General features: G+C 36.0%; 4 protein-coding genes across 4 annotated transcripts; 3 read left to right on the plus strand and 1 right to left on the minus strand.

Annotated features, from left to right (window-relative positions):
• Positions 1–2,915: 2,915 nt before the first annotated feature.
• On the minus strand, positions 2,916–3,863 carry LOC116589939 (olfactory receptor 4K3). The gene has a single exon (XM_032341675.1). It carries the CDS (start codon positions 3,861–3,863, stop codon positions 2,916–2,918), a length of 948 nt encoding a protein of 315 aa, XP_032197566.1.
• A 24,851-nt stretch (positions 3,864–28,714) lies between these two features.
• On the plus strand, positions 28,715–29,665 carry LOC116590100 (olfactory receptor 4K2). Its single transcript, XM_032341762.1, has one exon. It carries the CDS (start codon positions 28,715–28,717, stop codon positions 29,663–29,665), a length of 951 nt encoding a protein of 316 aa, XP_032197653.1.
• Positions 29,666–54,343: 24,678 nt separating this feature from the next.
• Positions 54,344–55,303, plus strand: LOC116590101 (olfactory receptor 4K15-like). The gene has a single exon (XM_032341763.1). It carries the CDS (start codon positions 54,347–54,349, stop codon positions 55,301–55,303), a length of 957 nt encoding a protein of 318 aa, XP_032197654.1. The 5' UTR covers positions 54,344–54,346.
• A 14,790-nt stretch (positions 55,304–70,093) lies between these two features.
• Positions 70,094–71,020, plus strand: LOC116590831 (olfactory receptor 4K15-like). The gene has a single exon (XM_032343162.1). The coding sequence runs from the start codon at positions 70,094–70,096 to the stop codon at positions 71,018–71,020; it is 927 nt and encodes a 308-aa protein (XP_032199053.1).
• The last annotated feature ends 1,069 nt before the right edge of the window (positions 71,021–72,089 follow it).

Below are 72,089 nucleotides of genomic sequence, written 5' to 3' on the forward strand. Positions count from 1 at the left end.
ATTTCTTTTTGTTGTCTGATTCTTCTAGCATGATGTTGAACAATAGTGGTGAGAGTGTGCGCCCTTGTTGTGTTCTTGATCTCAAAGGGAAGGCTGTCAGCATTTCCCCATTGAAAATGATACTTGCTGTGGGTTTTTTCATAGATTCTATGAATTTGAGGAATGTTCCCTCTATCCCTATCCTTTGAAGTATTTTAATCACAAAGGGATGCTGTATTTTATCAAATGCTTTTTCTGCATCAGTTGAGAGGACCAATGGTTCCCTCTTTTTGGTTCTTCTCTTATTGATTTGTTCTATCACATTGATTTATTTGTGAATGTTGAACACTGCATCCCAGGGATAAATCCTACCTGGTCATGATGGGATAATCTTATTAATGTATTGTTGGATGGATCCTATTAGCTAGGATTTTTTTTTAAGATTTCATTTATTTATTTGACAAAAAAAGACAGAGAGAGAGAGAGATCACAAGTAGTCAGAGAAGCAGGCAGAGAGAGGGGGAAGCAGGCTCCCTGCTGAGTAGAGAGCCTGATGCAGGACTTGATCCTAGGGCCCTGAGATCATGACCTGAGCTGAAGGCAGAAGCCTAACCCACTGAGCCACCCAGGCGCCCTATTAGCCAGGATCTTGTTGAGAATCACAAATGACACTACAAAGGACTGATATCCAAGATCTATAAAGAACTCCTCAAACTCAACACCCAAAAAACCAGATAGTCATATCTAAAAGTGGGCAGAAGATGTGAACAGACAGTTCTCCCAAGAAAACATAGAAATGGCTAACAGATGCATGTTCATAGCAGCAATGGCCACAATCACCAAACTGTAGAAAGAGCCAAGATGCACTTCAACAGACGAAGGGATAAAGAAGATATGGTCCATATATACAATGGAGTATTATGCCTCCATCAGAAAGGATGAATACCCAACTTTTGTATCAACATGGACAGGTCTGGAGGAGATTTTGCTGAGTGAAATAAGTCAAGCAGAGAAAGTAAATTATCATATGGTTTCACTTACTTGTGGAGCATAAGAAATAACATGGAGGACATTAGGAGAAGGAGAGGAAAAGTGAATTGGGGTAAATTGGACGGGAAGATAAAGCATGAGAAACTGTCCACTCTGAGAAGCAAAGTGAGGGTTTTGGAAGGCAGGGGGGTGGGATGATGGGTGAGCCTGGTGGTGGATCTTAAGGAGGGCACATATTACATGGAGCACTGGGTGTGGTGCATAAACAATGAATCTTGGAACACTGAAAAAATAAAATAAGATTTAAAGAAAAAAAGAAACATTTAAGAGTATCCCATTTTGACTTTACTAAATCCAATAACCTTTTGAATAATTTAAACAAGTGATAATTGCAATTTACAGTTGTATAGATTTAGTACACAGACTACTGAGTCAATATAGTTAAGATATTTATTCATTTATTTATGATTTTACATATTTACCCTGCTATACATCCAACCCCCCATCCGTTTGTCCATTTATCTACTCTTCCATTCCCTTAATGATTGTTTTATCTTTTAAATCTTTACAATATGTTTATACCATTGGCTATCTCTATATATTCAACTGTCTTTATCTAAACCCAACCTAGTATAATATCACAATATTATGCAAACTTTGACAATGGCAGGCTGTTGGATAATTATTTGTGGTTACAGTTAGTCCACTTATATGCATTAAACATTTTTCCTATGTGCAACTCTCAGGATGACAATGACCAAATTCTCTTGAAGATAACCTAGACCTTGTTCAGTTGAGAGAGACATAGATGGAGGGAGACAGAGAGAGAGAAGACAGGCACATTCTAGGACAGACTCTGTCATCATATAGATGTATGAACTTGGGAAAGTTACTTTATTCCCTGATTCTCAATTTCATCATCTTAAAATAAATAGATACTGATAGATGATTTCTATATTCTAAAAACTCCAGTTATTAACTATATCAAATATGTTGAAAGACTACTATTTCATAGGTTCCTTAAGTCAAATACTGTGTTTAACCAGGGTGAAAATGGCAAAGATCCTATAGGACATTACTAATTATAAGATACATTTTGATTATAAAAACAATACAACTAACATAGTTCCAAAATAACTTGTTACTGCTTAGAAAATAAAGATACATCTCTTTTTGCAGATGAATGACCTGGATCCTGCCCCTAATTAGCATGACCCTGAAAAAGCTGTGTCCTTGGGTCTTAGTTTCATCTTCTAGAATGGGAGTGTGGCTGGAATTTGCTGTATACCACATATTAATATTTAATATATATAAGACTACAGGAATTTTCTGGAGTTAACTATACCGTTTTAAAATTGGATAATCCTCTAGGGAACTTAGGGACAGAATATATATAAGATACATTATTACTCTCATCAAATATGGGTTATAAAAACATTAAATACCAAATATTTTTACTTACAAAAAACCTTCCACTTTTCCTGACTTTCAAACCAAAATAATCCATTCATTAGCACCTTTGTCAGCAATAAAAAGATCTCATTGTAACTTCAGTGTATAGGCTACTATACTAGGTGTTGGTGCTTTCAAATTTGCCTCTTTTCTTAGAGGTTATTACAAGAGATTGGGAGGAAAATCTACCCTTAAAGCATGCCTATGTCTCAGGGGAAGGAATACTCAAATAAATATTTACATCTGACAGAAGCTGAATGTTAAAAAGTGGCTCTCTGTGTGGTAAATGCTGAGTATAGGTTTGATGGTGCCCTGTAGTTAATGTTATATTGTATGAGGAACAATTAACATGACCAAAACTCAGTAAGTGCTGAGACTGATTACATAAACAGTTCTGCCATAAACTTATCAGTTTCTGCAGTAGCATCACTTTGTTGATCAACTAAATGAGGAGGATAAATGCAGAGCAAGTATTTAATTTCTGTATGAGGAAATCAAGGGGTAAGATCAGTCTTCCTAGACTTAAAGATATGTCTGCTAAGTTTTCTCATGGAATCCTTGACATCTTTATTTCTAAGGGTATAGATCACTGGATTCAAGAGGGGAGTGAAAATGGTATAAAATACTGAGAGCACTTTGTCTATTGGGAAGTTTGTGAAAGGCCATACATAGATGAAGATGCATGGGCCAAAGAAAAGGGTCACAACAGTGAAGTGGGCACTGCAAGTAGAAAGTGCTTTAGAGGACCCACCAGAGGAACGTTGCCGAACAGTGACCAGGATTATAGTGTAGGAAATCACCAAGAGGACAAAACACACCAGGGCAATCATGCCACTGGTTGAGATCATGAACACTCCCAGAATGTATGTGTCTACACAGGCAAGTTTGATCACCAAGGGGAGGTCACAAAAGAAGCTATCCACTTCATTGGGTCCACAGAAAGGCAGATTGACAGTAAATGCTAACTGACTCATAGCATGGAAGATGCCAACAATCCATGAAAGTGTTACAAGCCCAACGCACATTCTTCGGCTCATAATGGTTAAGTAACGTAAAGGTTTACATATAGCCACGTACCTATCAAAAGACATAGATATCAGCAGTACAATCTCAGCACCCCCTAACAGATGCAGGAAAAATATCTGAGTGATGCATCCTTCAAAAGAGATGGCTTTGTGCTCACTGAGGAAATCTGCAATCATTTTGGGGGTGGCGAATGAAGCCAGAGACATGTCAATGAAGGAGAGATTGCCCAGCAAAAAGTACATGGGTGAGTGAAGGCGTGGCTCTGACAGGATGGTGAGCACAATAAGGAGGTTACCCAGTACAGTGGCTGCATATACTATGGAGAAAAACAGGAAATAGAAGATCTGGAGTTCCCAAGAACTGGAGAGACCCTGTAGTATGAATTCAGTTATGACTGACTGATTATTCCAGGCCATTCAGTCTCATTTCTGGAAGGACTCTGACATTTCCAGTGGGAGGAGAACTAGGAAAAAATACAGTGATCAAATCCAAAATGAGATTTTTTTTTTTTGCATGAAATAATTTAGTGGCAGCCCACTACCAAATAGTTCCCTGTTTTATCACTTCCCTGCTCACAGTAGTCAAATATTTCCCCATGGACTTTCCAGATATCTTACTTGATTCAACTGAAGATTAATTCTTAAGACTTAGAAATTTGCTTTTAAGACGAAAATCTTCATGAAAGAAATAAAAATTCAGCTATTTGAAGACTTACTCCTCCCTTTATAAAATACATAAAGAAAATTCACAGCTAACTTCCAACAAGTTTTGAAGAAAGAGGGAATGGTAGCCTTTTTCAAAACATCATGATGACTGAAGGACTGGAGTGAACAACATTTGAGAATTATGATAGATGATTAGTGGGAAAACAAAAGTGGAAAGGAATGTGGGCACTGTCTCCTTATAGTGATTAGGATGAAGGAACAGAAATAAGGGGAGGGGAAATGGCTATGGAGAAACATAGTATGTTCTGATTTTCCAGTGGAGATTGTCCAGAATAAAAATGAAACAGACTTTCATTTTCAGTTCTTCATTCCAATTATGCAGACATGAATGACCCCTGTTCCAAACCATCAAGACCAAAAATTTTCCAAGGTTGGTGAACATTATGTAGCTAGAGTCTGAGGGTTTCATACATTTCCAAGTATATTTTATATTGAAAGACCATCAAGTAACATGCTGCCTGAAATCAGATATTTTTTAATTGCTAGGTTTTATAGACTTTCATCAAAGCAGTTTGAAGCAGAAAACTCTTCCTGTTTCAGGAGTTCACTTGAAACAAATAGGAGACAGGTTTATAATAGACAGAAGAGGATATGGTGAATCTAGGAGAAGTTAGATAATACTATATGCCTCAAAAGTTAAAACTAGATTTCTTAGGTAAACGATTTTCTACTGAGATCTGAGACTCTACAACTGCACTGAAAGCCAACTGAGAGGATGTATACTTAAGATTCATGACAAATTCCTTTCATGTTGCCAGAAAACAGCTTTTTTTTTCCTTTCTCAAAACCCTGCCATAAGTATATTTTAAATGAACTGTTCTAAGACTAAACCAATTTTTACATGCAATTACCTGTACTTGTTGGCTTTTTTCCCCTCTGAAGTTTGGGTGTCCCTTCTTTAATCCCACATTGTTCTTCCAAATTTATCCATTCCAGAAACTTTCAGATTTGTTTCTGCACCCACATACCTGGTATTAAAATGGATGTTACAGCTCTCACTTAAATTGGCGTAGCAGAAATAGCAGCAACCTAAGATTCAGAAAATGTGAATTCAAATCTTGTCCTAGATAATTTACAAAATCAACTGGCGCCTTGATTATTTATAAATAATATAAGTGGGTTGATCTGGATGATTTAAAGATCCTTTCCATGCACATATTAATACTGAAAAATTTAGCTAGTACCTACAAACAATGACAATTGCTCCAGAGTGACCTCAGATCAATACTTCACCTTATTTCTAGGTAAAGGAGGCTCACAATCCTTGGGACCTTTGTATTTATAATGTCTCTATTAGTAAGAATTGATTCAGCAAATTACATGTCATGAAGAAGACCAGCAGCTGTTTGGGGAATAAACAGATATTCCAGTTGCAGTGAGAGTCATTAAAACACTCAAGTTAGGGGCGCCTGGGTGGCTCAGTGGGTTAAGCCGCTGCCTTCGGCTCAGGTCATGATCTCAGGGTCCTGGGATCGAGTCCCGCATCGGGCTCTCTGCTCAGCAGGGAGCCTGCTTCCTCCTCTCTCTCTCTGCCTGCCTCTCTTCCTACCTGTGATCTCTCTCTGTCAAATAAATAAATAAAATCTTTAAAAAAAAAAAAAACACTCAAGTTAGTTTTGTCAGAATTAAAGATGGATCACAAAATATTATGATTGTTCTTAAGTGCTTTATGTACACTGTATAGATATTGTGGGGCAGGGAAGCCATAAAGGATAACTACTTTTTTCTTGGACCACAGCAAAGTCAAATAAGATCTATTAATTTGACTTGTGGAATTACAAATGTTATCTCTCTGTTCCTCCACTAATTTTTAAGAATAAGGGCTGTGTTTCTCTGTTTGGAGAAAAATTTATACTGTAAATAATAGAATCAATAGTGGTTGAGAGTTTAGGTTTTATAATATTCACTGGAATAATTACAGAGTAGGGGAAGAAAAGAGAATGAAAAATGAAGAAATAGCTGACACATTCTAAATATATAAAGGACAGTGAATGGTTATCAAGTCCTTAGTATCTCTACATAATCAGCATAATAACCCATACAATTCAGATGACTATTAACTATTTCTCTATTAACAATCAATTTTAAAATATTTACATAGTGCCTAGCTTGTACTCATAAGGTAAAAGAAAATAATCTGGTGAAACTACATTATATGCAGCTGTTATAATATCAAGAGCACTGATGTCAGATTTGGAGGCTTGGGTTCACATCACAGGGTGAGATTTTACTATATTACCTTGAATACATTACCACATTATTTTGAATTTTAATTTATTCATTTGTAATGAAAAATATAAAACATAATCAGCTTCAGAAAAAATACTGTTTTTTGCGGTGAATTTTAAGTGAAATAATACTAATTTCAAAAGACAGGCTAATCAAAACCACCTCACACCTGTTAGAATGGCTATTGTTAAAAAAAAAGATAGATAATAAGTGTTGCCTAGGATGTAGAGAAAATGGAACTCTGGCACACCACTGCTGGTAATGTAATTGATTCAGTCACTTGGAAAACAATAGGCGGGTTCCTTAAGAAATCAAAAACAGAACTACCGTAAATACTGTAGCAATGTCACTTCTGAGGATATACACAAAAGAAATGAAATCAGGATCTTTAAGAGATATAACACTCCTATGTTCAATGTATCATTATTCACAATAGCCAAGATATAAAACAACTGAAGTATCAGTCAACAGATGAATGGATGAAGAAGATGTGGTATATATATATACAGAGGAATATTATTCAGCGAAGAGAAAGAAGGAAGTTCTGCCATTTGCAGTAACATGGGTGGACCCTGACAGCATTAGGCTAAGTGAAATAAGTTAGAGAAAGAAAAGTGTTACATGGTATCACTTACATGTAAAAATCTAAAAAAGTGAAACCTATAAAAACAGAGTAAAATGGTGGTTACCACGGATTGGAGAGTGGGGGAAATGGGGAGATGTTGGTCAAAAGGTACAACTTTCATTTATAAGACAAGTATGTTTTGTGGATCTAATGTAGAGTGTGGTAATTATAGTTAATACTGTATTACATACTTGGAGGTTGCTGAGAGCACATTCTCAATTTTCTCACCACAAGAAGAAATGGTAAGAGCACCTGGGTGACTCATGATCTCAGGGTCCTGGGATGGAGCCCAGCATTGGGCTCTCTGCTCAGCAGGGAGTCTGCTTCCCTCTCTCTCTGCTTGCCTCTCTGTCTACTTGTGATCTCTCTCTGTGTCAAATAAATAAATAAAATCTTAAAAAAAAGAAATGGTAATTATATGAAGTGATGGAAGGTTAGGTAACTCTGTGTTGGTAATCATTTTACAATATATAAATGCATCAAATCAACGAGATGTATTACCTCAAACTTACATAATGCTATATATTAATTACATCTGAGTAAAACAAAAAAAATTAAAAATAAAAAGGACATGAACCCTGTAGATTTTTAAAATGTATTATAGAGGGCACGGATTGCATGGAGCACTGGGTGTGGTACAAAAATAATGAATACTGTTATGCTGAAAATAAACTTAAAAAAATTAAAAAATATATCTTCTATTAAACCCTAGTGACTAAAAAATAAACTACAAACCAAAATTAGAGATTTTCTTAAAATTCATGATAATAAATATATAACATCTCTGAATCTATAAAGAATATTTAAAATTTTGATCAGAGGAAACTGTATAGCTTTAAATACATATCAAAAATGAATTAAATTCCCAACTCAAAATTTAGGAAAAGAATATAGCATAAGCCAAAATAAGGCAAAGCTGAAGAAATTAATGAAATAGCTAAGAGGAATAGAATTTAGTTATAAATCAAAATCTCAGTTCTGTAAAAAAGCTTCTTTGAATATATCTCGGTTGTTAGTTTTTACTTAGATTAGGAACTCTATCAGTCAGAAATCAGTTTAGGAAGCAGAGCCACTACACATTATACACATTATAGGATAAGGGATTTAAACATAGAAATCAGACTTGAACAATTGTGGAAGGACCTGCAGAAGTGAAAATATGAAAAGAGTAGTTGCAGAATGAGAGGCAACACCAACAATTCAATCTAAGAAACCAAGCCCATCTAGCTAATGAAGTAGGGTCATACAAAAGAAGCCGGTAAACAATTATGTGACGTTGTTCCTTCTGTACATAAGCAACAAAGCACATGGTCATGTCTTGTGGCTACTATAGATCCTCAAATCCAGCAGTCAGGAAAAGGAATTTGGTGTCAGAGAGCAAAATAAGCAGGAACATGTTGGCATGTCTGCTGCATCTGCATGTTATCTAATGTATAATGATCAGAGCATAGTGGCTACTGCTTTATGCTGACTCTCACATCCCAAACAAATTTCCTTTTAATACTAACCCAGAAACCTGCAGGGAAGGAAACTGAGGGAAATGCAGTTCTTACATAACCATGCTGACAACAGAAAAATGCAGTATACTTAACCCAGTCTACAGGAGAAACTCAAAAAGAATTAAATTTATTAGGGAGTTTGCCTGGTGCTAGAACTTCTAGGATGAGTTATTTGATTCTCAGCTGGAGTAGCTTAAAACGGATGGGGACTCTCTCTTTCTACATGGTATGTTATATCCAATAGCCTTAACTTATTTACACACATGATGGATATAAAAGCTGCATGGCTCAGCTCTGGAACTCAAGCAACAATCCCATAGCCACTTTTCATTGTGCAGGGCAATTTATAGGGTCAACAAAGATTCAAGGGGTTAGGCAACAAACAAACAAACAAACATTTATTTGAAGGAGATGTAAAATAGTCTGGTTACTGTTTTCCGTATGTCACTACCCACTCTCTGGACGCAATTATTTACATTCCTCCCAGATAGAAAACCTGCCCACTCAATTGCAAGACCCCCAAAGTCCCATGCAATAATGTCATGATATTTTCATTGTACTCTCTCCAGATGTACATGTAGCTCCTTGGGTGCAGATATTCTTAATATGGGTATTTCTGAACTTCTCTATTCTTAACAAACTCAACAATATAATGATGAGACTATAATCAGTTAATGGGTGTGGCAATGCAAAAAGAAGAGATAGAAGACAAAGCAGGCCTTGGCCCACAGCTATTCTGAAATATTTCTGGGTACATTTCATCAGTTTCCCTGACTCAAGGGTCAGGAAATATTTCTTGACTTGGGCCTGGTTCTGCCTCCCCGGGGTAGTTCTCTGATCTACCTAATTAAGTGGCTCTTGGCTCCAAACTATGAATCATTTTCCTTTTTCCATAGGAAATGGCCTATATTTTCTGCTGAGTAGTTCCCATCAGCCTACTTCAGGTCTACAAAAATGTGGAGCCCCAGAGGTCTCTTTTAATTCACATTTGTTTTATTTTATTTATTTATTTATTTTAAAGATTTTATTTATTTATGTGACAGACAGAGATCACAAGGAGGCAGAGACGCAGGCAGAGAAAGAGAGAGGGGAAACAGTCTCCCTGCTGAGCAGAGAGCCCCATGTGGGGCTCGACCCCAGGACCCCAGGATCACGACCCAAGCCAAAGGCAGAGGCTTTAACCTACTGAGCCACACACACAAAATAATAATAATAATAATAATAATAATTATTATTATTCACATTAGTAACACATCTATCAAAATGTTGCGGGCTCTCTATGTAACAGATGGTATTTACAAGAAGGATAAAGAGAGGGAAAGGGTAGATCAAGTGTGCATAGCATCAGGGAAAGAGGGAAAGGAAGAGAGGAGTAAAATATAGTTACTAATATAGGACTCTCTGGATTGTAGTGTAATGTTTAGGGGTTTATATTTGGGTTTTAAAGTTCCAGCACAAGGGGCAATGTTGAATATTTGGGGCTAAGGCAGGGGTAGCAAAAGCAGTTAATGAGTATTACTAGTAGTATTACTAGTTCCCAAAATATATTTTATTAAGTTAAAAATTGTATTAAAAATTATACCTGGCATACCTGGCATAATTTAACCCCAATTATGAAAGGAGTGTACCTTTTATTACCACTAATTAAAAATACAGTGGTCAAAAAGAGGCTAACCAAGAATTTAATATCAACCAATGGAGAACTATCAAAGAAAAGTGGCGTATCTTGCATCCCATTACAATTATTTCACATTTCCCATTTCCTTTTTTTTTTTTTTTTAAGGTCTACTCAGTTTACTTATCCTCTAGCCAATTTAAGCACTTTGTGTATTTCTAGGAATCTGTTCATTTCACCTATGTAATTTATTAGCATACAATTATTCAGAGTATTTATTGTAATTTTCTTTTTAAATTTCTGTAAGGTTACTTGCTGAGTTATATTTGTCGTTTGACTCTTATCTCCTTTCCTTTTTGTCAATCTAGGTAATCATCAGTTATGTTAATTCTTTTAAAGAACATTTTGGTTTTATTCATTTTGCCTATTATGTTACTACTCTGTATTTCATCAGTTTCTGCGCTAATCTTCATTTAGTTGCTTTTCCTTGCATTAAGTTTTGTCTTTTTTTTTTTTTTTTCAGTGTCTTAAGGTGGAAGATGAGGTTATTCATTTGAGATGTTACCTGGTGATTCACAGACCTGTACCCCTGGGGATAAATATATATGTTTATAAAAAATAAAAAATTAATTAAAGAAAAAAAATTTCTGTAAATTTGCGTGGGAGAGACAAGATGGCAGGGAAATAGGAGGAGGCGCCGTTTCAACCTGTACCCTAAAGTGAGCTGATTACCTACCAAAGAACTCTGATTACCCATGAAATCAGCCTGAGATCAGAATTATACACGTCTGGATCTCTACGGGGGCAGAAGACGCCAGTGGGCAGGTAAAGTGGAGTGGGAACATCGGACTGATATCGGAAGATAAACAAAAGGGGGAGAGAATCACCAGAGGTGATTCATTGGAAAGTAATACCCCAGTACGAGAGTTCCCTGTGTCTGGGGACCAGTATTAACTTGGAGTCTGGTTGAAAGCACTCAAAAAGAGCAAAGGGTCATGGGGGGAAATTGTGGGAATCAGGGTGGTTAGGGACAGGGGCTTAAGTCCCTGGACCGAGGACAGCCACCCCTGGCACTGAGCCAGAGAGAGTGCAGCGGAGAAACCAGGTCTTGGTCCCTGAGCCACCAGTGTGCCTGAGAACGCATGGGGTCTGGCTCCCATGAGGGGCTGGGAGCCTCGCCAGCCAGCAAATGTACAGCCTTTTTGCACACTCCACACAAGCACAGTACAGTGCTCTCAGTGCGTGAGATGCACGCGCCCCACACCCTTGTCTTAGAGAGGTGTGCACAGTGCCAGCCCAGCGCTCTCAGACCCAGAAAGACCAGGCACTCCCATCCCAGGCCAGAGGGAAAATCTCAGTGTGCAGTTGCTGCTTGGAACCTCTCTGGTGGTCTGGAGCTGCCCAGACAGCCACCACTGTCATGGTTTTGGGTACAAGCAGGATTCCTGTGTCCCCAGGGACTGTGATCAGAGCCTGCGCTGCCAGCAGCCAAGGGGGACTTATGTGCTCTGGAGCACCCAGAGAGGAACAGACTGAGGCTTCTGAGAAGGAGGTTGGGGTGCAGTTTACTTTCCTCTAAACCTACAAAAACCATCAAAAGCTGTAAAGATGAGAGGGAAAAAAAAAAGAAAAAACAAACATAAAAACCTCCAGAGCACAAAAGCCTGAAAAAACGATTTCCTCAGAGCCCACCCCACTTGAGAAGGGTGGGAGGACTTAACTCAGGGAACATTGCCTGAAAACCCACATGGCAGGTCCCTCCCCAGAAAACCAACCAGGAAAAAAAAAAAAAAAAAAAAAAAAAAAGACAACAAGAGAACTACCACCACTCCTTCATAGATACAACTTTTATTTTTAATTCGTTCCCACTATTCTTATTCATTTTTTCTATGATTTTTTAAATTTTTTCAGTTTATTTATTTTCAGAAAAACAGTATTCATTATTTTTTCACCATGATTTTTAACCTATTTACCATCACACTGAGATCTCCAGTACATCAAATTCCATAATAACCATTTAACCTGAACTTTTTGATATACAAAACAGTGTTTTTCTTTTGATTTTCTATTTTTTAAAATGAATTGTATTTATTTATTTATTTTTAAATTTAAATTTTTTATTTTTTATAAACATATATTTTTATTTTTATGCCCAGGGGTATAGGTCTGTGAATCGCAGGGTTTACACACTTCACAGCACTCACCAAAGCACATACCCTCCCCAATTTCAATAACCCCACCCCCCTTTTCCCCACCCCCTCCACCCAGCAACCCTCAGTTTGTTTTGTGAGATTAAAAGTCACTTATGGTTTGTCTCCCTCCAAATCCCATCTTGTTTCATTTATTCTTCTCCTACCCCCTTAAGCCCCCATGTTGCATCATCACTTCCTCATATCAGGGAGATCATATGATAGTTGTCTTTCTCCGCTTGACTTATTTCGCTAAGCATGATAGGCTCTAGTTCCATCCACGTTGTTGCAGATGGCAAGATTTCATTTCTTTTGATGGCTGCATAGTATTCCATTGTGTATATATACCACATCTTCTTTTTCCATTCATCTGTTGATGGACATCTAGGTTCTTTCCATAGTTTGGCTATTGTGGACATTGTAGCTATAAACATTCGGGTCCACGTGCCCCTTCAGATCACTACGTTTGTATCTTTAGAGTAAATACCCAGTAGTTCAATTGCTGGGTCATAGGGTAGTTCTATTTTCAACATTTTGAGGAGCCTCCATGCAGTTTTCCAGAGTGGTTGCACCAGCTTGCATTCCCACCAACAGTGGAGGAGGGTTCCCCTTTCTCCGCATCCTCGCCAGCATCCTTGTTAATTTTAGCCATTCTGACTGGCGTGAGGTGATATCTCATTGTGGTTTTGATTTGTATTTCCCTGATGCCGAGTGATATGGAGCACTTTTTCATATGTCTGTGGCCATCTGGATGTCTTCTTTGCAGAAATGTCTGTTCATGTCCTCTGCCCATTTCTTGATTGGATTATTTGTTCTTTGGGTGTTGAGTTTGCTAAGTTCTTTATAGATTTTGGATACTAGCCCTTTATCTGATATGTCATTTGCAAATATCTTCTCCCATTCTGTCAGTTGTCTTTTGGTTTTGTTAACTGTTTCCTTTGCTGTGCAAAAGCTTTTGATCTTGATGAAATCCCAATAGTTCATTTTTGCCCTTGCTTCCCTTGCCTTTGGCGATGTTCCTAGGAAGATGTTGCTGCGGCTGAGGTCGAAGAGGTTGCTGCCTGTGTTTTCCTCAAGGATTTTGATGGATTCCTTTCTCACATTGAGGTCCTTTATCCATTTTGAGTCTATTTTCGTGTGTGGTGTAAGAAAATGGCATGATATATTCAGAGCACTAAACGAGAAAAACATGCAGCCAAGAATACTATATCCATCTAGCCTATCATTGAAAATAGAAGGAGAGATTAAAAGCTTCCAGGACAAACAAAAACTGAAAGAATTTGCAAACACCAAACCAGCTCTACGAGAAATACTGAAAGGGGTCCTCTAAGCAAAGAGAGAGCCTACAAGTGGTAGATCAAAAAGGAACAGAGACAATATGCAGTAACAGTCACCTTGCAGGCAATGGCACTAAATTGCCTGTACAATGGCACTAAATTCATATCCCTCAATAGTTACCCTGAATGTTAATGGGCTAAATGCCCCAATCAAAAGACACAGGGTATCATAATGGATAAAAAAACAAAACCATCTATATGTTGCATACAAGAAACTCATTTTAAGCCTGAAGACACCTCCAGATTTAAAGTGAGAGGGTGGAAAAGAATTTACTATGTTAACGAACATCAGAAGAAAGCAGGAGTGGCAATCTTTATATCAGGTCAATTAGATTTTAAGCCAAAGACTATAATAAGAGATGAGGAAGGACACTATATCATACTCAAAGGGTCTGTCCAACAAGAAGATCTAACAATTTTAAATATCTATGCCCTCAACATAGGAGCAGCCAACTATATAAACAATTAATAACAAAATCAAAGAAACACATCAACAATAATACAATAATAGTAGGGGACTTTAACACTCCCCTCACTGAAATGGACAGATCATCCAAGCAAAAGATCAACAAGGAAATAAAGGCCTTAAATGACACATTGGACCAGATGGACATCACAGATATATTCAGAACATTTCATCCCAAAGCAACAGAATACACATTCTTCTCTAGTGCATATGGAACATTCTCCAGAATAGATCACATCCTCGGTCCTAAATCAGGACTCAACCAGTATCAAAAGATTGGGATCATACCCTGCATATTTTCAGACCACAATGCTCTGAAGCTAGAACTCAACCACAAGAGGAAGTTTGGAAAGAACCCAAATACATGGAGACTAAACAGCATCCTTCTAAAGAATGAATGGGTCAACCAGGAAATTAAAGAAGAGTTGAAAAAAATCATGGAAACAAATGATAATGAAAATGCAATGGTTCAAAATCTGTGGGACACAACAAAGGCAATCCTGAGAAAGGTCTTAGGTACACAACCTAACCCTACACCTAAACTAACTAGAGAAAGAACAAGAAAGAAACCCTAAACCCAGCAGGAGAAGAGAAATCATAAAGATCAGAGCAGAAATAAATGAAATAGAAACCAAAAAATAAATAGAACAAATCAACCAAACTAGGAGCTGGTTCTTTGAAAGAATTAATAAGATTGATAAACCCCTGGCCAGAGTTATCAAAAAGAAAAGAGAAAGGACCCAAATAAATAAAATCGTGAATGAAAGAGGAGAGATCACAACTAACACCAAAGAAATACAAACTATTATAAGAACATACTATGAGCAACTCTACGCCAACAAATTTGACAATCTGGAAGAAATGAATGCATTCCTAGAAACATATAAACTACCACAACTGAATCAGGAAGAAATAGAAAGCCTGAACAGATCCATAACCAGTAAGGAGATTGAAACAGTCATTAAAAATCTCCAAACAAACAAAAGCCCAGGGCCAGACGGCTTGCCGGGGAAATTCTACCAAACATTTAAAGAAGAACTAATTCCTATTCTCCTGAAACTGTTCCAAAAAATAGAAATGGAAGGAAAACTTCCAAACTCATTTTATGAGGCCAGCATCACCTTGATCCCCAAACCAGACAAGGATCCCATCAAAAAAGAGAGCTATAGACCAATATCCTTGATGAACACAGATGCGAATATTCTCACCAAAATACTAGCCAATAGGATTCAACAGTACATTAAAAGGATTATTCACCATGATCAAGTGGGATTTATTCCAGGGCTGCAAGGTTGGTTCAACATCCGCAAATCAATGTGATACAACACATCAATAAAAGAAAGAACAAGAACCATATGATACTCTCAATAGATGATGAAAAAGCACTGAAAAAGTACAGCACCCCTTCCTGATCAAAACTCTTCAAAGTGTAGGGATAGAGGACACATACCTCAATATTATCAAAGCCATCTATGAAAAACCCACCGCAAATATCATTCTCAATGGAGAAAAACTGAAAGCTTTTCCGCTAAGGTCAGGAACACAGCAGGGATGTCATTATCACCACTGTTATTGCTTTTCTATTTTTTAAATTTTTAAAAAATTTTAGTTTAGTTTATTCTTTTTGTAATTTCAATTTTTATTTATTTATTTTTTCCACAAAATTTCCAGTAATTGCAATTCTTTCTTCCTCATTCCTTCTTCATTCTGTCCTCACATTACTATTGATATTCATGTTACCACACACTAGCTTTAATTTTCTAGAATATATAATTTTGTAATTGTATGAAATGAACCGTTATTTCTAGGGCTTCTATTGCTGAGCCAAATACTTGACAATATCCCCATATTTATCATGTTTTTTTTTTTAGTTGAATATAGTTTTTTTATTCTCTTCTGTAAGTCCTATATACTTTTCCCTTCCTAATATAATATACATGGGGGGAGGGGTTCCCATATATTTTATTTTTTTAAATTTTTGTTCAGAGTAACAGTATTCATTGTTTTTGCACCACACCCAGTGCTCCATGCAATACGTGCCCTCCCCCAACACACACCACGTGGTTCCCCCAAGTTCCCAACCCCCGCTCCTTCAAAACCATCAGATTGTTTTTCAGGGTGCATAGTCTCTCATGGTTCACCTCCCCTTTCAATTTCCCCCAACTCCCTTCTCCTCTCCATCTCCCCATGTCCTCCATGCTATTTGTTATGCTCCACAAATAAGTGAAACCATATGATAATTGACTCTCTTTGCTTGATATTTTCACCCAGCATAATCTCTTCCAGTCCTGTCCATGTTGCTACAAATGCTGGGTATTCATCCTTTCTGATGGAGGCATAATATTCCATAGTGTATATGGACCACATCTTCCTTATCCATTCATCCGTTGAAGGGCATCTTGGTTCTTTCCACAGTTTGATGACTGTGGCCATTGCTGCTATAAACACTGGGGTACAGATGGCCCTTCTTTTCACTATATCTGTATCTTTGGGATAAATACCCTGGAGTGCAATGGTAGGGTCATAGGGAAGCTCTTTTTTTAATTTCTTGAGGAATCTCCACACTGTTCTCCAAAGTGGATGCACCAACTTGCATTCCCACCAACAGTGTAAGAGGGTACCTTTTTCTCCACATCCTCTCCAACACACGTTGTTTCCTGTCTTGCTAATTTTGGCCATTCTAACTGGTGTAAGGTGACATCTCAATGCAGTTTTAATTTGAATCTCCCTGATGGCTAGTGATGATGAATATTTTTTCATGTGTCTGATAGTCATGAAAGAAATTGAAGAAGACACAAAAAGATGGAAGACCATTCCATGCTCTTGGTTCAGAAGAATATTGTTAAAATGTCTACACTGCCTAGAGCAATCTATACTTTTAATGCCATTCCGATCAAAATTCCACCAGTATTTTTCAAAGAGTTGGAGCAAATAATCCTAAAATTTGTATGGAATCAGAAGAGACCCTGAATCACTAAGGAAATCTTGAAAAACAAAAATAAAACTGGCAGCATCACATTACCTGATTTCAAGCTTTACTACAAAGCTGTGATCACCAAGACAGCATGGCACTGGCATAAAAACAGACACATAGAACAGTGAAACAGTGTAGAGAGCCCATATATGGGCCCTCAACTCTTTGGTCAAATAATCTTCGACAAAACAGGAAAACATATGCAGTGGAACAAAGAGAGTCTCTTCAATAAATGGTGCTGGGAAAACTGGACAGCTATATGTAGAAGAACGAAACTCAACCATTCTCTTACACTGAACACAAAGATAAACTCAAAATGGATAAAAGACCTCAATGTGAGACAGGAATCCATCAGAATCCTAGAGAGGAACATAGGCAGTAACCTCTTCGATATCATCCACAGCAACTTCTTTCAAGATATGTCTCCAAAAGCAAAGGAAACAAAAGCAAAAATAAACTTTTGGGACTTCATCAAGATCAAAACCTTCTGCACAGCGAAGGAAAGAGTCAAAATAACAAAGAGGAAACCTATGGAATGGGAGAAGATATTTACCAATGACAGTACAGACAAAAGGTTGATGATATCCAGGATCTATAAAGATCTCCTCAAACTCAACACACACAAAACAGATAATAATATTAAAAAATGGGCAGAAGACATGAACAGACACTTTTCCAATGAAGACATACAAATGGCTATCAGACACATAAAAAAATGTTCATCATCACTAGCTGTCAGGGAGATTCAAATTAAAACCACATTGAGATGTCACCTTACACCAGTTAGAATGGCCAAAATTAGCAAGACAAGAAACAACATGTGTTGGAGGGGATGTGGAGAAAGGGGAACCCTCTTCCACTGTTGGTGGGAATGCAAGTTGGTGCAGCCACTTTGGTGAACAGTGTGGAGACTCCTCAAGAAATTAAAAATAGAGCTTCCCTATGACCCTGCAATTGCACTACTGGGTATTTACCCCAAAGATACAGACGTAGTGAAAAGAAGGGCCATCTGTACCCCAATGTTTATAGCAGCAATGGCCATGGTCACCCAACTGTGGAAAGAACCAAGATGCCCTTAAATGGACAAATGGATAAGGAAGATATGGTCCATATACACTATGGAGTATTATGCCTCCATCTGAAAGGATGAATACCCAACTTTTGTAGCAACATGGACAGGACTGAAGAGATTATGCTGAGTGAAATAAGTCAAGCTGAGAGAGTCAATTATCATATGCTTTCACTTATTTGTGGAGCATAACAAATAACATGGAGGACATGGGGAGATGGAGAGTGAAAGGGAGTTGAGGAAAATTGGAAGGGGAGGTAAACCATGAGAGACTATGGATTCTGAAAAACAACCTGAGGGTTTTGAACAGGTGGGGGGGGGTATGAGGTTGGGGGAGTCAGGTATTGGGTATTAAGGAGGGCACATATCTCATGGAGCACTGGGTGTGGTGCAAATACAATGAATACTGTTGTGCTGAAAAGAAATTAAAAAAAAGAAAAAAATTCTGTGCATTTCTCTGCAAACACTGCTGTTTTAGCTCGTCCCATAGGTTTTGGTACGTTGTGTCTTCATTTTAATTCACCTCAAAAATATCACAATTTTCCTTTGATTACTTCTTTGAGTTGGTTATTTAGAAATGTATTATTGAATTTCCACATATTTGTGAGTTTACCAAATTGCTTTTTAAATTGATTTCTAACTATTCCATTAAGGTCAGAGAACACATTTGTTTCTATTTCAATCTGTTTATGGATATTTGTTTCATGGACTAGTATATGGTCCATTCTGGAGAATGAGCCATATGTACTTGAAAATATATATACTGCTGTTCGTTGAACTAGTTTATTGATATCTATCAGATTTAGTTGATTTATAGTATTGTTTTTGTCTTCTAATTCCTTGATATTCTGCCTAGTTGTTCTACTCATTATTGAAAGTGAGGTTTTTGAAGTCTCCAACTATGATCCAACTATTATTGTTTAATTTTCTATACTCTCCTCATTGTTATCAATTTTTCCTTCATGTTGGTGCTGTTATTAGGCTCACAGAGTTTCTGATTGTTTTATCTTCCTGATGGACTGACCTTTTATAATTTTAAAATGTCTCTTATTATCTCTAGTAGATTTTTGTTTTAGAGTCTATTTTTGTCTGGGACACCTGGATGCCTCAGTCTGTTAAGCATCTGCCTTTGGCTCAGGTCATGATCCTAATGCCCTGGGATCAAGTCTTGTAATGAGTTCCCTGCTCAGCAGGGAGACTGCTGCTCCCTCTTCCTGCCTCTCCCCCTGCTTGTGATCTCTTTCTGAGAAATATATAAAATCTTTTAAAATAATAAAATCTATTTTGTCTGATGTATGTATACTCACTCCAGCTTCTTTGTGGTTATTATATGCATGACATATTATTTTCCATAATTTACTTGCAATCCTATCTTTGACTCTACAATATGTCTCTTCTAAACAGAATATAGTTCTATCTTATTTTGGTTTTTATCCAATCTGACAATTTCTGTCTTTTGATTGGGTTGTTTAATGCACTCATATTTAAAGTTGCTATTGATATTATTGGATTTGCATCTGCCATTTTGCTTTTTATTTTCTCAGGTCTCATTTTTTTAAATTCTTCTATTTCTCCTTTACTATTTGATTTTGCATTGAATATTTTTAATGTAGTTAAACTGCTTTAAAGATTTTTTTTTTTCTTTGAGAGGGAGAGAGTGACAGAGGGAGGGAGAGAGAAGTGAGGGAGGGGCAAAAAGAGAAGGAGAGAGACTCTTAGGTTCCATGCCCAGGGAAGAGCCTGACACAGAGCTGGATCTCACAACAATGAGATCATGACCTGAGACAAACTCAAGAGTTGGACATTAACTGACTGAGCCACCCAGGCACCCCTATTTTTCAACTATTTCCTTAGTGGTTGTTCCAGGTCTTACTGTATATCTTAACTTATCAGCATTGGCTTCAGATTTATATTAACTGAATTACAGTGAGAACTACAAATGGTAATTTTATATAGCTCTATACCCCTTTCTTCTTCTTTTGTGATATTATTGTTACACATATTATACCTATAAATGTTTTATTATGTTTAAACATTACCCTATATAGTCTTTTTAATTTTAATTTTATTTTTTAACCTTACACCTATGGAAGAATCTATTTTTTTAAAGTTTTAATCTAAATTCCAATTAGTTAACATACAGTCTATTATTAGTTTTAGCTGTACAATATAATGACTCAACACTTTCATAAACACCTGGTGCTCACCACAAGTACTGTGCCCTCTGTCTAGGGGACAGAGAATTCTTGGCTGCATATTTCTCCCATTCAGCAGGTTAAGCATTTCCTTCTACTCCTTTCTGGCTCACTTTGTGTCTGTGGACAGATCTGCTATGACCTTGACCTGTGTTCCCTTGTAAGTTAAGGACCTTTTTTTCCTATGCTGCTTTCAGGATTCTTTCCTAGACTATTTATTTGTGTATTTTGTGAATTTGACTATGATATGCCTTAGTGATGGACAGCTTTTGTTGAATTTGATGGGAATTCTCTGTGCTTCTTCAATTTTGATGTCTGTGTCCTTCCCCAGATTATGGAAGTCTTCAGCTATAATTTGTTTGAATAAACCTCTTCTGGGACTCTTATGGTATCCATGCTATTATGATTTACTGAGTCTCTGAACTCTCTAAGTCTACCTTTGTGGTCCCTCTTCTTTTCTGCTTCATTATTTTCCATAATTTTATTTTCTATATCACTGATTTGCTTCTTTGCATCTTGGTTATGACATTTTTGATTTGGCCTGACTTGATTTTAGTTCTCTTACCTCTGTATCAAGGGATTCTCTAGTGTGTTCTATGCTTTTTTCTAGCCCAAATAGTATCCTTAGAATAATTTTAAATTCTAGTTCAGACAGCTTACTTATATCTGTGTTGATTAAATCCCTGGATGTGAATTCTACCTTGTGTTTGTTATTTTAGGGTGAATCTTCCAAATTGTCATTTTGTTCAGAAAAGAAGTCAAAAAAGAACAGAACAAAACAAAACAAAAAATAAACAAAAAACAAGAAAGAGCAAAAAACAAAGAAAAAGAAAACAAAACAAGAAAATCAGAAAAATAAAAATGTAGATCCTGGGTGTGCTTCAGTTTGGTTACTGAAAGAATCTAGATCCCAAAATAAAAAAAAAAAAAAAAAAAAAATAGACAGAAAAAAAAAATATGGAAAGAACACATACAAAAATTTAAAAAATTAATAAATTTAAAAGGGTATCGGAAAATTTAAGAAAACAAATGAAAAATAATAAAAATAAAAGAAATAGGGGCGCCTGTGTGGCTCTGTCAGTTAAACTTCTGACTCTTGATTTTGGCTCAGGTCATGATCTCAGAGTTCTGGATCTGGCCCTGCATCAGGCTCTGTACTCAGTGCAGTCTGCTTGCCCCTCTCCCCTCACTCTCAATCTTTCTCTCTCAAATAAAATCTTAAGACAAAAAATAATAATAATAATAAAAGTAAAAAGGAAATAAAATTCCCCTAGAGGTGAAACTTTGCAGCACTCTATTACCAATAAACTTGGTATGAGTTGTTTATGCTGGTCCTCTGGGGGTGGGACCTGGGGCTAATTGTTTCAATGGAAAGACTCCTCGGGGCAGTTGGGGGGTTGGGTGGGGGAGTTGGGGATTGGTGGGGGAATTGATGTAAGAGGCTCCCATCTCCACTAGGTGGTGCTGTTTTCCTCCTTGAAGGCTTTTAGCCACTGATGGGCTGGATGAAAATGGCTTAGCCTTGCTCTCTAGCCTGGGAGGTCAAAGTTCACACCTCCTACTCTTCAGTGAGCCCTCACAGAAAAGCAGCCAATCACCCTATTTTTTTTTTTTTTTTCTGGTTTCCCTATGATCCTATGTTCACTCTGGCCATGTCTGAGCCTTTTTATCTTAGGCGCATGACCGTTTCAAAATTCCAGTTTTTAGGGATGTCTGTGGCATGGATCTGTACTGTTTCTCTGGAGGATGGTCTTGCCAGGCTTCCCAGCAGGTCCAAGGAAAGCAGCTGCACAACTGTGCTGTGGTTTGTAGTTTATACCAAAAAGCTGGCACCAGCCAGCTTCCCAGCTTCTATGCCTGGGAAAAGCACAGTACCTTGGTGTCACCTGTTCTTCCTGCGACCCAGTGGATCCTCAGACCATTCTGTCACTCCTGGGGTTTTGCCCCACTTCACCACCTGAGCACCTTTAATGCAGGGACATCCCCCCACATTAATCAACTAAAAAGTTCAGATTTTTCACTCCAATACTTTATGGTAGCCTCCACAAGCAGGCTCTCTCCTCACCACTGCATCCATAGTTATATCTTTCCCAAGTGAGCTTCCACACCTCCTACCTTCCAAAAGGCAGTTGCTTTTCTACTTATAGACTTGAAGTTTTTGTTCTTCAGAACTCCAATTGACTTCTTGGGTGTTCAGAATAATTTAGTAACTATCTAAACTGGGTTTGAGGGACAAACTCAGAGCCCTCCCACTCCTCCACCAGCTTAACTCCTCCTCCTGTGTAATACAGACATTGTAACAAAATTTGTTTTTCTAATCCATGAGCATGGAATGTCTTTTCATTTCTTTATGTCATCTTGAATTTCTTTCATCTGCGTTTTACAGTTTTCAGAGTACAGGTCTTTTACCTCTTTGGTTAGGTTTATTCCTAGATGTTTTGTTTTTGTTTGGTGCAATTGTAAATGGGATTGTTTTCTTAATTTCTCTTTCTGCTGCCTTTTAAAAAAAAATTTAATTAATTAATTAATTAAAAAACTATTTTACGTATTTATTTGACAGAGACAGAGAGGTCACGTGTAGGCAGAGACGCAGACAGAGAGGCAGGCAGAGAGAGAGGGGTGGGGAAGCAGGCTCCATGCTGAGCAAAGAGCCCAATGCAGGGCTCCATCCTAGGACCCTAAGACTATGACCTAGGCCAAAGGCAGAGGCTTAACCCACTGAGCCACCCAGGTGCCCTCTGCTGCTTCTTTATTAGTGTATAAAATGCAACAGACTTCTGCATATTGGTTTTGTATCTTGCAACTTTACTGAATTCATTTATTAGGTCCAAGTAGTTTTTTGGTGGAGTCTTTCAGATTTTCTATAAATAGTGTCAGGTCATCTGCAAACAGTGAAACTTTTATATTGTTCATATCAATTTGGATGCCTTTTATTACTTTCTGTTGTCTGACTCCTATGACCAGGACTTCAATTACTATGTTGGATAAAAGTGGGTGGGAGTGGACATCCTTGTCTTATTCCTGACTTTAGTTAAGTTAGATGTTATCTGTGGGTTTTCCATATATGGCCTTTATTCTATTGAGGTATATTCCTCTAAACCCACTTTTTTGAGGGCTTTTATTATGAGTGAATGTTGTACTTCGTCAAACTCTTTCTCTACATCTACTGAAATGATCATATGGTTTTTATCCCTTCTCTTATTGATGTGATTGATGTATAATATTGGTTGATTTACAAAGAGTGAACCACCCTTGCATTCCTGGAAATAAATCTCACTTCATGGTAGTAAATGATTTTTTTTTTTTTCATGTACTGTTCATTTGGTTTGCTGATGTTTTGTGGAGAGTTTTGCATCTATGTTCATCAAAGGTATTGGCTTGTAGTTCTCTTTTTTTGGTGGTATCTATCTGGTTTTGGTATCAGGGTGATACCAACCTCATAGAATGAATTTGGAAATGTTCCTTCCTCTTTGATTTTTTGAAATAGCTTGAGAAGAAACATGTATTAACTCTTCTTTAAATGTTTGGTAGAATTTGCCTATGAAGCTGTCTGGTCTTGGACTCTAGTTTGTTGGAAATTTTTGGATTACTGATTCAATTTCCTTGCTGGTAATCAGTCTGTTCAAATTTCTTATTTCTTCCTATTTCGGTTTTGGGAGGTTATATGTTTCTAGGAATTAATCTGTTTCTTCTATGTTGTCTAATTTGTTGGCATATGGTTTTTTGCAGTAGTTTATATTTCTGTTGTGTTGTTTGTTAGTTTTCTTCTGTCATTTGTGATTGTGTTTATTTGGGCCCTTTCTTTTTTCTTGATGAGCATGGCTAGAGGTTTATCAATTTTTTAAAAGACGTTATTTATTTATTTGAGAGAGAGAGCATGGATGGAGAGAGGGGCAGAGGGAGAGGGAGAAGTAGACTACCCGCTGAACAGGGAGCCCAATGCAGGGCTTGATCCTTGGACCTGACAGGACCTGACACTTAACCAACTGAGCTACCCAGGCACACTGAGGTTTATCAATTTTATTAATTTTTTCAAAGAACCAGATCCTGATTTCATTAATTTTTTCCTTTTATTTTTTAGTTTCTGTATCATTTCTTTCTTTCATTCCTTTTCTCTTTTCCTTTTTCTCTTTCTTTCTTTCCTTTTCTCTCTCTCTTTCTTTCTTTGATTTTATTTATTTAAGAGAGAGAGAGAGAGAGAGAACATAGAGGGAAAAGTAGAACTTCTGCTGAGCAGAGAGCCCAATGTGGGGCTCAATTCCAGTACCCTGGAATCATGACCTGAGCCAAAGGCAGATGCTTAACCAACTGAACCCCCCAGGTGCCCTTATATCATTTATTTTTGCTCTAATATTTACTATTTCCTTCTGCTGGTTTTAGGTTTTATTTGTTGTTCTTTTTCCAGCTCTTTCTGGTGTCAGGTTAGGTTGTTTGAGATTTTTCTTGCTTCTTGAGATAAGCCTATATTGTTATAAACATCCCTCTTAGACCTGCTTTGCTGTATCCTAAAGGTTTTGGACCACTGTATTTTCATTTTCATTTGTTTCTATGTTCATTTTGAGTTCTATGATTTCTTAGTTGACCCATTAATAGTTTAGTAGCATATTATTTAACCTCTATGTATTTGTGGTCTTTCCAGATTTTTTGGTTGATTTCTATTTTCATAGCACTGTGGTCCAAAAAGATGCATGGCCAAAAAAAAAAAAAAAAAATGCTATGGTATGATTTCAATCTTTCTGAATCTGTTGAGACTTTGTTTTGTGGCCTACTATGTGATCAATTCTGGTGAATGTTCTGTGCATCCTTGAAAAGAATGTTTATTCTGCTCTTTTAGGATGGAATATTCTGAATATATCTGTTAAATCCATCTGGTCCAATGGGTCACTCGAAGCTATGGTTTCTTTGTTGATTTTGTTTGGATAATCTGTCCATTGATGTAAGTGGAGTGTTAAAGTTACCTTCTTTTAATGTATTACCTTTGCTATTAACTGTTTTATGTATTTAGGTGCTGTCATTTTAGGTGCATAAATATTTACAGTTATTATGTATTCTTATTGCATTGTCCTCTTAATGATGATACAGTGTCCTTTTTTGTCTCTTGTTACAGAGTTTAAAGTCTATTTTATCTGATGTAAGTATTGCTACTCCAGCTTTCTTCTTATCACCATCTGAATGATAAATGTTCCTCCATTCCCTCACTTTCAAACTGCATGTGTCTTTTGGTCTGAAATGAGTCTCTATAGGCAGTATATGGACAGGTCTTTGTAGTTTGATTGTTTTTTATGTTTCATCTTTTGACTGGAGGACGTAGTCCATTTGCCATTTTAATTATTATGTTCCTTGGTGTGAACCTCCTGGATTGATTTTTTTGGTGGATCTCTGTGCCTCCTAGATCTGGATGTCTGCTTCCTTCCCCAGATTAAAGAAGTTTTCAAATAAATTTTCCATCCCTTTTTCCCTCTTTTATCCTTCTGGAATCCCTATAATGTGAATGTATTTTCCTTGATAATGTTGAATTCCCTTGGCCTACTCTAATTTTTTATTATTATTTTTCTTTTTGCTGTTCTCCTTGGTTGCTTTCCATTACTCTACCAGCTCACTGATTCATTCTTCTGCTTCCTCTCAACTACTATTTATTCCCTCTACTGTATTTTTTTTTTTTTAAGATTCATTCATCTGAAAGAGAGAGAGCACATCCATGAATAGGGGAAAGGGGCAAAGGGAGAGAGAATCTCAAACAGACTCCCTGCTGAGTGTAGAGCCCAGTGTTGGGCTCAATCCCAAGACCCTGAGATCTTGATTTGAGCCAAAATCAAGAGCCAGCCACTTTAGCTGACTAAGTACTTCACTCTAGTGTATTTTTAATATCAGTTATTGAGTTCTTCACCTTGGATTGTTCTTTTTTATATTTCCGTTCTCTCTGTTGAAGAATTTTTTGTGAGTCTCCACTCTTTTCTCAAGTCCAGTGAGAATATTTATGACCATTACTTTGAAATCTTTATCAGGCATATTGCTTTTCTCCATTTAATGAAGCTCTTTTGCTGTGATTTTATTCTGTTCTTTCACCTGCACACACCTATACATATATTAAAAGACATTTTTCACTGAGAAAGTTTTTTTTAAATTACATTTTTAAAGTTTTTTTTTTTATAAAGATATAATGTATTTTTATCCCCAAGGGTACAGGTCTGTGAATTGACAGGTTTACACACTTCACTTCACAGCACTCTCCATACTGAGAATGTTGTTAAGATTTATCCTTGCTATAGCATATAATCACACTTCATAATTCATTTTATGTCTAAATAGTAATCCATTGCAATCATGGCTATACCACATTTGTTCATTCATTTATCAGTTGATAGATGTTTCCACTTTTGCTGTTGTGAATAGTATGGCCATGAACACTTCTGTACAAGTTTTTGACACAAAAACAGTAAAAAATAGAAAGAAGTGAAAAATATTCAAATACATATAAATGAGAAAATGCATCATCTTTCTGCCCTCCATTTTCTTAATAGCCTAGTTTGCTTTGTTATTGTTTGATTTTATAAAATCAAGATCATATAATACACATTACTCTGCAATTTGCTTTTCACTTGAGATAACATTGTAAACATATTGTTTTACATTAGTATATTCAAAGGAAGCTATTCTTTCTAGGACAACTGCATTTTTTTTTCTTTCAAACTACTAACTGAATATCTTGCTCTTGCAAATTAGTTGCACTGTTTTATTCCACATGTGCATTTTTTTCTCTTACCGATCAGGATTTTAGTTTACATTCTAGGTCAAGGCATGATATTTCTTCTGCAATGACACTTTCTTGGTTAATTAAGCACATTATACATTTTCACTTATCTAAAATTCCATTCACTCATGATCTCTGAGAATTGTATGAACATAGATTTATTTATCTGTATATTTTCATTAATATTTTTTAATTATGGTATTCAATATCTCCAAACAAATAATAAATTACTTGAAGCAGAGGTTAATGTTTTTGGATTTTATTCTCTGCTGCCTCTAGAACAGCTTATCAGAAGTGCTTATCAAAACTTATTGTTTGATATTTCTGGCTACCTCTTAAATGATGGGTTATTTCAACTTCCAATCTCTGAATCTCTCTGGTCCAGGTGAAAATCATCATTGTAAACTCCCATAAGACTCTTGACATATATTCCTGTTGTAAACCAAATAACACCATCTTTCCGATTTAATGAATCCCATTGCAAGATGTTTTTTTGGTCAATCCCCAAGTTGTTACAACATTTTTTCTAGAGCTGCTAAACGACTAATGATTCAACTAGGTCATTTATTTATATTTAAAATTACCTATATGCTCTCTATCAGATCCTACTTAATACAGAATAACCTAAAGCCCTGATTCTACTGCACAGCTGGTAAGCTTAAGTGTTTCACAAATAATTTCTACTGAAAGATTTTAAATCTCTGCCTTTCTTACTTCCAATCTCCTAACCCTTTTCCTTGGAGCTGAGATAAATAAAACAGTTTACATATGTTGGCAGATATAAAAGGAGAACTGAAACAGGGGAGAAACTAAAGAACCTAATCTTTGAGCTCTTTCCCATAGAAATGTTGTGATACAGTCTTTAGGAGACAAAGGTAAAATTTTAAATCATAGAATTACAAATATTTGTAAGAAAAACAGACTATATAACTGGCTATATAACTATATAGTACTAAACTTGGTAATAAAGCAGTCTTCTTACATTGGATTTTTACTTATTTTCTCTGTTTCTGATCAGTTCAATGAGATTCTTTATCTGTGGATATGTTAAAAATATCTGGAAATTTACAAGCACTCTGCAACTATTCATTGAAATCTTTCTATGTCACTTACATGTGATACAATTTTTATATGTTCTTTCAGTAAGGATATTCTTAGGGATGAATTCTAAAAGACTCAATTGTGTGTGTGTGTGTGTGTGTGTGTGTGTGTGTGTGTTTAACACATTGTCATCCCAGAGCAAGTGCTTACTTAGCTATTACCTTTAATATTATATAGATGAATAGATGGACAAATATGTAGATAAGTAGATACCTTCTGGATGATATAATCTCAGTTTGATTGCTATTTAATACCAAAAAAGAAAGTGTTATTTTCAATCCCTATGACTTCAGTGGTATTTCACTATGATCTCTAATATTCTATAATTATCTTTCAAACCAACATACCAATGAAAATGGAAAGAATAGTAAAGATGAGTTTTCATAGAGGAACCAAAGTCTATGAAAGTGGAGCCCTGTACCTTTTGCTTAAATAGAATCATATTTTCTCTTTTTTTACTTTGATATAGGTTTTCAGCTATCAATCAGGATAATGGATGTGGCCAATAAATCTATTTCTGAATTTGTCTTGCTGGGACTCTTTAAGTCCCGGGAACTTCAGCTGTTTTTCTTCATGGTGTTTTCACTGTTTTATGTAGCAACAATGGTTGGTAACAGCCTCATAGTCATCACGGTTATAGCTGACTCTCACCTACATTCTCCTATGTATTTCCTGCTTACCAACCTTTCCATCATTGATATGTCACTTGCTTCCTTTGCCACTCCTAAGATGATTACAGACTACCTCACTGGACACAAAACCATTTCCTTTGATGGCTGCATCACCCAGATATTTTTTCTACACCTTTTTACTGGTACTGAAATAATTTTACTTATGGCCATGTCCCTTGATAGGTATATTGCAATATGCAAGCCTCTCCGCTATGCTTCAGTCATAAATCCCTGGGTGTGTACTGCACTTGTGGTGGCTTCCTGGGTTGTGGGAGTCATGCATTCAATGAGCCAGGTCATATTTGCTCTCACATTACCGTTCTGTGGTCCCAACGAAGTAGACAGCTTTTTCTGTGACCTTCCTGTAGTGTTCCAGCTGGCTTGTGTGGATACTTATGTTCTGGGCCTCTTCATGATCTCAACTAGTGGCATAATTGCCTTATCCTGCTTTATTCTTTTATTCAATTCTTATGTTATTATCCTGGTTACTATCAAGCATCCTTCTTCAAAAGGATCTTCTAAGGCCCTTTCTACCTGCACAGCTCATTTTATTGTTGTCTTCATGTTCTTTGGGCCATGCATCTTCATTTATATGTGGCCACTAAACAGTTTCCTTGTAGATAAGATCCTGTCTGTGTTTTATACCATCTTTACTCCCATTCTGAACCCAATAATCTATACCTTAAGGAATCAAGAAGTGAAGACAGCTATGAGGAAACTGAAAAATAGGCTTCTAAATCCCAAGAAGATGACTCCTTTGCATTATTTTTAGTCTTAAATTCTACTAGTTTTAACTTCCTGGGCATTGTATGTCACAGTTTTGTGTACACAGCATTGTGACTAGGCTTTTATTTCTGGAGTTCTCATCAAATTATAATTGGATTAAATTGCAATCAAATTGTAAATATTAAAACTACTTGCATATGTTTGAAATACATGTTAGATTTCAGAAAAGCAAATTGACAGAAACAATTTCTTCCAGAAGTGCCAAGAGTCCTTGTTCCAGGTAGGAGATTCAATATTCATAATCTATTCACTGAAAAGATGAACAAAAAGTATGAAGAGGAAGTACAGATTAAAGGGGAACTAGAAGATAATAACATTTATATACAACTTGTCACTGAGAGACATGTTGGTGGCTCAGTCATTTAAGCAGTTAAGCATCCAGCTCTTGATTTCTGTTCAGGTCATGATCTCAGGGTAATGAGATAGAGCACCATATTGGGCTCCATGCTTAGCACTGTAACTGTTACCCTGAACAAATCCTTAGTCTCATATTTATTAGAAAGTGAGTAACAATCAACAAAGAAGCTGGAGTAGATTAACATTGACCATGAGTCTTGTAGATACATAAGAAGAAAGGCAAAACATGTCTGGTCACATAATACATGACCCATAGTGAGCAAGGCCAAACAAAAGAATTGTCTGACTAACTGCTAATGCTCCTGGGAAGGGGAGATAACAGAAAATTGAAGCAGGTGGAGTTCTACCCTGAGCCAGCCGGGCATCCCCAGCTGCTCAGCTTTAAGTATGTATATCATCCTCTCCCCCAGAAGCCTGTTGCTAGTACACGTTTTTCTAAAGGCTATATCTAAGCATGTTTGGTAACTAGTATAATTTCTTATAAATTATATTTTAAGCAGTATGTTGTTCTGAGGGACAGTTACATAGCATGGAGTGTACTTAGGATTCTCTCTCTCCCTCTCCTCACCACCCCCTCACCCTGGTGGGGTCTCTCTCTCTCAAAACAAAACAAAACAAACAACAAATCACTGAGTTACTTAGAGAATTTTCCCTAAAGTATGGCAAACTAGTAAAATTTGTATAAGCCTTAGAAACGCTATACTGCTATAGGAGTATCTTCTGACAGGCAATGATTTCCTACGTGTACCCCTGAATCATTCTTACTTAACATTTTAAACATTTGTAATCTTTTCTACTGAAGAAAATCCTAGATATATTTAATTATGAATCTTGATGATGTCCAAAGCAAATGTTATAAGTAGAAGAGTCTCCACCACTCACTTCTAGCTAGTAAGCAAAAAAAAATTCAGCCATGACAACTTCTTATAATGCATTACGATTACAGAGGCTGAGGAATTCTGCAAATTAGAAAATATAATGAAATAAGTTTCAAAGCACTACACTTTGTTTCGTGCAGGTACTATGTGAGCTTAATGGCTGGGAAGTTAAGACTGGAATTAAGATAATTTATGGAGAGCCTGTGGTTTCACTTTAAAGTATTACATTGATTTACAGTTTGGTTAAATTACTTTTTCCTTTTAGTATTTGGTTGCAAAAATAGTAAATCTGTGCTTAGTAATACAGTATCAATGTAATAAGTATATTCCTTTATACAAATAGGCTTTTTAGTTTTAAAAAGATTAAAAATTAGCTTCAAGGTACACGAGCTATCACTACCACCTGCTGGTAGTTACTGGAATTGCAAGCATTGAAATTTATGAGAAATAATTTTCCTATGTCTTGCTTTGCAAATCATCTTTAAATGACGGCAAACGTAAAAGAACTATTTGTTATTGAAATTAACTAAATTATACTTATATATAGTGTTCAGTATATTGTCCAACTTTTATGAACAAGAAAATATCTGTTATAACCACAGTATTTGATAAATATCAAATTGTTTTTCTTTGGCATTATTGAGAAAATAGAAAAAAACAAGAATTATATATGCACTAATTACCAATGATGAGATAGAAATTAAGAAAAGGAAATTCTTAACTGTTCATTTTCAGCCAAATGATAGGAGAAATGTGTTTTTTCTTCATCAGTATGTTTTTTATTAATATATTAAATAAGGAAACACATTTACAGTTAATAAAGTGTGATATTATTGTGTTAAAAACATAGGGATAGTAATCCCTATGAAATTGTTGGGTAAAAATGCCTACAGTACCAACACTAGACTGGCATGTGTTTATATTCACAAGATAATAGCATAATTCTACTTGAAATAGGGATACAAATGGACCAATTCAGGATGTGTGTGTGTGTGTGTGTGTGTGTGTGTGTGTGTGGTGTGTGTGTGTGAGAGAGAGAGAGAGTGAGCTTTCAGCTACATGTGCAAATAATTTTAGGATCAAGAAATTCATTTATGTAGGAATTTTCTAGCCAGTGTTTTATAAATTCCATAAATAATTCTTTCAAATAATACATTCATTTGAACAGTGAATTTTTTTTAATGGAATGCTTTTTGCAAGATAAAACTGTCCAGCCTTTTCAAAGGAATGTCATTAATCTTCAGTACGTGTGTGGAGAATGATAAAACTCAAGGACATTTGCCTAAACCCTCAAAGGTGCAACTGATCAGCAGGCAACTCTGCAAGGGAAGTCAATAATGAGACTGAATAGTTGGAATTACAGTAAGACTCTGCAGCTGAGAATGAAAAGGATCACAGCCTCTGAAGGACTTCCGTATGCAAAGGGCACTACCTACTACCTTTCCTGGTAGCTCAGCATGAACAGTAAATGTACAATCAATCTCTATGTAATACATAAAACTTAAATCTTATTTAGGAGCTCTAGGTAGATTATTTATCACCATGTGTCCTCATCCTTCTGCTGACACTCTTTTATATGAGGGTAAGTAAGCACAGTGATAGGGAGCATGCTCCCCACACAGTAGTAAAGATGATATCATTTGCAACTAAAGAAATAAAGTTTTCAAAGCATTCTAGATGAACAGAAACTAGCTAATATAAACATACCAGGTCGAAAATGGCTTTAACTGGTCTAAATTTCCAGTAACACAATTGAGAGTATTGCAAAATGGATAATTTATAAGACTTTGATGACAAACAACTCCCTCCTCCTTTAGGTGTTTGGGAAGCTTCATAATGACAAGCCTATGAGCTTTCAAAATTAAAACAACAGCAAGAAAAAAGTTTTGTAAAATTAAGCACAATAATCAAATGCAGGTGAAAAATATTAAAAATCAGGTCTAGATAAAATGATAAAATGTAAATAGTAATATGTGAAGGAACTGGATATTTGTAATGGTAGTAAAAGCTCTACATGATGTATACTTCCAAAAATATTTGAGGAAAATTTGATAATACAATAGAGTGTAATGGGGGTGGGTTTATATCAAAGCCTGTTCTTTGCATGTGTTTCCTCCAAGGTCCTGGAATAGACTTTAACAACAATTTACTCACAATTTTGATTCTTTTATTTTCTTAAAGAAGTCCCTTCAGACTAGACAGAGTGTAGGTTCTACGGAACCTGGATCCACCCTGAGTACAGAGGGTAAAAGTCTTAGACTCAGGTATGTTCTATCTGCTCTAAATGCCAATTCTACTATTTGTTAGTGGTGTAAACTTGAACAAGATACTTAATATCTCTTAGCCTCAGCTTCAACATCTGTAAAAGGAGATAATAATAGTACTAACACTGCAGAGTTATTGGAAGAATAAAGGAAGCCATTCCTTTGAACGACTTACATAATATATGTTCATATACCTGTTCAACGAATGTTATTGTACTATTGTTCTGATCTACTTTGGATATCTTTGTTTAAGGGCTTTTATACTTTCCTGAGCTAAGAACTGACATGTTTAATTTGAAAGGTAAATTTTCATTTTATAAATTTTCAGTATTTGTACCTATGCATAAAATTAATGTATATCAGGATTAATTTGGAAAATTAAAAGTAACTTCTATTTTCCATTTTTCACCTTATCATTTAAAAAATCTATAAGAGAGTTTTTAAATAACTTCCATTAGAAAACTATATTGAGTGCAATGGCAGGGTCATAGGGAAGCTCTATTTTTAAGTTCTTGAGGAATCTCCACACTGTTCTCCAAAGAGGCTGCACCAACTTGCATTCCCACCAACAGTGGAAGAGGGTTCCCCTTTCTCCACATCATCTCCAACACATGTTGTTTCCTGTCTTGCTAATTTGGCCATTCTAACTGGTGTAAGGTGATATCTCAATGTAGTTGTAATTTGAATCTCCCTGAGGGCTAGTGATGATGAACATCTTTTCATGTGTCTGATAGCCATTGGTATGTCTTCATTGGAGAAGTGTCTGTTCATATCTTCTGCCCATTTTTTGATATGATTGTCTGTTTTGTGTGTGTTGAGTTTGAGGAGTTCTTTATAGATCCTGGATATCAACCTTTTGTCTGTACTGTCATTGGCAAATATCTTCTACCATTCCGTGGGTTGCCTCTTTGTTTTCTTGACTGTTTCCTTTGCTGTGCAGAAGCTTTTGATTTTGATGAAGTCCCAAAAGTTCATCTTCGCTTTTATTTCTTTGCCTTTGGAGACATATCTTGAAAGAAGTTGCTGTGGCCTATATCAAAGAGATTACCGCCTATGTTCTCCTCTAGGATTCTAATGGATTCCTGTCTCACATTGAGGTCTTTTATCCATTTTGAGTTTATCTTTGTGTACGGTGTAAGAGAATGGTCGAGTTTCATTCTTCTACATATAGCTGTCCAGTTTTCTCAGCACCATTTATTGAAGAGACTGTCTTTTTTCCACTGTATATTTTTTCCTGTTTTGTCGAAGATTAATTGACCATAGAGTTGAGGGTCCATATCTGGGTCCTCTACTCTGTTCCACTGGTCTATGTGTCTGTTTTTATGTCAGCACCATGCTGTCTTGGTGATCACAGCTTTGTAGTAAAGCTTGAAATAAGGTTACATGATGCCCCCCGTTTTATTTTTGTTTTTCAACATTTCCTTAGGGATTCGGGGTCTCTTCTGATTCCATACAAATTTTAGGATTATTTGCTCCAGCTCTTTGAAGAATACTGGTGGAATTTTTATTAGAATAGCATTAAAAGTATATATTGCTCTAGGCAATAGACATTTTAACAATGTTGATTTCTCCGATCCAAGAGCATGGAGTGGTCTTCCATCTTTTTGTGTCTTTTTCAATTTCTTTCATGAGTGTTCTGTAGTTCCTTGAGTACAGACCCTTTACCTCTTTGGTTAGGTTTATTCTCAGGTATCTTATGGTTCTTGGTGCTATAGTAAATGGAATCGATTCTCTAATTTCCCTTTCTGTATTTTCATTGTTAGTGTATAAGAAGCCACTGATTTATGTATATTGACCTTGTATCCTGCCACGTTGCTGAATTGCTGTATGAGTTCTAGTAGTTTGGGGGTGGAGTCTTTTGGGTTTTCCATATAAAGAATCATATCATCTGCAAAGAGAGAGAGTTTGACTTCTTCATTACCAATTTGGATACCTTTTATTTCCCTTTGTTGTCTGATTGCTGTTGCTAGGACTTCTAAAACTATGTTGAACAAGAGTGGTGAGAGTGGTCATCCTTGTCTTGTTCCTGATCTCAATGGGAAGGCTGCAAGCTTTTTCCCATTGAGGATGATATTTGCTGTGGGTCTTTCATAGATAGATTTGATGAAGTTCAGGAATGTTCCCTCTCTCCCTATACTTTGAAGCATTTTAATTAGGAACGGATGCTGGATTTTGTCAAATGCTTTTTCTGCATCAATTGAGAGGACCATGTGGTTTTTCTCTCTTCTCTTTTTAATTTGTTCTATCACATTGATTGATTTGTGAATGTTGAACCATCCTTGTAGCCCAGGGATGAATCCCACCTGGTCATGGTAGATAATCTTTTTAATGTGCTGTTGGATCCTGTTGGCTAGGATATTGTTGAGAATCTTAGCATCCATATTCATCAGTGATACTGGTCTGAAATTCTCCTTTCTGGTAGGGTCTTTGTCTGGTTTGGGGATCAGGGTAATGCTGGCTTCATAGAAAGAGTCAGGAAGTTTTCCTTCTGCTTCAATTTTTTGAAACAGCTTCAGGAGAATAGGCGTTATTTCTTCAAAGATACAGATGTAGTGAAAAGAAGGGCCATCTGTACCCCAATGTTTATAGCAGCAATGGCCACAGTCGCCAAACTGTGGAAAGAACCAAGATGCCCTTCAACGGATGAATGGATAAAGAAGATGTGGTCCATATACACTATGGAGTATTATGCCTCCATCAAAAAGGATGAATACCCAACTTTTGTAGCAACATGGACGGGACTGGAAGAGATTATGCTGAGTGAAATAAGTCAAGCAGAGAGAGTCAAATATCATATGGTTTCACTTATTTGTGGAGCATAACAAATAGCATGGAGGACATGGGGAGTTAGAGAGAAAGGGGTTGGGGTAAGTTGGAAGGGGAGGTGAATCATTAAAGACTATGGACTCTGAAAAACAGTCTGAGGGGTTTGAAGTGGCGGGGGAGTGGGAGGTCGGGGTACCAGGTGGTGGGTATTATAGAGGGCACGGATTGCATGGAGCACTGGGTGTGGTGAAAAAATAATGATACTGTTATGTTGAAAATAAATAAATGAAAAAAAAAAGACTAGAATTTGCATTCTAAAAAAAAAATAAATAAATGAGTCTCTTGTAAACAAACAAACAAAAAAGAAAACTACATTAACTTTTATATTTATTCAAGTCTCCAGAGATTGTTTTCCTCACTGCTCATAATTTTTATGAATCATGAAAAATTCTGAGTTATTGTTTAATTAGTGTGCGATGGCTTCTTTACAATGATTAATTATTAAATTGGTTTACTGATTTTAGAATGGATTTTCACCACAATTTTGGTCAGTTTAAGAATGATGATGTTTCATCCTTCCTATTATTAAGGCAAAGTCATAGATGCATAGATCAGTAAATAATTTCTTAGAGAAGTAAACCTTTGCATGGTATAGTCTTGTGTGAAATAATTTTCTACTGATAAGAGCTTTGGATAATGTGATCACTGGACTGTACTGCCAAACGAAAGAAGTTCTTGGTAGATGGTAGCATTTGAATATCTTCACACTCTTTGTAAAAGTGTGAAAGTGTTTTCAGACTTAAATAATGCCCAATGAAACCTCGTATTCAAATGAAGTTTTGAAAAATAAAAAACAGTTAAAATCAACAAGAGAGGGTCACGTGAGTGGCTTAGTTGGTTAGGCATCTTCCTTCAGCTCAGGTTATGATTTTGGGATCCTGGGATTGGAGCCACGCATCTGCTCCCTGCTTGGAGAGAGTCTGCTTCTCCATCTCCTCCCTCTATCTCCTCTCACTATCTCTGTCTCTCTCAAATAAATAAATAGCATCTTTTTTTAAAAAAGTCAACAAGAGAAATGAATAAACTTCATTCTCTCATTAGTTGTGTATAACACTCAGTGCTCATCAAAACATGTGCCCTGCTTAATTCCCAAAACCCAACCTGCCTCCCCTCCAGCAACCTTCAGTTTGTTTCCTGTAGTCAAGAGTCTCTCATGGTTTAACTTCATTGTTTTCCATTACTCTGTCCTCCAGATTGCTAATCTGTTCTCCCACTTTTTCTATTCTATTTATTCCCTCATTGTATACTCACTAGACTTAAGAAAGAGTGGAGGACCTCCATGAGACCCTCAACAAAGAGATAAAAAGGATAAATAACAAATCAGAGATAAATTCAATAGCTGAAAGTAAAACTGTGCTGAGGGAATAAACAGTTATAAAGCTATCAACAGATTTTTCAGCAGAAAGTTTGTAGGCCAGAAGGAAGGGTCATGATAAAGTCAAAGAGCTAAAAGAAAAACCCTTAAAACCAAAAATACTCTACCCAGTAAGGCTATCATTCAGAATAGAAGGAGAGAGATCGGGGGTAGATAAAAAAGCTATAGGAGTTCATCATCACTAAGTCAGTCTTAAAGAAATGATAAAGAAGACTCTGTGTGAAAAGCAAACAACATGGGCAAATAATCTTCGACAAAAGAGAAAAAAATATACAGTGGAAAACTGGGAAAACTGGACAGCTATATGCAGAAGAATGAAACTCGACCATTCTCTTACACTGTACACAAAGATAAACTCAAAATGGATAAAAGACCTCAACGTGAGACAGGAATCCATCAGAATCCTAGAGGAGAACATAGGCAGTAATCTCTTCGTTATCAGCCACAGCAACTTCTTTCAAGAGATGTCTCCAAAGGCAAAGGAAACAAAAGTGAAGATGAACTTTTGGGACTTCATCAAAATCAAAAGCTTCTTCACAGCAAAGGAAACAGTCAAGAAAACAAAGAGGCAACCCACGGAATGGGAGAAGATATTTGCCAATGACAGTACAGACAAAAGGTTGATATCCAGGATCTATAAAGAACTCCTCAAACTCAACACACACAAAACAGACAATCATATCAAAAAATGGGCAGAAGATATGAACAGACACTTCTCCAATGAAGACATACAAATGGCTATCAGACACATGAAAAAATGTTCATCATCACTAGCCATCAGGGAGATTCAAATTAAAACTACATTGAGATACCACCTTACACCACTTAGAATGGCCAAAATTAGCAAGACAGGAAACATGTGTTGGAGATGATGTGGAGAAAGGGGAATGCTCTTACACTGTTGGTGGGAATGCAAGTTGGTGCATCCACTTTGGAAAACAGTGTGGAGATTCCTCAAGAACTTAAAAATAGAGCTTCCCTATGACCCTGCCATTGGACTACTGGGTATTTACCCCAAAAGATACAGATGTAGTGAAAAGAAGGGCCATCTCTACCCCAATGTTTATAGCATCAATGGCCACAGTCGCCAAACTGTGGAAAGAGCCAAGATGCCCTTCAAAGGACGAATGGATAAGGAAGATGTGGTCCATATACACTATGGAGTATTATGCCTCTATCAGAAAGGATGAATACCCAACTTTTGTAGCAACATGGACGGGACTGGAAGAGATTATGCTGAGTGAAATCAGTCAAGCAGAGAGAGTCATTTATCATATGGTTTCACTTATTTGTAGAGCATAACAAATAGCACGGAGGACAAGGGGAGAAGGAGAGTTGAAGGGAGTTGAGGGAAATTGGAAGGTGAGGTGAACCATGAGAGACTATGGACTCTGAAAAACAATCTGAGGGTTCTGAAGGGGCGTGGGGTGGGAGGTTGGGGGAACAAGGTGGTGGGTATTATAGAGGGCATGGATTGCATGGAGCACTGGGTGTGGTACATAAACAATGAATACTGTTACCCTGAAAAGAAATAAAAAATAAAAAAAAAGAAAGAAGTTAAAGCAAATACCATAAGCAGGAGTAAGAAAAGCAAGAAACACAAAAGCAATAAAATTATATTTTAAAAAATGGTCAAGGGATTCACAAAATAAGAGAGTTAAAATATGTTACTATGTGCCTAAAACCTGGGTAGGAGAGGAGAAAAATTTAATACTTTTAGAATGAGCTCAAACTTAAGTGACCATCAACTTAATACAGACTTTTATATGCATAAGACATTATAAATAAACCTAATGGTCTCCTCTAGGATTCTGATGGATTCCTGTCTCACGTTGAGGTCTTTTATCCATTTTGAGTTTATCTTTGTGTACGGCGTAAGAGAATGGTCGAGTTTCATTTTCACATATAGCTCTCCAGTTTTCCCAGCACCATTTATTGAAGAGACTGTCTTTTTTCCACTGTATATTTTTTCCCGTTTTGTTGAAGATTAATTGACCATAGAGTTGAGGGTCCATATCTGGGCTCTCTACTCTGTTCCACTGGTCTATGTGTCTGTTTTTATGCCAGTACCATGCTGTCTTGGTGATCACAACTTTGTAATAAAGTTTGAAATCAGGTAATGTGATGCCCCCAGCTTTAGTTTTGTTTTTCAACATTTCCTTAGCGATTCTAGGTCTCTTCTGATTCCATACAAATTTTAGGATTATTTGCTCCAGCTCTTTGAAGAATACTGGTGGAATTTTGATTGGAATGGCGTTAAAAGTATATATTGCTCTAGGCAGTTTAGACATTTTAACAATGTTTATTCTTCCAATACAAGAGCATGGAGTGGTCTTCCATCTTTTTGTGTCTTCTTCAATTTCTCTCATGAGTGTTCTGTAATTCCTTGAGTCAGATCCTTTACCTCTTTGGGTAGGTTTATTCCCAGGTATCTTACGGTTCTTGGTGCTATAGTAAATGGAATCGATTCTCTAATTTCCCTTTCTGTATTTTCATAGTTAGTGTGTAAAAAGGCCACTGATTTCTGCACATTGACTTTGTATCCTGCCACGTTGCTGAATTGCTGTATGAGTTCTAGTAGTTTGGGGGTGGAGTCTTTTGGGTTTTCCATATAAAGAATCATGTCATCTGCGAAGAGAGAGAGTTTGACTTCTTCATTACCAATTTGGATACCTTTTTTTTCTCTTTGCTGTCTGATTGCTGTTGCTAGGACTTCTAATAAGCAGTAATCTCTTCGATATTAGTCACAGCAACTTCTTTCAAGATATGCCTCCAAAGACAAAGGCAACAAAAGCGAAAATAAACTTTGGGGACTTCATCAATATCAAAAGCTTCTGCACAGCAAAGGAAACATTCAAAAAAACAAAGAGGCAACCCATGGAATGGGAGAAGATATTTGCAAATGACAGTACAGACAAAAGGTTGATATCCAGGATCTATAATGAACTCCTCAAACTCAACACACACGAAACAGGCAAACATATCAAAAAATGGGCAGAAGATATGAACAGACACTTCTCCAATGAAGACATACAAATGGCTATCAGACACATGAAAAGATGTTCATCATCATTAGCCCTCAGGGAGATTCAAATTAAAACCATATTGAGATATCACCTTACACCAGTTAGAATGGCCAAAATTAACAAAACAGGAAACAACATGTGTTGGAGAGGATGTGGTGAAAGGGGAACCCTCTTCCACTGTTGGTGGGAATGTAAGTTGGTGCAGCCTCTTTGGAGAACAGTGTGGAGATTCCTCAAGAAATTAAAAATAGAGCTTCCCTATGACCCTGCTATTGCACTCCTGGGTATTTACCCCAAGGATACAGATGTCGTGAAAAGAAGGGCCATCTGTACCCCAATGTTTATAGCAGTAATGGCCACGGTCGCCAAACTATAGAAAGAACCAAGATGCCCTTCAACGGATGAATGGATAAGGAAGATATGGTCCATATACACTATGGAGTATTATGCCTCCATCAGAAAGGATGAATACTCAACTTTTGTAGCAACATGGACAGGACTCGAAGAGATTATGCTGAGTGAAATAAGTCAAGCAGAGAGAGTCAACTATCATATGGTTTCACTTATTTGTGGAGCATAACAAATATCATGGAGGACAAGGGGTGTTAGAGAGGAGAAGGGAGTTGGGGTAAATTGGAAGGGGAGGGGAATCACGAGAGATTATGGACTCTGAAAAACAATCTGAGGGGTTTGAAGTGGCGGGGGTGTGGGAGGTTGGGGCACCAAGTGGTGGGTATTATAGAGGGCATGGATTGCATGGATCACTGGGTATGATGAAAAAATAATGAATACTGTTTTTCTGAAAATAAATAAATTGAAAAAATTAAAAAAAAAATCAGATTTTAGGGGTGTACCTGGGTGGCTCAGTGGGTTAAGTCTCAGCCTCAGCTCAGGTCATGATCCCTGGATCCTGGGATCGAGCCCCACATCGGGCTCTCCGCTCAGCTGGGAGCCTGCTTCCCCCCTCCCCTGCCTGCCTCTGCCTAATTGTGATCTCTGTCTTTCAAATAAATAAAATATTTAAAAATTTAAAAAATAATAAAATAATAAACCTAATGGTAACCACATCAAAAAAACAGTAATAGATATGAAAAAAACAAAGAGAAAGGAATCCAATTTTCCTCTAAAGAAAGCCAACAAAATCATGAGAGAATAGCCCAATAGAAGAAAGGAACAAAGAAATATAAATACAACTTCAAAATGAGTAACAAAATGGCAATAAGTACATACCTAACAAAAATTACTTTGTATGCGAATGGACTAGAAACTCTAGAGAGTATCTTGTCAAAAGACAAAAGGTGACAGAATGGATAAAGAAGCAAGAGGATAAAGAAGGTAAAAATACACATTTTACCTACAAGAGATTAATTTCAGCCCTAAAGACATATGCAAGTTTAAAGTGAAGAGATAGAAAAGCATTTATCAGGCATATGGAAGTGAAAAGGAAGCTGGGGTGGCAATATTTACATCAGACAAAATAAGCTCTAAAATGAAGACTGTAACAAGAGACAAAGAGGGACAGTAAAAATCATAAAGGGAACAATTTAAAAAGAAGATACAGCAATTGTAAATATTTATGCAGAAAAAACAGGAGCCCCCAAATACATAAAGTCCCTAATCACAAACATAAAAAAAGTAATCAATACTAAGACAATAATAACAGTGGACTTTAACATCCCATTTACTGCTGGTGCAGTAATGTATAAATCATCTAACCAGAAAGTCAACAAGGACAGTGGTTTTGAATAACAAATTGGATGAGATGGATGTATCATATATTCAGAACATTTCATCCTAAAACATTGTTTACATATATTCATGAAAAGAATACATTTTTTTTCATACATTGGAACATGCTCCATATGCACATCATGTTAGGTCATAAAACAAATCTCAACAAGTTCAGAAAGACTGAAATCTTATCATGCATGTCTTGTGACCACAACCTTTGAAATTAGAAATCAACCATAAGAGAAAATATCAAAGAACACAAGATGGAGAGCATGAACACATGGGGCGTAGCAAGAGACAGAGAACGAGAGAAGCAGAGAGAGAGAGAGAGAGAGAGAGAGAGAAAGAGAGAGAGAGAGAAAGAGAGAGAGAACTCAACTAATCAAAAGCAGAAATAAAAGACAAGAAGCAACTGACAAAACAGAAATACAAAGGGTTATAGAGAATGTTATGAAAAATTTTATGCCAACAAATTGGGCAGACTAGGAGAAGTGAATAAATTCCTAGAAACATATAACCTTCCAAAACTGAATCAGGAAGAAATAGAGAATTTGAATTGACTGATTATCTAATGAAATTGAATCAGCAATCAAAGAAATCCCAACAAACAAAAGACCAGGACCAGATGGATTCATAAGTGGAGTCTACCAAACATCTAGAAAAGAGTTAGTAACTATTCTCCTCAAAATATTCCAAAAAATAGAAGAGAAAGGAAACCTTCCAAATTCATTCTATGAGGCCAGCATTACCCTGATACAAACTGGAAAAAAAAAACACTATTAAAAAAAGAAAACTACAGGCCAATATCTCTAACAAACATAGATGCAAAAATCCTCAACAAGTATTAGTAAACCAAACCAACAATTTGTTAAAAAAAAAAAACAAACAAACCAAAAAAAAAAAAATCACTGTGATTGAGATTTATTCATGGGATGCAAGGGTCATTTATTAGTCACAAAACAATCAACACAATACATCATATCAACAAGAGAAAGAATATAAACCATATGATCATTTTAATAGATGTGGAAAAAGTATGTGACAAAGTACAACATCCATTCATGATAAAAACCCTCAATAAAGCAGGTTTAGAGGGAATATACATAATAAAGACCATATGAAAATCAACATAATAAAGGCCATATGAAAAATCCACAGCTAGCATCATACTCAAACACTGTGCATTTCCCTCCTAAGTTAGGACAAAGATGTCCACTCTCATCAATTTTATTACAAATAGTATTGGAAATCCTAGCCATAGCAATCAGACAAAGCAGAGAAATAAGAGGCATCTGTATAGGTAAGAAAGAAGTAAAACTTCCACTATTTGCAGATGACATGATACTATTTATAGAAAACCCAAAAGACTCTACAAAAAACTACTAGAACTAATAAATGAGTTCAGGAAAGTCACAGGATACAAAATCAATATACAGAAATCAATTGCATTTCTATACACTAATAATGAAGTAGCAGAAAGAGAAATTAAAAACACAATCCCATTTACAATTGCACCAAAAAACAATAAACTGCATAGGAATAAACTTAACCAATGCGATGAAAGACCTGTTCTCTGAAAACTATAAAACATGGATGAAAGAAATTAAAAATGAAAAAAATGGAGACAAACCATAAGAGACTCTTAGTCATAGGAAACAAACAGGGTTGCTGGAAACAATCTGTGGAAGGATGGGATAACTGGGTGATGAGTATTAAGGAGGGCATGTGATGTGATGAGCACTGGTTGTGATTACAACTGAGGAATCACTGAACTCTACTTCTGAAACTAATAATACATTATATGTTAATTAACTGAATGTTAAAAACAAACAAACAAACAAAAAACAGAAACAAATGGAAAGCTATTTCATGCTCACGGAGTATGAGAACAAATATTGTTAATATATCCATACTATCCAAAGCAATCTACAGATTTAATGCAATCCCCATCAAAATGCCAACAGTATTTTTCATAGAACTAGAATAATCCTACAATTTGTACGAACCCACAAAAGACTCTGAATACCAACAGCAATCTTGAAAAAAAACAAGACTGGAGGCATCATAATTCCAGATTTCAAGATACACTATAAAGCTGTAGTAATCAAAACATAGTGGTACTGGCACAAAAACAGACATGTAAACCAATGGAACAGAATGGAGAGTCCAGAAAGAAACCCACAATTATACGGTCAATTAATCTATGACAAAGGAGCCAAGAATATGCAGAGGGAAGAAGACAGTCTTCTTCAGCAAATGGTGCTGGGAAGAGGTAGAGGCAAAAGAATGAAATTGGACCACTTTCGCACACCATACACAAAAATAAGCTCAAAATGGATTAAAGACCTAAATGTGAGACCTGAAACCATAAAAATCCCAGAAGAAAAAAAAAATACCAAAAGAGAGCACATGCAGTAATTTCTTAGACATTGGCTATAACAACAGTATTCTAGATATGACTGCTGAGGCAATGGAAATTAAAATGAAATAAACTACTGGAACTGTATCAAAATAAAAATCTTCTGCTGAGCAAAGGAAACAACCAAAAAACCTAAAAGACTGCCTACTGAATAGAGGATATTTGAGGGGCCCCTGGGTGACTCAGTGGGTTAAGCCTCTGCGTTCGGTTTAGGTCATTGTCTCAGGGTCCTGGGATAGAGCCCCGCATCTGGCTCTCTGCTCAGCAGGGAGCCTGCTTCCCCCTCTATCTCTGCCTGCCTCTCTGCCTCCTTGTGACCCCTCTCTCTCTCTGTCTTTGTCAAATAAATAAATAAAATCTTAAAAATAGAAGATCCTTTCAAATGACATAGCTGATAAATCTAGATATCCAAAATATATAAAGTACTTTAAAAATGCAATACCCCCAAACCCAAAAAATCCATATAAAAAATAGGCAGAAGACAAAAAATAGACATTTCAAAAAAAAATCAATAGATGCTGAAAAAGCATTTGACAAAGTACAGCATCCCTTCCTGATCAAAACTCTCCAAAGTGTAGGGATAGAGGACAAATACCTCAATATTATCAAAGCCATCTATGAAAAACCCACCGCAAATATCATTCTCAATGGAGAAAAACTGAAAGCTTTTCCGCTAAGGTCAGGAACACGGCAGGGATGTCCATTATCACCACTGTTATTCAACATAGTACTAGAAATCCTAGCCTCAGCAATCAGACAACAAAAGGAAATTAAAGGCTTCCAAACAGGCAAAGGAGAAGTCAAACTATCACTCTTCGCAGATGATATGACACTATAAGTGGAAAACCCAAAAGACTCCACTCCAAAACTGCTAGAACTTGTACAGGGATTCAGTAAAGTGTCAGGATACAAAATCAATGCACAGAAATCAGTTGCATTTCTCTACATCAACAACAAGACAGAAGAAAGAGAAATTAAGGAGTCAATCCCATTTGCAATTGCACCCCAAACCATAAGATACCTAGGAATAAACCTAACCAAAGAGGCAAAGAATCTATACTCAGAAAACTATAAAGTACTCATGAAAGAAATTGAGGAAGACACAAAGAAATGGAAAAATGTTCCATGCTCCTGGATTGGAAGAATAAATATTGTGAAAATATCTATGCTACCTAAAGCAATCTACACATTTAATGCAATTTCTATCAAAGTACCATCCATCTTTTTCAAAGAAATGGAACAAATAATCCTAAAATTTATATGGAACCAGAAAAGACCTTGAATAGCCAAAGGAATATTGAAAAAGAAAGCCAAAGTTGGTGGCATCACAATTCTGGACTTCAAGCTCTATTACAAAGCTGTCATCATCAAGACAGCATGGTACTGGCACAAAAACAGACACATAGATCAGTGGAACAGAATAGAAAGCCCGGAAATAGACTCTCAACTCTATGGTCAACTAATCTTCGACAAAGCAGGAGAGAATGTCCAATGGAAAAAAGACAGCCTCTTCAATAAATGGTGCTGGGAAAATTGGACAGCCACATGCAGAAAAATGAAATTGGACCATTTCCTTACACCACACACGAAAATAGACTCAAAATGGATGAAGGACCTCAATGTGAGAAAGGAATCCATCAAAATCCTTGAGGAGAACACCGGCAGCAACCTCTTCGACCTCAGCTGCAGCAACATCTTGTTAGGAACATTGCCAAAGGCAAGGGAAGCAGGGGAAAAAATGAACTATTGGGATTTCATCAAGATCAAAAGCTTTTGCACAGCAAAGGAAACAGTTAACAAAACCAAAAAACAACTGACAGAATGGGAGAAGATATTTGCAAACGACCTATCAGATAAAGGGCTAGTGTCCAAAATCTATAAAGAACTTAGCAAACTCAACACCCAAAGAACAAATAATCCAATCAAGAAATGGGCAGAGGACATGAACAGACATATCTGCAAAGAAGACATCCAGATGGCCAACAGACACATGAAAAAGTGTTCCATATCACTCGGCATCAGGGAAATACAAATCAAAACCACAATGAGATATCACCTCACACCAGTCAGAATGGCTAAAATTAACAAGTCAGGAAATGACAGATGCTGGCGAGGAGGCGGAAAAAGGGGAACCCTCCTCCGCTGTTGGTGGGAATGCAAGCTGGTGCAACCACTCTGGAAAACAGCATGGAGGTTCCTCAAAATGTTGAAAATAGAACTACCCTATGACCCAGCAATTGCACTACTGGGTATTTATCCTAAAGATATAAACGTAGTGATCCGAAGGGGCACATGCACCTGAATGTTTACAGCAACAATGTCCACAATAGCCAAACTATGGAAAGAACCTAGATGTCCATCAATAGATAAATGGAAAAAGAAGATGTGGTATATATACACAATGGAATATGATGCAGCCATCAAAAGAAATGAAATCTTGCCATTTGCAATGACGTGGATGGAACTAGAGCGTATCATGCTTAGCGAAATAAGTCAATCAGAGAAAGACAACTATCATATGATCTCCCTGATATGAGGAAGTGGAGATACAATATGGGGGATTTAAGGGGTAGGAGAAGAATCAATGAAACAAGATGGGATTGGGAGGGAGACAAACCATAAGTGACTCTTAATCTCACAAAACAAACTGAGGGTTGCTGGGGGGAGGGGGGCTGGGAAAAGGGGGGTAGGTTTATGGACTTTGGGGAGGGTATGTGTTATGGTGAGTGCTGTGAAGTGTATAAACCTGGAGATTCACATACCTGTAACCCGGGGGTTAAAATACATTATATGTTTATAAAAAAATAAAAAATAAGAAAAAATAGAGATGGACAACAGACATAAGAACACGTGCTCAATAACACTAATCATCAGGGAAATGCAAATCAAAACCACCATGAGATATCTACCTCACACCTGTCAGAATGGTTAAAATAAAAAGCACAGGAAACAGCATTGGTGAGGATGTAGAGATGAAGGAACTTCTCATTCACTGTTGGTGGGAATATATATTGGTATAGCCACTGGAAAATAATAGGAGATTCATCAAAAATTAAAAGTAGAGGGGCACCTGTGTAGTTCAATGGGTTAAAGCCTCTGTCTTTGGTTCAGGTCATGATCTCAGGGCCTGGAATCAAGCCCCGCATCGGGCTTTCTGCTCAGCAGGGAGCCTGCTTTCCCCTCTCTCTCTCTCTCTGCGTGCCTCTCTGCCTATTTGTGATCTCTGTCAAATAAATAAATAAATCTTTAAAAAATTAAAAAGAAAATTACCATAGGTCCAGTAATTTTGCTATTGGGTCTTTACCCAAAGAATATGCAAACATTATTTAAACAAGTGGCTGTTTCCGTCCCTACACAGCTTTTGTTATGTCCATAATACAAAATAGCATCAATGCTGAATAGCATGATTATGTACGGTACATAAACAGAAACTACCTGTATACATCAGTGGATCTGAGAACTAAGGCACATAAAATTGAAAGAAAAATGGAATGTTTTAATATAAGTCAAAACTAGGATGGAACACTGCAAAAAATCAGAAATCCCTCATGTACATATTTACCTATTTACAGCTAAAAACAGGCATTACAACAAGATTAATCTAACTTTACTCATTTATATATAAATAACACAAATTTTACACACATCACATAAATCTTCCATTAGAACAAAGTGATATTACCAGACAAGCATCAGTGAAGTATAATGCCTCTTCTAGTTGTCATTGCACAATGCTATAGATATTGCAGTCCAGGCAGTACACCCAAGAACACCAAAGTCCTGTACCCAAATACAATCAATATGTTAAAGAAGCTCTCTGCAAGTGGTGCTGGATTCCACTAGGAAGTCTACTGTAGCCATGTTGGTTATGACTTTCAATGAAGAAGGGTAGAGTTACATTAAGAATTGAAGTATTTTAAAAAAGCTTTAAACATTATTTCTTGAACCAAAACAGTCAACTAATGACACATGAAAAATTAACTTTTCTGATACCTTTGCAATTTAAAAGTCAGATATATGTTGCTCAGTAGAGCTGCTGTATGTAAAAAACAAATTTAGTTTTAATTTCTTCTTATAAACAAATTAATCCTAGTGTAGTTCTATGCTACACAACATTTTTAGCAATGAGAGTAATGCAGACATTGTCTGGTACAGGCCAGCGCAATAAGCTTCAAAGATATCAATACTCTGCTCTTATGGTTTTACTCATGATAACAAGTTGTGGTGTTTACCTTTCACAGAACATCTTATTTTGCAGCTTGTAGACCAATTAACCAGGTTTACATATGGCACCAAATGCCAGTTTCATATAATAGCAGTTTCTATAAGGTCCCAAGACAGACTGAAGTTTATGCACAATGTCTTCTAATCTTTCAAAGAACAGATAGGATTAGGGTATAAAAATACTTCTCTGAGTACTCCATCTAAATTTTATGAGTCTTTCATTGTCTCAGTACCAAAATTAGATGTGGTAGCATAAACAATTCCAAAATACTACAGGCAAATTTCACTTGTAAACTATATGCAAAAATCCTACATAAAAGTTAACATATCAAATCCAGGCTGATATTCTCATATAACATATCACAATTAAGTGGAATTTATGCCAGAAATGTGAATACATCCACAATGGATGCTCTATTAATGGTATTTAACAGTTAAGATTAAAAGAGGAATTTATTATCTCCATTGGGAGGATTAGATGTTCTCTGAATTTTTCCATTTTTCCTCTAAGGTCGGCAATATCACTGAAGATTCATTATCTTTTTTTAAAATTTTATTTATTTGTCAGAGAGAGAGCGAGTGAGCACAAGCAGGGGGAGCAGAGGGAGAAGCAGGCTCCCTGCTGAGCAAGGAGCCCAACACAGGACTCAACCGCTGGACCTTGGGATCATGACCTGAACTGAAGGTGGTGCTGAACTAACTGAGCCACCCAGGTGGACCTGAAGATTCAATTCTTGTTGAAGTATTTCAGAAACACTACATGTCAAAATTTCCCTAAATCTATTAGAAACATAGTGCATATAATTGGTAATAAGTAAGTCACAGGGGAAATGCTTGATTTGTTGCTAAGACAAAGGTAAAAGTAGTTTGACTCTCTGGCCATTTTCCCTGTTTGACAAATCAGTGAATATGTAATGACAAAAAATCACCATGGGACACGTCTATCCTCCCATAGTCCCAGTTCAATCCACAGTCTAGAATGAAGTAAAGAAATGATAAAATGGAAAAAGGGTGAAAAAGAATGCTGAGGTTTGCCCAAGTCAATATTTACTGTAGTTGTATCTCAGCTCAAAAGCATATACACATCTGATGTAGCTCTTTTCTTTCTACTCTCTTATAAGAGAATTTGATTTGAAAGAAGCCAACACTTACTTCAGTTTCCTTACAAATCTTCAGATAACTGAATCAGGTATGTTTATTTTATGTCAACCATTTGCTTGATACATTTACTTGGGATTTAATCTTCGGAAAATGTTGATGAGACTTTTTTTTTAAAGATTTTTATTTATTTATTTGACAGACAGAGATCACAAGTTGGCAGAGAGGCAGGCAGAGAGAGAGGAAGGGAAGCAGGCTCCCCGCCGAGCAGAAAGCCTGATGCGGGGCTCGATCCCAGGACTCTGAGATCATGACCTGAGCTGAAGGCAGAGGCTTAACCCATTGAGCCACTCAGGTGCCCCTTGATGAGACTTTTAATGAACTACAGAAAGGAAATTAAAGCAATGGTTTATGATATTTGGACTAATAATTTTGTGAAAATTCTTTTGCCTTGACTGTAAAATATTTATGTCCATATTAGTCTGGTATATACAATTTGATTTGGGTGTGATAGAAAATGATTCAAGGATCAATTTTGTAACATGTGAGCTGTTTTTTTTTTTTCTTCCTTTGGTTCTAAGTTTTCTTTTTCCTTTGAGAAAGTGAGAAGAGACTTTACAAGAGCACAGTGACATCATTTTATCTTTATCATAGTTCATCCCAGCCCAGTCCAGCACCAAGACAAAAATGGCATTCAGAACAAGGATGAAGCATCACTCTCTGTGAAGATTTCTGGAATTTTTCTTCTCCTGCTTCCCACACCCCTTTATTTCTCATTCACTTTTACTAAAAGAAATTTGTGACTTCATAGGTGACTAACCAAATTAAAAGATAAGGTTAATAATAGTTTTATTCCTTATCCTTCCTTAAACCCATACTTTATCCTTTTGAATAAAAATTCCCTTCCCCATAAGAGAATGCTCCAGGGAGGATGCCCCTTCTCATTCTACGTGATAATTATTGATCTAAATATTCTTTGGAATGGTTCCATTTTAGTTATTATGTCACAGTATTCATTGCTCATTCATTTGATTATTTTTCCTTTTCACTTATTTTTTTTATGCTACTTTTGGGAGAACCTTTGTACAATACAATATAGCAACAACCCAGTTAGCAACAACCCAGTTAGCATAAAGTTTTCCAGGCTAATACATTTTAAACTAGAGTTTACCCCTTTAAGGCAAAAGCATTAACAGTTTTGGAAAACAAAATACATATCACCCTCTTACCTTTGTAACTAGAAAGGGTTATTATCATCAAGTGCATTTATGATACATTTAGTGATATTTAATAGGGCTTTACATCAACTACTTTTTCTCATTTTCTAATCTTGATAATTCTACTTGCCTATTCTTCAACCATACCTTTAGGTTCCATTAGAGATTCCACTGTCAAGGACTGTGGAAAGAGCTTTGAGGAACTGGGATGAGGTTCTAGATTTGTTACTTGCTGTTTGTATAATCATGAACACATTAGTTAACCTTTCTGAGTCTCAGTTTCCTTAAATGAAAACTGTAGACAACAACCTCCGGCACACCAGATTGTTGTAAAAAGTTTAATGTTCACATACCGCATGTAAAAACACTTTCAAACTAGTTTTTCCTATAGACATCATCCTTTTTTTCAGTTTTTTAAGAGACTGATACTTATCACTTCTAATTATCACAGAAAATGAAAAGTGAGAGTCTTCTTTCTTAAAAAAGTATAAATTAACTGACTTCCTTTCAATTAAAAGATTCTTGTGTTTCTAAACACAATTAAAAAAATGAATTCTCAAATCCTTATTTATCTCCTTAGAAGCTTTTCCTGCATTCTTCCAAAGAAGCTGCAAGAGAACATAAGCAGAATAAATTATCTAACAATCTATTTGCAAGTTGTTCATTATTTCAATTCTGTATCATGTTATTTATTTTTGTTCTCATTGTTCATTATCTCAATATTCCTTAATGAAAAAGTATGGTGTTGCCAGATATTTTTTAAAGAATGTACCTTATTTTATTAAGTGACAGAAATCCTAATCAAAGCCTACAAATTCTATATCCTGGATAAAATTATTTCTTTTGGAAGCTTTTTACATTGGTAAATAACATGTTACAGTTGACCTTCAAATGATCTACCTTTTTTTTTTTAAGATCATAGTCTTTTTTTTTTCTTTTCCAGAATTCATTGTTCCAGAATTCATTGTTTATGCATCACACCCAGTGCTCCATGAAATATGTGCCCTCCATAATATCCACCATCAGGCTCACCCAACCCCCCCTCCAAAACCCTCAGTTTGTTTTCAGAGTCCACAGTCTCTCATGGTTCATCTCTCCCTCCAATTTCCCCCAAATTACTCCTCCTTTTCAACCACTGTTACTAAATTAGATCTTTGCATTTCATTGCTATCATTACCTTATCTATCAGTATTGTATTCTGACATACTGGCCATCTCTGTTCACTTATTTCCACATAATACAACGTTAGCTTCAAGGGACTTCAAGCCAAAATAGCCATCACAACTTCAGAGAAAATATGTATTAAACATTTTTAATGGTGTAATTGTGGAGGTTAAGTAGTAGAGAAAGGACAGAGGCAAAAGGAGAACCACAGTAAAAAACAGGAAATTGAACGTAAACATGGTCTCTTGAGAATTCTCTAAGAACTGAAGCTGCCTGTTAGCAATCCCAAGCAGATAATGCACAACAGCAGGACAAGGAAGTTAGTGCCAGAATCTGGATACTTTAGCTTCTTCTCTTAATTGTGGTTTTCATAATACAATTCTATTATTTCTTTTTCTTTTTTTTAAGATTTTTTTAAATGTATTTTTTATTTTCAGCATAACAGTATTATTTTTGCACCACACCCAGTGCTCCATGCAATACGTGCCCTCTATAATACCCACCACCTGGTACCCCGACCTCCTACCCCTCACCCCTGCAAAACCCTCAGATTGTTTTTCAGAGTCCATAGTCTCTCATGGTTCACCTCCCCTTCCAATTTCCCCCAACTTCCTTCTCCTCTCTATCTCCCCATGTCCTCCATGCTATTTGATATGCTCCACAAATAAATGAGACTATATGATAATTGACTCTCTGTGCTTGACTTATTTCACTCAGCATAATCTCATCCAGTCCCGTCCATGTTGCTACAAAAGTTGGGTATCCGTCCTTTCTGATGGAGGCATGATACTTCATAGTGTATATGGACCACATCTTCCTTATCCATTCGTCCGTTGAAGGGCATCTTGGTTCTTTTCACAGTTTGGCGACCGTGGCCATTGTTGCTATAAACATCGGGGTACAGATGGCCCTTCTTTTCACTACATCTGTATCTTTGGGGTAAATACCCAGTAGTGCAATGGCAGGGTCATAAGGAAGTTCTATTTTTAATTTCTTGAGCAATCTCCACACTGTTCTCCAAAGATGCTGCACCAACTTGCATTCCCACCAACAGTGTAAAAGGGTTCCCCTTTCTCCACATCCCCTCCAACACATGTTGTTTCCTGTCTTGCTAATTTTGGCCATTCTAACTGGTGTAAGGTGATATCTCAATGTAGTTTTAATTTGAATCTCCCTGATGGCTAGTGATGATGAACATGTTTTCATGTCTCTGATAGCCATTTGTATGTCTTTATTGGAGAAGTGTCAGTCCATATTTTCTGCCCATTTTTTGATATGATTGTCTGTTTTGTGTGTGTTGAGTTTGAGGCGTTCTTTATAGATCCTGGATATCAACCTTTTGTCTGTACTGTCATTTGCAAATATCTTCTCCCATTCCATGGGTTGCCTCTTTGTTTTCTTCATTGTTTCCTTTGCTGTGCAGAAGCTTTTGATTTTGATGAAGTCCCAAAAGTTCATCTTCGCTTTTGTTTCCTTTGCCTTTGGAGACATATCTTGAAAGAAGTTGCTGTGGCTGATATCGAAGAGATTACTGCCTATGTTCTCCTCTAGGATTCTGATGGATTCCTGTCTTAAGTTGAGGTCTTTTATCCATTTTGAGTTTATCTTTGTGTACGGTGTAAGAGAATGGTCGAGTTTAATTCTTCTACATATAACTGCCCAGTTTTCCCAGCATCATTTATTGAAGAGACTGTATATTTTTTCCTGTTTTGTTGAAGATTATTTGACCATAGAGTTGAGGGTCCATATCTGGGCTCTCTACTCTCTTCCACTGTTTTTATGCCAGTACCATGCTGTCTTGGTGATCGCAGCTTTGTAGTAAAGCTTGAAATTCTGTTATTTCTTTACCATAAGATTTAACCCACAAGTGTATAAAATGGAGTTATAGCTTTCCTTCATTAGTAAGGACAACTGAGAGAAGAAATATTTGTCAGAATTACAGATAAACCACTTCCTAACAGGACTAATTCTAAATTGTTTCAAATTAATGTTGAGATGACTCTTCAGTTCTGTGGTCCACTTTTTTTTGTTCTTGATAATAATCTATTAATGTTCTCTTTGTAGGTATTTCTCTTGTATCCTGAGACCATGGATCAAGGAAACTATTCTAGGGTGGCTGAGTTTGTGTTGCTGGGACTTTCTAGTTCCTGGGAACTACAGTACTTCTTCTTCGTGTTGTTTAACTTCTTGTACATCACCATTGTGCTGGGCAATCTCCTCATTGTCCTTACTGTGATTTCTGAACCTGCCCTGCACACACCCATGTATATCATGCTCAGTAACCTTTCTGTTCTTGATGTGTTTCTAGCCACTTATGCAACCCCCAAGATGATTCATGATTTCCTTCATGAATCTAAGACTATCTCCTTTGAGGGCTGCATGGCTCAGATATTCTTGCTCCATGTCTTTGCTGGTGGTGAGATGGTACTTCTTGTAGCCATGGCTTATGACAGGTATGTAGCCATATGCAAACCTCTCCACTATGCAACCATCATGAACTTGTGCAAGTGTACAGGCCTGGTGGTAGGATCCTGGGCCATTGGGATCATGCACTCCCTGAGCCAGTTAGCTTTCACTATAAACTTGCCTTTCTGTGGCCCAAACATAGTGGATAGTTATTACTGTGACCTTACGTTGGTCATTAAACTTGCCTGCACAGATACTTATGTCCCTGAAGTGTTGATGCTTTTGGACAGTGGTCTCATGGGAGTGACTTCATTCTTACTCTTGCTGATTTCCTACATGGTTATCTTAATCACTGTACAACGTCATTCCTCAGTGGGCATGGCCAAGGCCCGCAGCATTCTGACTGCCCACATCATTGTCGTGACTCTCTTTTTTGGGCCCTGTATCATCATTTATGCATGGCCTTTCAGCAACTTCCCAGTGGATAAAGTCCTTTCTGTGTTCTCTACAGTTTTTACACCTATATTGAACCCCATTATCTATACATTGAGAAATAAAGAGGTGAAATCAGCAATGCATAAATTGAAGATCCGGTATGTGAGTTCCAAGCTGCTCTCCCAACTGTCTCTCACAAGATAGATTTGTTGAACTGCGTAGACAAGAAGAAACTTGAGGAAACATAGACTTACCTTTTTCTTGTGGCTACCATCATTTAAAAAAGTTATCTTATTTGTTTGAAATGATAAATGTATATTCTTTGTTATATATTTGAAGTAAAGAAACCTCACATGATTATGCAGTTTCTAAGGTAAGAAGTTGCTTATGTTTGCTACCTAAAATCAGTGATAAGATGTTTCACAAATTATTATATAATTTTTAAGAAATTAATTTCATAAAAATTTAGGTGGATATCCATATTGGATAAACAAAATAATGTTTCTTTTATGATCTAAAATACTGCAAGTAATCTATAATTTAGTTCCAGTAGTAAAAACAATCCCATTAGAATTCCTGTTTTCACACATTTAACATCAAAAGGTTTGTGCTATCAAAAAATCCATTTAGCAAGTAAAAAGTGATTTCACAAAAATAAATCCACCTTTATATTTTTTATATTTTTAAATCCACCTTTATATTTATATTTTATCTCACATACACAACTTAAGAAGCTTCACATACTATTTTGTAGCTTTATAAAATCACTTGATGTTAGTCTGGTACCATTTATTCTTTTACATTTTATTGGTAAAAACTATGTTGACATCAAAAGATGACAGCTCATGAAGCTTTAGACATCTGGCAATAAGACCACGAAAAATTGAATAAGACTCCCATCATCCATGCTCTGCATCAGGTATTTACTGGGTCCTGAATGGTGTTTGTACACTAGTTAAAGGGAGGCAGGAAATGCAAAGGTAAGTATTTTGGAGCTCACCAAATATTACGATCCAGAAACACATTATGATGTTACCTGAGTGTTATGTACCATCCCAATTTCCTCTAAGATGGTCTCAGTCTAAAATGTTAGGTTTAGCTGATACCAAAAAAAGTCAGTACAACATTTACTTTGTGGAGTACTATTTATGTTATGAACTCACTGGGATTATGAACATAACTTGTCCCATGGTTGGGTGATTCATCAACCATGTATTTGTACTGTTGCTTCTTTTTTGGTATGACCATTATGATCAAAGATTACCTGGACAGCAATGCCTACTATATGTCACATGCAATGTTTTTTGTCATAATGTGAAAACTATTTTAAATCTATAACTCCATAGTAAGGAAAAGTTATTAGAGTTGTCTTGTGTTCTTCCTTTAAATCACATATTATTCTTGGTTTTTCTTGAGGCTTGAAGCCAATTATTCTGCTCATTTTCACAATACCACAGTTTCTTTTACAAACACCCAGATCAGGTTCATCCATACCACTGCATACTTCAAACAAAGTAGTAGGAAACAACATGCATTATAAACTGAACCCTTCTGTCCAAAAAGAATAGGACAGGCTATGACATTATTCTATTAATCTTAACAACATTATTAAGGTAAGTCATGAACCCATCAGATACACTGAATATATATTCCAATGAACGTACATTCCACCAGATTTAGAAAAACCTTAAGTCCTGGACTAGGAAGCTGGGCATGATGTTTCAGAACCTTGTCTTTCAGAGTGTGAAATACAGCTTGCATTGTGAATAAGAAAAGTGCAGGTGAGATGATCAGCAGCAGGTGGCAGCTTACCAGCAGAGATGGAGGAGGCAAAGGGGATAAAAGCAGCAGGAACTCTGAGCCATGTCCCCACCCAGGCTATATAGCCAGGTAATAGCAGCAGAGGTAGGTGGCAATTGGCCTAGGACACCTCATTAATGGAGTAACATTGGAGCCAACTGTGGTCACTTGGGTTTTATATTATAACTATATTGATGTATTTCATACCTTGTATCATAAATATTGTCTAAAATATTTAAAAGTCCTAATACATTTGATAAGGGATTAATATCCAAAATATATAAAGAACTTACACAACCAATACCAAAAAACCTCAAGCAATCTGAACAATGGGCAGAGGACCTAAACAAACATTTTACCAAATAAGACATACAGATGGCAATGGGCACATGAAAAGATGCTCAGTATCACTAATTGGGGAAATGCAAATCAAAACCACAGTGAGAAATCATTTTATATCTGTCAGTATGGGTAGCATCAAAAACACAAGAAATGTTAAATGTTTACAAGGATGTGGACAAAAAAAAAAAAAAAAAACCCTTGGTGAAATGTAAACTAATGGACTGTGGAAAACAATATGGAGGTTCTTAAAAACATAAAAATAGAAATACCATATGATCTAATAATTCTACTACTGGGTATTTACCCAAAGAAAACAAGATCACTAATTTGAAAAGTTGGATGCACTCCTATATGTTCACTGGAGCATTATTTAAAATAACCAAGATATGGAAGCAACCAAAGTTTCCAATGATAGATGACCGGATAAAGAAGATGTTGTATATATACAATGGAGTATTGTTCACCATAAAAGAGATGAGATTTGGGGAACCCGGGTCACTCAGTCAGTTAGGTGTCCCACTCCTGATTTCAGCTCAGGTCATGATTTTAGGGTCATGAGACTGGCTTGCAATGGTTGTGGAGCCTGCTTAAGATTTTCTCTCCCTCTCCTGCTGCTCCCCCATCCCTGTGTGTGCTCTCTCTATATATTAAAAAGAGAGAGAGAAATGAGATTTTAGAACTAGAGAGTATAATGCTAAGTGAAACACTTGGAGAGAGAAAAACGAATACCATACAATTTCACTTCTATGTGGACTCTAAAAGCAAATGAATAAAGAAACAGAGTAGAATCATGCCTAGAAAAACTGATGGTTGTCAGAGGGTGGGGGTGGGGGGTTTGAGCAAAATAGTTGAAGGGGAATGAGACATAAAGGCTCCCAGTTAAGTAATGAGTAAGTCACAGGAAGAATAGGTACAGCATAGGGAATAGTCAATGGCATTGTAATAGTGTTGCATGGTAAAGATGGTAGCTACACTTGTGGTGAGCATAGCATTACCTGCAGAGTTGTTAAAAAAAATTCAAATAATGAACCACTGAACACTAAAAACAAATGATATACTATATGTTGGCTAATTGAACATAGTTAAAAACACTAGAAACAAAAACAAAAACAAATGTCATGGGATTCCTATAGTATAATGTAAATAACCATTTCTTTGCTGTTGTATAATGAGGGTTCCAATTTTGTTACCATACCAACACTTGAATAAACATGTTTTACTTATAAAAAAGTTGTGTCAGAAACAAACTGTCAAATATGTTGCACAAAATTATAGTGTGGCTCAGTTTGGATTGCATAATTATATGAAACTATTTATGAATTTTGATTTTATATAATATTCAGCTTCTTTATTTCTAGAATATGGCATTTTTTTGAGGTCTGATTTTCTTTTCACTTTCAGTAGATGTACTTTTATAATATAGTATGTTCTTTTATTAAATTATTTATCTATTCAAGTATGAGAAGTAAACTGAAGGGGATTATAAAGTAAGAATTTAACTATAATGGAAAATCTATTAATTGTTCATATTGTATTTACACTTATTAACCTGAAAATATATTCAATGGATTCTATGTGTCAAACACAATTTAGAACCATGCTTTATACAGCAAATGTCCAAAGGAGCACTCAGACTATTGAAGTATATTTTCCTTATCAACTTTCTTCAAAGAAATGAAGATTTAATTTTAATTCAAATAATACATGTTAAATACCTACTTAGTTAATTTAGGGTACTGACAATGATAAATTTTAAATTAATTAAAATTCACATATAGAAGAACCAGTCTTAGAGTAGTTTCCCAGAATAAACTTTAAAATTTACAATTACTGATTCGATCATGACGTATCTACACAAGTGTTTAAGACTTCTTTTGTCTTTCTTTAATGCCATCATAATTTGATGTTTCCTCCGTATACAAGATTTTTTTCAGCATCTCTGTAATATTCACTGTCTTCTGAATTTTGAAGTACAAGTGTCCTTCACTTGTACTTCTGTACTGTTAGATTACTAAAAAAAAAAAAAAATCAGTGCAATATACTATGACATGCTTACATGTTACAAAAAAAAAACAGATTATATTTTTAAATTAATTTTTTTCGCTTTCATGGCTTCAAGGTTTCAAGTATTTCCCCATCTCTTCTACTTTTCTTTTTGGATGTTTTTTACCTTTTATAGTTAGTTGGTTTTTTTAAATAAAAAGAAACAGGAAAAAAAGAAAATCCTTTTGTCCTCATTTCTTTCTCTAGCTCTTGATCCATTTCTCACCTTTGTCCTTGTTCACAAGATACTTATGGGGAAAGCTCTGAAGACTCGTTCATACTGTCTCCCATAGCTCTCTTCTTTTTCTTTCTTGTGCCCACTCCAGTAAGGCTTTTATCTCCATATTCTACTCATATTGCTTCTTTAGGTTACTAGTGACCTCTCTACTGCTAAATCCAGAGATCATTTCCCAATCATCATCTTAGTTGATCAATCAGTTGTATAATTTTTTAAAAAGATTTTATTTATTTGACAGAGAGAGACATAGAGAGAAAGGGAACACAAGTGGGGGGAGTGGGAGAGAGAAAAGCTCTGCGAGAAGCTTGATGTGGGACTCAATCCCATAACCCTGGGATCATGACCTGAGCCAAAGGCAGACACTTAATGACTGAGCTACCCAGGTGCCCAGTTGTACAATTTTTAATACAGCTGATCACACTCTCCCTCTTGAAACCCTCTTTATTTGGCTTTTAGAACACAATGCTCTCCTGGCTTCCTTCATATACTTTTAGAGGTGCCCGCTGAATCTCTTTTGGGGTTCTTCCTCCTTTTTCTGACCTCTTAGATTACACCAGAGCTCATTTCTTGAGACTCTACCATCTTTCTTTCTCCACTGGTGATCTCATTTAACCTCAGGGCTTTAAAAACTATGTACTGAGGAGACATAGCTTGGCATTTACACTGGACTCTCCTTCAATTTCCAGACTTCAACACCCAGCCTCACTTGGATATCTGTCACCTGTCTCAAGTTTAACATGTCTAAATCTGAACTCCTGATAATCCCTCAAACAACTGTTCCACCAGGTTAATGAAGAAATCCATCTCTATTAATGGAATCTTCATCTTTCCAATTGATCAGTCCAATGGCTTTGGAATTATCCTCCCATACTGTCTCTTACCTCTTGTTATAGGTTAACAAATTTTACTGAGTCTATTTTCAAAATGTTCTCAGAATCTGACCACCCCTTGCAACCTCTAACCTCTACTGCTACCGCCTGATCCATGTTATGATCATTTGCTTGGATTATTACAAGTACTCATTCCTAGTAAGCTTCCAGGCTTCCCCACTTTTCAGTCTAATACATATAATACATATGTATGTATTTATATATAAATATATATAAAATATATATGTAAATATACATAATATATTATATATTATATAAATGTAAATATATATTTATATATAAACACATATGTATTTATATATTTATATATAAATATATAAATATTATGTATATATTAGAATGTATATATTATATATACATATATGTATATATACATATATGTATATATTGGAATGCATATATTATATATATGTAAATATATAATATATACATATATGCATATATAAAGAGGATCAAATCCATAGGAAAGTTCTAAGCAAAAGTATTTACCTATATAGTGATATATAAGCAGCTACTAATGAGTAAGAAGTCTACCAAATAATCCAACTGAAGTAGGCACCTTTTTTCTGATGCTGATGCTGGCTGAACAAATTTGTCCACTATGCTGGAAAGGGCTGGACTTTCAGTTGGGAGACTTAGTTTTTAGCTTCGGGTTTATTCCAAAGTTCAACTTCCTTGAATTCCATTTCCACCTGTGCAGAAAGCACCTACTTAAATCAATTTGGATTAAGGTTTGGAGCCCCCATTCCCCTTCAGGAATATGTGGGGGCACCTGTATACACAATACTGCCAGCGCTCCATGGATCAAAGTTTAAAATGCCCTGGACTAGAAATCTCACTGGCCTTTCCTGTTTTTTTATATTCTGATCTCTCTCCCTCTTGGTACTTGCCTGCAGACAATGAAGTCTGAATATCCAATCCCTGACATTTGTATTCCCTTTATCCTTCTTTGTCTATACCCATTCTTGACTTCAGTAGCCACACAAGAAACTCTTGTAGTAGCCTCCAACTGCCACTATTCCCTTCCAGTGTTTTATACACTCTGGTTAATTCCCAACCACTGCCACAATCATATTCCTAAACCATATTCCTCACTGAAATGGTGAGTAACATTCCATTTTCCAACAAATTAATTACAGAATCCTAAGACCTATATTTAAAATCCTCCAATGTATTGTCCAATAAAACTCTGACATAGAGTATACTTTAGCCAAGCTAGAGCACCTGTTTCTCAATTACTTTTAATTTTCTTTATTCATGCTTTTGTTTATGTTAGTCTATTTGTGCCGTGTAATCTTCCATCACTATCTCTGCCTTTCACAACATCATTTCTCATTTAAGGTCCTTTACAGATATATATTTTTGTCTGCTTCTGTCTCATTTTATTTTCCTCACCTTCTCTTCCACCCTCCCTTTTCCTTCTTTTCACTTCTTTTCCTCCTGATCTTTCCAACAAAATATAATCTCTCCTGATGTTCCATACATCATAATGTGTATATATGCATTATACCTATAGATTTATAATACATATATGTATATATGTACATACATTTATAATATGTATGGTCTTCCATTTAAATTTTATGTTACATTTTTAATTTTCTTTAATTGTCCTTCAAAATTACAAGCAACTTACAGATAAGCACTTTGTCTTGTGTATTTTTTAATTATTTGTGTTTTTGCATGTAGTACTTAATTTGTTAAAAGGATTTACTTATTAATTCAAGACAGAGAGAGTGAGCAAGGGTGCATACATACACACATGACTTGGAAGAGGGGCAGAGAGAGAGAAACCTCAAGCAGACTCCCCACAGAGCAAGGAGCCCCACATCAGGTTGATCCCACAATTCATCAGATCATGCATGAACTGAGCCGAAACCAATAGCCAGATATATGCCCAACTGACTGAGCGACCTAGGAGCCCCATAGATACTCATTTTTCTGTATCTTTCTTTAAATTTCTGAATTATATTTAATTGGAGAATACAGATAAAAACAAGACATATTCTGTTTGACCTAAGTGATTTATAGTTCTGCAATATTGTAGCATTTTGCTACACTTGTCTTTACAGTACTTAGAATGTGGCTTAAAACAATAAGTGTTACACAAAAAAAGTCAATAGTAGTGAATGGGGCAGAATTGAAACTGCAGAGAGAATGAGTTACTTTATAAGAACAGCCCAATTAAAACACTCAGCAATCTTGTCTATGGAAAATTTTCATAGAAAATGACTTCTCTACCAGTTATAATAAGGTATTAAAATAACTCATATATAGATATATTGGTAACATGATTTCTAGTAATGTGAATCCCTAGATAGAAATGACATTTACTCATCTCTAAAATAAAAAAGCTTGTTAGCGATGGCCCCAATGGGACAAAATTACACATCAAGGAGAAATATATTTTCAGCTTTAGTTCCTTTTAAATAAAATATATAAAGCACAAGGAGTATTGCAAGCCATATGAAAAGAACCTATTTCTCATATCAACATGATACCTCCAGGTATTTCTGTGGAACTTCTGAAATAAAAACAGTGGACAAATTCCATCGTCTCTTAGTGAGTCTGTATGGTGACTGAAGAATGAGTCATGTAAGTTTTAATACTTCTGCCACTTCAAATAGGTCTCTGCAAATAACCTATTTTAATACAATTTTCTAATTATATTGAAATAAGTCTGTATCTTCATGTTTGAGCTCCCTCTGAATGCTCGGAGTTCATTTTTCTATTTTTTTCTCTTTTTTTAAGATTTTATTTATTTATTTGACAGACAGATCACAAGTAAGCAGAGAGGCAGGCAGAGAGAGGGGGAAGCAGTCTCCCTGCCAAGCAGAGAGCCTGATGTGGGGCTCAATCCCAGGACCCTGAGACCATAATCTGAGCCAAGCAGAGAGCCTGATGTGGGGCTTGATCCCAGGACCCTGAGACCATAACCTGAGCCACAGGCAGAGGCTTAACCCACTTTACCACCCAGGTACCCTGAGTTCATTTTTCTGTATGGAAACTTCAGACCCTCTTCAGCCGACTCAACCACTGTTACCTCTAAGCTTACTTCCAGTTATATGGTACATAATGTAGTGACCCAGTTAATGGTCAATATATTTCTTAAATTGGATTGCTTCTTTACATACATAGGCACATACATTTTTTTAGTTGTTGCACTGATTTCCATGCAAATAGTTATGCCAATATACTATTATTAGAATGTTTACCATACAATTTTTATGATGAAAATTTTGGCTTTGTCACTTGCTTGCTATATTATTTGACTTAAGATTTGGCAGTGTAAGGATAGGGCTATATACTTGAAAGATTATTGTGTGCATTTTAGATTTTATATATATATATATAACATATAAACTTTATTTGGTGAAGATTGTGTCTGCATGTATAATCTATATACATTACATTGTATCTATACAATGTATAGATATCTATATGTATCTATACAATGTATCTATATACAATACATTGTGTCTACATGTATAGGATATACTTTATATTTCTGTATGCATTTGTATGTTTCATTATTTCAGTAATTTTAATGGTATTTTTGGTTACTGTAATTAAAAATTATTGATGAACAACTTAAAAAAAACTGTGTGTGCTCTGTGCCATTCTTAGTTGAGTGAACTATAGATATTATTTCAGGCTCTATTCTTTTAGAGATCCTATGCTATTTATATACAGGCTTCAGTGACTCAGCTAGTGGAGTAAGTATCCAAAATTTATTGCTCAGAAAGAATCAACTACGTACAAAGAAATCTCAACCTAACTTACATGCATTAAGAGAAGTTTGAGAGCCCATCTTCTTGCATATGCCTTTTAGCTTGCCTCTTATTAAACTTTTTTTCCCTTTAAAGATTTTTTTGTCTGTTTGATTTCTTTTACCTTTAATTTACCTTATAATAATTTGGGCAGAAGGTACATGCATTGTTTTTCCATTAGATTCCTATTAAGTTTATAGGGTGCAGAGTTTATGGAATTCCTCCACATTAAATAGTCAAGGCAGAGATTTGAAGTAAAATTTCGTCAGGTTGCTAGTTCTATAGCCTAAGCACTGTGTGTCTTTCTTACAAATTATGGGACGAAGTGATCCAGGAATTCTATTTATGTGAAAATATTCTCATGTTCCTTACTATTTATGAAATTTGTGAAATTAATAACAATAGTTTTTCTGGTGATTAAAGCTCTCCATTTAAAATGGATTAAGTAAATAGTGCTAGGCGTAGCTCCAGAGATTTTCAGTACTCTACTTTTATCGTACTATTTCTTAACTACAAAACAGGAAGAATGTGCTCATGATATGAAGACAAATGAATCAAATGGAGAGCTTTATCTTAGATCTTGAAGGCCCCATCAATGCTCAGCAAATTAGCAGAAATTGAGAAAGAAATAGAAGCAGCGTGACTATGTTCTCCCTCTTTTCTTCTTCTTTCCCTCCCTCCCTTCCTTCCTTTTCTCTGTCAGTCTCTCTCTGTTCTTTCAGCCAAGTCATGGTTTCAAGATGATAGAATGTATATTGGAATTTTAAAGGATTTATTATGTCTCAATGTCCAAAATAACCAATTAATTGCTTATACTCAATTACCTCTGTGACTTAGTTTGTCTATAAATGAGGACATAATGATATTTAATCAGCCATTATTCTGCCTGCTAAAACTGTAATGTGTTCATTCATTCATGCATATAATTATTCACATGATAATTTTGAAAATGTTTATTAATTTAGGTCATGATCACTTTTTAGTGATCATTTAGGTCATGATCATTTTTGTGGCCTTTTATAAACAAACAGGCCCTTTGTGAGACAGGTTTAACTGTGAGGAGGAAAAAAGGCTGGATTCTTTTCCTTTTGGAGTTTACAACCATATTCAAACACTGGAGAGGTTATAATTCCAACTTCCTTATCTTAAAATAAATACTAGCTAAATGAGGAGTAAAACAAATTTTTATTAAATTTATTAAATTTTTTATTAAATTTATTTTATTTTTATTTTGAGTTGGTGGATATTTGGTCCTTCCTGATGTCTGAGAGTTTCCTGTGATCAGCAGATCTCGGGGATTTTAATCGTTCTGTGGAAAGTCTTTGTAGTAAGGCTTGGCTTATTTTAAGAGACTAAAGTTAGGGGTAATATACTTCCAATTGCAAGGAACTTGCAAAAGAGATTAGCTTATTTACAAGGTTCTTTAGCTTGGTATTAGGAAAAAAAGACCAGCTAGATGAGACAGAAATTTCAAGGAATTCAGAGGCATGCTGAGAAACCCCATCCATACCTTCCTTTAACCCTTTAGTGATAGTTGTAACTTCTATGACAGAATTTAATTTTCTTCAGTATAAGGCTTTGATATCCATAGAAATGCCACCCTTCACAACTACCCGACCCAACACTGGCGCTCCCTTTTGTCCAATAACATTTGCAGATGAGATCTTTCAAACTTTAACCCCCCCCCCTTTTTTTTTAAGATTTTATTTATTTATATGACAAAGAGATCACAAGTAGGCAGAGAGACAGGCAGAGAGAGAGAGGGGGAAGAAGGCTCCCCACTGAGCAGACAGCCTGATGTAGGGCTCCATCCCAGGACCCTGAGATCATGACCTGAGCCGAAGGCAGAGACTTATTAACCCACTAAGCCACCCAGGCGCCCCCAAACATTAACTTAATTACTCACCAAATTTACTTCTGCCATAGCCATAAATGTTCAAAATTTTTGTTTAGCTACTGAATTAAACAATTAATATGCCTTTTGATAAATGTTAAAAACAATGTATAACATTATATAAAAACTTTTTAAGCAAGACATTAAGGGCAAAACTATTTGGGAAAAATTGTAGATCTTAGTTTATTCATATATTTTAACTAATTTTATCAAAAATTAAATAAATAAAAATAAAATGAAAAGAGTAAACTAAAATATTTGTGGAATATTTATAAAAAAAGGCAATACCTTAACACAAAAATATCTTTATATATACATATTAGGAAGATGAAGAGCTCAATAGTAAAATGGGCAAAAATATGGATAGGTAATTGAGGAGTAAAAATGTACAAAGGACAAATTCATGAATAAGTGTCAATTCCACTAATGTTCATTAAATGCACTGAAACATCATTAAGATACATTTTCCTGTGGCAATAAGTAAAAATAAAAGTTTTAGTACACCATCTTGTCAATAAAGGGTGAGGTGAAGAATAGTCTTTCTCATAGAACATTTTAGTGATATTAAGTTTTGGTAAAATAACTAAAAAACTTCTGAGTTCTAAAATTATAATGATATACCCTAAATAGTTATGCATAATCATAAAGTTTTAGCTAAATAAAAAGCAAGGTTATTATATGTTAATAACAGGGAAAATTAAAATCTTCTATAAAATAAAAATACCACAAGTACATTAAAAAATGTTATAAAAGTACTGTATTGAAATGGGAAGTATTTATTATTAGTGGCTGGTTATAAAATGATATGCACTGTATATATAAGGATTTGTATTAACAGTTATTATCTTTGTGTGTTCTCATTAAAGATAATCTTATTTCATCTCGTTTCTAAATTTTCTAAATTAAAAATAGAAACTTGTAAATTAAAAAGAGCTTTGCTGTTTCTTCAGTTTAAAAAGATTATATGCATATTCCAAGAAAGAAAACTCAGCAAATACATAGATGAATAAGGAATAAAACTACTATACTCTCTTACCCAGAGATAACCACTTTTAATAACTTACAGTAGGTCTTTATAAGCTTTTCTAGGTACATGACAGTAATAAGAGATCATATAGTTGATTTTAGCAAATGTGTTTCAGACCCCTATTGTACTTTTCCTTAATACCAGATAAAGTTACAGCTTTGGACACTCAAGAATATTATTTTGTCTACTATAAGTTTCATTAGGTACCTCCACAAAGGAACATGATGAACTTGTATTCTTAAGATGTTGTTAAAAAAAAAGTCACAAGGAGAGAGACCATGGAGTTGGTGAACAAAAGTAAGTAGAGACAGGAACGGAAGACAAGTATTTTACCACCTTGAACATTTTGCCCAAGGGGAGGAAGCTTCTTCCTGCCCTGCAAAGGCTTCTTGGCTTCTCTTCCAGAAATGGGAGTGCCACATATAACAAGTTTACTGTGTACCTTTCATAAGATAGGATTTTAAGAAATGTCACTTCAGAGAAAGAGCCATCTACTTTTATTAATTACTTGGATCTAAAATAGGGTTTACATACCCACTAAGTAAGCTGCTTGAGTTTGAGAAAAAATATTTAGAGTTCTCCACATTTACAAAATATAATTCTTTCTTAAATTTCAGTTATATTTTATAATGTATGTAATATATTAGTATAGTGATGTATGCATATAATTTACAGGTAAATAAATATACCTGGTCATAACTACTGCTATTAGAGGAGTATAGTGAAAAACACAGGGACACCAACCTTTCTAAAGGTAAGTGTTCTTATGTTGTGGCATTCAGGTATTCTTTTTTCTTTTTTCTTTTCTTTTTTAAAGATTTTATTTATTAATTTGACAGAGAGAGAGATCACAAGTAGGCAGAGAGGCAGGCAGAGAGAGAGGGGGAAGCAGGCTTCCAGCTAAGCAGAGAGCCCTATGTGGGCCTCAATCCCAGGACCCTGAGCTCATGACTGAGCCGAAGGCAAAGGCTTAACCCACTGAGCCACCCAGGTGCACCTCAGGTATTCTTTATTATGCATCTTACTTAGTTTCTGCAGAATTTCCTTAATAAATAACATTTTTTAACACCTTAATTTAATTTCTTTTCCTGTTCCAAGATTCATTGTTTATGCACCACACCCAGTGCGCCATGCAATATGTGCCCTCCTTAATACCCATCACCAGGCTCACCTACCCCCTCACTTCCCTTCCCTCCATCATCATTCCAACTTCATAAGTTATCAAAATAGAGCTATTTTTATTTTTATTTTTATTTTTTATTTTTATTTTTTATTTTTTATTTTTTATTTTTATTTTTTTGTGTGTGTGGTTTATATATTTAATAGCAGTTTTTTTTTTTTAAATTGCCTTTCAGTGTTCCAGAATTCATTGTTTATACACCATACACAGTGCTTCCTGCAATATGTGCCCTCCTTAATACCCACAACCAGGCTCACCCAACCTCCCACCTGAACCATGAGATGCTGTGGACTCTGAGAAACAGAATAGAGCTATTTTTCAAAGAAAAGAATCAAATTAATTTTAAAGTATTTATTTGAGAGAGAGACAAAAAGAGAGAGTGAGCATGAGTTGGGGGTAGGGTGAGAGGGAGAGAGAGAGAATCTCAAGCAGACTCTCGGCTGAGCAGGGAGCCTGAGACAGGGTTTAATCTTGTGACCCTGAGATCATGATGTGAGCTGACATCAAGAGCCAGATGCTTAATGGACGGAGCCACCCAGATGGCCCAAGAATCAGAGCCTCTTAAAAAGAAGTTTTTTTCAGTTTCATACAAACCACACAGGCATAATTAGCCTACAGAAGAAAATAAAAGCAGTTCTCTTTTAACTGATGTGAAACTAAAAATTTTATTTTTTGTATAGTAGGATCAACAAGTATTATTGAATACTATCTATGAGTAATGTACTGTAAAAAAATCAAAGAATTAATAAAATGTATTCCTTCAGAATCATAAAATGTGTTCATATAAATTGAGAGAGAAGATATAGATTGATAATGTCAGCAAATACGGTATCCTTTTCTGTATTTGATGCTGAGGATCACATATTAAATTCACAGAAATTCAGAGTCACTGGGTAGAAAAAAGCCATTACACATTTACAAAGAATCTAAATTAGGAACTAATTAAAAAGCTAAAAATATGATATTAATTATTAACTCAAATATTCACACACTTCCATGTAAATATCATCAACATGCATGAAGTAGTTGTTCTTTTAAGTAGGACAAGTACATACTTTAATAATTTATATAGTATGTTAGTTTATACCTGAAAACATTTTCATCATTGAGGGAACAAAGGCATAGTACCTGACATCTACTGAACATCTCTTATGTGCCAGGTACTATCCTAAGTAGTTCATCTATTATAGTTTTCTTCACCCTTATAATGATCCTTTGAGGCATATACTATTATTTCTCCTAATTCACAGAGGCAAAAACTAAAGCATAGAGAGTTTAATTAACTTCCTCAAGGTCATAGCACTAGGAATCATAAGAAATAGCATTTGAAACCTGTCAGTATGACTCAGACTGTAAGTTTCCCATTTATTAGGAATTTTACTTATTTGTTTAATTATTTAATAAGTACGTGTTTATTTTTTCAAAAATACAAACAGGAGGGAAAAAACAGAAATAAGTTGGTTTTATTACCTATAGGGAGTGATTTAAAATGAGATAGAAGCTATGGGAGGGAGAGGACACTATTATCAGTATGCCTTTAGTTATGGAAGTGACACGTAAACTTGTGTTTTGAAACTTGACTATCAGGTTGGGATTCAGAGATGAAAGTCAAGGTTAGAGAGTCATTACAAAATAAATGACTGCATATAACCTTTATCTGTGTGCTTACGAGAATCTAAATAGATAAGTATGCTGAATGGAATCTGATAGCCCAGGCTTAGCTTTGCTCATTCACTGGCACAATATGATGATGTTTTCTCCATTTCACTTGACAGGAACATTTCTGATCCCATCTCAGAAGTTTGAAATCATGGACCAAGGAAATAAATCAGGAGTGACTGAATTTATATTGCATGGTCTTTCGGGTTCTCAAGAGCTACAACTGTTCTATTTTGTGTTTTTTACACTTTTCTATTTCTCCATTGTGCTGGGGAACCTCCTCATTGTACTCACTGTCATCTCCGAACCTGCACTACACACACCCATGTACTTCCTACTTAGTAACCTCTCCTTCATTGATGTGTGTCTCTCCACCTTTGCCACACCCAAAATGATTATTGATTTCCTTATGGAGCACAAGACCATCTCTTTTGAGGGCTGCATGGCCCAGATATTCTTTCTGCATGTCTTTGCTGGTGGTGAAATGATGCTCCTTGTGGCCATGGCATATGATAGATATGTCGCCATTTGTCGACCCCTGTACTATGCATCCATTATGAGTCTGCGCAAGTGCACAAGCCTTGTGGTGGGCTCCTGGCTCATTGGGGTTTTCCACTCAGTGAGTCAGTTAATCTTCACAGTAAACCTTCCGTTTTGTGGCCCCAATAAAGTGGACAGTTTTTTCTGTGATCTTCCCTTGGTTATCAAACTTGCCTGCACCAATACCTTTACTCTTGAGGTACTGATGCTTTCAGACAGTGGTCTAATGGCCATGAGCTCCTTTGTGCTCTTGCTGATCTCCTACACAGTTATCCTGGTTACAGTGCGGCGGCGTTCCTCAGCAGGCATGGCCAAGGCAAGGGCCACCCTGACTGCCCATATCACTGTGGTGACCCTTTTCTTTGCACCCTGCATCTTTATTTATGCCTGGCCTTTTAGCAGTCTCCCAGTGGATAAGGTTCTCTCCATATTTTATACCGTTTTCACCCCTCTTTTAAACCCCCTGATCTACACCTTAAGAAACAAAGAGGTGATATCAGCAATGCAAAAGCTAAGGAGTCGACAAGTGTGTTTCTGAAAGTCTCCCAGCTATTCCTTGTGATAAATAACACCTATAATAAAAGCCGGGTTAGTGCACCTTACTCTGTCAACTACTGTTCTGAAATATCATAGCACTCATTTTCTTTCTCTTTCTAGCATTTTCTAATAGTAAACAATTTTAGATAAAAGAATTGGACTTCCTATTTTTTACTTATGAAATAATTTTTATTTCAGACTAAAATTATTTATAGTAAGTCTTTTAACTATAAAATGCATCTGTCAAATCAATGCTTTTTCCAATCAACTTAATAGAAAAATGTACAAAATACTAAAGTAATGTAAAATATTTAAATCATTTTTAAGTTTCAGGATACTGACTGATTTGTAGTTATTCCCCAGTCATCATTTACCTGGTATCACCAATGAGAGGTAGGTATTATCATAAATTTTACCATGCTTTTATCATTTCTGGTTGTATATATCATTCTGTCTCTCTCTCTCTAGAGAGAGTTTATAAATGTATACAAATGTATACATTTGTAAATATATACAAACACCGCATTTATATTCTTTGCTATTCAAACTATTGCCATCTGAACTAAGAAACTAAATAGATTAGAACCTTTTTTTTTGTATGCACAGATCGTATTTTTGCAATGTGAACTCTCACAAAAAATTAAAAATTAAAAAAAAAAAAAAGGTTTAGCAAAGTATCCAAACATAGGGACCAAAGAGCAAACAGATTATGTTGCAGAACTCATCATCCAAACTCAGAAACCAAGTTAGATTCATAAATTTACATTAACCATGCTACAAATATTAAAACTTGAGGCCACGGGGTTTTTCTATATCAGTATATTAAAGTTTAGAATTGACATTCAAAGTTCAATGACTATACATAAAAATGAATATCCTCCCTATATAAGTAGACAGTTTTCATCAACACTGCTCTATATAGTCTCACATATTTCTTATATCATTCATGCTCTCTAATCCATACCAACCAACAAAATGTAATTTAGAATACATTTTTCTAAAGCTCTCTAAAAACAGAGAATCATCTTGACTTTTTAAGGAAGACTATATTATCATGCTTAAATTTAATA

This window comes from Mustela erminea, chromosome 5 (genome assembly GCF_009829155.1).
Source record: "Mustela erminea isolate mMusErm1 chromosome 5, mMusErm1.Pri, whole genome shotgun sequence".
NCBI lineage: Eukaryota > Metazoa > Chordata > Mammalia > Carnivora > Mustelidae > Mustela > Mustela erminea.

Coding starts and splice junctions, on each gene's coding strand:
- LOC116589939 (XM_032341675.1), bottom strand. CDS start 3,863: ATGGCCTGGAATAATCAGTCAGTCATAACTGAATTCATACTACAGGGT.
- LOC116590100 (XM_032341762.1), top strand. CDS start 28,715: ATGGATGTGGCCAATAAATCTATTTCTGAATTTGTCTTGCTGGGACTC.
- LOC116590101 (XM_032341763.1), top strand. CDS start 54,347: ATGGATCAAGGAAACTATTCTAGGGTGGCTGAGTTTGTGTTGCTGGGA.
- LOC116590831 (XM_032343162.1), top strand. CDS start 70,094: ATGGACCAAGGAAATAAATCAGGAGTGACTGAATTTATATTGCATGGT.